We start from the raw sequence: 72,089 nt of genomic DNA on the forward strand, positions 1-72,089 counted from the left end.
GCGGTCAACTGATCCGTTGATAAGGTATCCAGAATTCATGTAACAGCTTTGGAACGCCAATCTGAGTTAGGCGTTTAATCAGGCGCACAATGAAATGCATTCCCAAAACAGAAATGCTCACCAAATCACATATTATAAATATCAGAAGCACGCATTCCCATTGCATATTTTTATACAAAAGAAAACTCAAATTTGTTACATCTTATTTGGGACAATGGTGACACGTAATCAGTAAAATAATTAAACTTATTTTCTCGCAGGCGCTTTGGATGAATATTTTCAGAAGGACTTGATTTTGACTGTGGAAGAGGGTTCGAATCTAAGGTAAGCTCCTCTTTAAAAAAATTTAAACACAACTTAAGTGGACTAAGCTTTGTAAACACTTTTGATAATACTTATGCGATGATGACCGTGATCTTGGAAGAAGTCTAAAAATGATTATTTCTTTGAATCGATATGATTTGGCCATATAAAGAAATAAGAATATATGTAGCATACTTTTGAAAGATTGTCGTCGTGCAGCGTGGGTCAGAGGCCAGCTGGTGTGCTTGGCCAGGCGCTGTTCTGATGAAGACCACAATCCTGGTGCTGGACGAGGCCACAGCAGCGTTACATGGAAACGGATACACTGATCCAAACCACATCGAACGGCCTTTAACAACTGCACGTCATCACTATCGCTCACAGACTCAACACCATCATGGATTCGATAGGTAGGTAACACACCCGTAAGATGCTAGCCGACTCTGATGAGTTAGTTTTAAACCAACATCCAGCACAGTGAGTTCCAGAACGTGTCAAAAGGCGAATAACTCACATAGAGAAACATATCCCGGATCAGATGCGTGACATCTTCCTTAAAAAATAAAGATTTGTGTTGAGTGTCCAACTCAAATCAGAATTGTGCCTGGCATGACAGACCGTGTCGGGACTGACCGAGGTAAATTTTTCTGCTTTTCGCAATTAATCAGCTGTGCCCCTTTTCTTCATGTCCAAGTACATCTTTACTTAGCATCTACACCGCCCAAGTTTATTCAGGTAGAACATCAAATACCATAGATCCAAAAATATCATCCAGCGAAAATTGTTAAATTAAATTAATCGCGAAAGCGGGTTGCTTAACTAATTACATCCAGTAGACTTCCTATGATGTGTCAGCGCCACTTAAACAGAGTTAGTTCTCCTTTCAGTTTCAAAAAGTGATGATGATGGGAATGATGGTGATGACAGTGATGATGATGATGATGGCGATGGTGATGGTGATGGTGATGGTGGGGATGGGGATGGGGATGGGGATGAGGATGATAATGATGCTTAGATGAATCTTATAAACATCCATTTTTCTTCGCAGAATTCTTGTTATGGATGCTGGTGAAGTGAGGGAGTTCGCTACCCCGAAAGAGCTGTTGTCTGACAAACATTCTATTTTCTACTCCATGGCGAAGGATGCCGGTATCATATAAAATCGAGAGATTCGCAACACCTTCAGTTCAGCTGAACCAAGCTTTTGCATAAAGATGCAAAGACATCGTGAAGTATTTCCTATCGTCTGGTTATCAGTTGTTCTTAAACATTAATTTTAATTAGGACCATACTTCTGACCAAAAAAAAAAAAAAAAAATTAAAAATAGCGATGCCACTTGGTTTAAGCTAATAGCTTCTCTGGCATTCCACACAGAGATATATTTGCAAGAAGAGGGCAAGAGAATATGAAGAAATATAAAAGAAATGATTTGAATGAAACGAAAAGTATAAGCAAAATATTTTTAAAAAGGACAAGAAACGAGAAAAGGGGTGGGGTGGGAATGACCATAAATAGTGTCTCGTTTGTTAGTACAGAATATCTACAATTATTGTAATTAATATTAAAAATCGAAAGATGTGCGTAAGTCAACCGACAATCACTGATTTTTGTTTAGTCTTTCTCTGATATAAATTTTAAAAATCAGTGAGCAAAACAAAAAACATGTAAATTTCAATGTTATTGCATATTACTCTTATCTTTCCTTTCGTGTATGCAGATGACATTTTTTCTTTATTTGTGGCTCCATGACCTAAATGAACGCCCTTCAATGTGACAGCTGTTTATTCTAATTAAAATATTAAACTAAATGTCAAGGTAGGAAAGCGAGTTTCTACTGGAGACAAGAAAGAAGCAAACGCTTCGATGAGAGAGGACAGCAAACAGACATTTTGTGCAGTTTGTGTGATAATGTCATAATATTTGTGATATATATATATATACAATGTTTAAATTGAATGCTTTTGGGACCTGGTGAGAAATATTTCTTGTTTCAGTAAATATTTATGGAGTGTACGAGACTGAAATAGTTCTTTAGTAGGAGGGTTGATGATAGCTATCTGTCAATAACGAAATCATGACTCTTTTTCAGGATTTATTAATAAATAGTGTATCTTAAATATGACACACGGATGATTCTTACTCTGAAAGCTAAGTGGATTTAATTCATTACAAGATAATAATTCACGAAATATTAGCAAAAAAAAAATCATAATAAAAAAAAATGTATTCCGTCAGCGAAATGCAAGCCTCTAAACATTATTGTTTTGGCCATGGCAAGAGGTCATAACCTCATTCTCCTGTGTCTCTTTGAAACGCTTCATTAGCTTCTGCTCAATGGTTGCGGTGTGAACGCCAACAGTTTGAACTCAGGTAAATCTATGTTCTTCCCAATAAACAACAATAAATAAATCAGCAACGCGTTTCTGTTATAAGAATGTAATCAGCGGGATATGTTTTGTTAACTTGTCAGATTAATGTTTTGTTTTACTGGAATGTAACCATTTAAAATTTTATCCATGATTTCTTGTTTTTTTTTTTGTCAGTTACTACCGTTTTTAATGTTCGTTGCTGTAGATTGTGCATCTACTCGGTGATGACTTTGCCCTACAGTGCGAGTAGAAGTTGTGAGCTACAATGATTGCAAAAGGTTTTTCAGTGGCGATTCTTTTTTTAAGAACAAAATTATCTGTTGGTTTATTTTGTGGCTGCTGGTAGATTGTAAGTTATCAACCATGAGCCACTTGGTGCACGTGTCGCTAATAAAGACCTGAAGCCTGTAGTCTGCCTCGTTTCTTGAAGCAAAAAGGATGATGTGACTGTGTAATGTGCGATGTTAGTAATTGCTAACAGCCCTGATGATGATAGGATGGCAAATTGAGAACGAAAACATCAAAACACATTTAAAGTATACCGCTTTGATGCTGATTCTTCTTTTGACAAAAAGCTTAACTGTCCTGTCATACAACCATACAGACCACAAAGCTGATTTCCGTACCAATCTATTATTTTTATTGCTTTACATCATTATATCTTGTTTTTGGAATGTAGTTGGTGAGCACTGCTAGCTTCCTTTCTATGTGAACACTTCATTTATCTCATACTGAAAATACATTCATCATTTACTCTTTGAACATCATCTGACTAAAATTGTTTTGACGGAACATTTTCCCAACTTGTCAGCCTAGCCAATAATGTAGCCAGTAACCGAGCTACAAACATTATAAAATGTCAGAGATCTTATAGGAATGTGAGAAAAACAAGACAAGACATGAAATACATAAAATAAAAAGAAATAATAATAATAATAATAATAATAATAATAATAATAATAATAATAACCAAAACAAAAAACAAAACAAGATTAAAAATAAAGCATTCATAGAAATGGTGAGATGAAATCAGATCAGACAAGTCCCGCATCTTTGGCCATCCCGTAGAAGAGGGATGTCTTATCCGCCAGGAGGTCGCCTGGCTTGGAAAATTCTTGGACCACTCCAGCATCCATTACCATGATTCTGGACAGATAATGAGTTAAAATATGGTGTAAAGCGTATAAGATAAGGAAGGATATAATTAACAATCTTAGAAAATCCTTTATGAAAGAAAGTTACTTCATATTGTGTAGCATAAACAAGACTACAAGCTCACTTTGTGTTTATTGCTTATAACCAAGTAACTCTTTTCAATCAGAGAAAAATTATTGTATCCCAGACCTGTCATAATCCATGATGGTGTTGAGTCTGTGCGCAATTGTGATGACTGTGCAGGTGCTGAAAGCAGAACGGATGGTGTTCTGGATGAGGACGTCCGTCTCCATGTCAACAGCAGCTGTCGCCTCGTCCAGCACCAGGATCTTAGTCGGTCTCAGCAGAGTTCTGGCCAGGCAGACCAACTGGCGCTGTCCAACACTGAAAGTTCATTTTAATTACTGTAGTACAAACACTGCAAATATAGTATCCGAGGCAAATTATCCTCCCAGCAAAATGCCTCGGTCATATTATGGTAGAATGTATTGCCAAAGTGTTATAATCTTTCAGTATTGTCAGTTTGTTTTCATTGACAGAAACATCACCAAGTCTCACTCGAATGAGTCCTACCTGAGGTTTGCTCCTTCTTCTCCGACTTCGTACTGAAGGTCTCCATTCATCTGAGTGACTGCGTTCTTGAGGTGAGCTCTCTCTAGTGCAGTCCACAACTGGTCATCGTCGTACTCATCAAAGGGGTCAAGGTTCATTCGTAGAGTTCCAGAGAACAACACGGGATCCTTTCGAAAAGAGGGGAACAACCACATGGAAAAATGAAATCCATCGTTCTTCCAAAACTTTACATTTTTCAATTATAATAAACCATGATTCACTAGCACCCACATAAAGATTCTGACGCTCATAGAAACACACACTGGATCGTAAAGATACAAACTCATATATATATTATGAAGTGAATTGAAGAATAGCAAAAGCTCTGACAAATAACAATCAAGACCAGGTGAAGACTTCTGACACAGAAGCATGCCCACCTGAGGAAGGATGGTGAGTTTTTGACGAAGATCGTGCAGTCCCATGTCTGCAATGTTGACATTATCAATCCAGATAGCTCCTCCTGCTGCTTCTATCAGGCGGAACAACGCCAGGGTCAGCGATGACTTCCCTGCCCCTGTCCTTCCGACAATCCCCACCTATCAGGGGATTTATGTTAATCAAAAAGAAAAGAAAAATGCAACAAAAGAAAAAAAAAAAGAACTATGTAACCTTACTTGTCCTGAGATATTTGTCATAATTTATTCTTTCTGTGATTTAACAATTACAACCTGTTTTCTTCAAGACCAAAGCTGCTCTTGCCTTCCCTCAATCATTTGCTAGTAATATCTCAAACTCTACTGTCATGAGGCAAAACTTCGTAAGCTTTTCTTTTCTCTCTAAATAAAAAGTACCTCCCTGTCCATCCCAATCTTCATCTGGGCTTGATATTTTTTTTGCAATCACTCTTTTGACTGTCACGCAATAAGCGAGGCAACTCTGACCTTCTCTCCGTGTTTTATGGAGCAGTTAACTCCCTTCAGTACCAGCTCAAGGCCTGGGCGGTATCGAGTCCGATAATTTTCAAAAATGACCTCGGCCTTTTCTGGCCATGAGGGGGGAGGTCGTTTATCTGGTAACACCCACTCAGCCTAAAAGACACAAGAAAAGAAAAATAATAAATATATATAGAGAGATAGGGAGACACGTACTTTAAGGCTAAGTTATTCACGAGGATAAGTCTACAAATAATCCTACCTGGGGGGAAAAATATCAAATTTTAAATAGGTAGTTGTTTCTTTGTTTCCATGTTATTTCAACCATCACAAACAGACATATCTTTTAAGCACTTTGATCCAAACATTAATCTTTTGTAAATGAACGAGGATTATCTTCAAAATATGGGATGTAGCCCCTCTGTTTCTTGTCAACGCTCACAAAAATTACAATAACAGATAAAAAGTGTGGGTCTCTTTTTCGCACTTTCTCTCTAACTGCATGACTAGCAGAGAAATTATGAGAAAATAACGAATGGTTTCGAACCTCCTTCTCGAGCTCTGAGTACTCCTTCAGTCGCTCTACAGACACGATGTTGGTCTCAAACTCACAAATCTGCCTCGTCATCCACGTGAGTGTTCCTGACACCTTTAAATAAACATTTAATGTTGAAAGTAAAGGTCATGTTGAATATTGTATTAATTGAGTGCTGCATTTTTGGAGAGAAATTTGAATGCAAAATATTAGTCGGATCTGGAGAGAGAAATAAATCACAAAGGAATGGGTCAGAATTAAAGGCCAGGATATAGTACACCTTAAAATATATTATAGCAGCCACTGAAAAAATTATTAGAACCACAAAGACGAATTTGATTCTGTGACCAATGATGTTTATAAAATTTAAAAATCCAACTTTGCCAAAAATTAATAGAACATACAACTAAATAATACCTGTAATCTATACTTCACATTCTATATTATTGCAAGCTGCATAAGAAATATCAGTAACATAATATATATTTAATAGCACCAAATATCTTCAGTCGCAACTGTGGCGAACTGCCTTTTAAAAAAAACAATAAAAGCACTTCCACACACATCACACAGACATAACAAATCACCTACTTGCGGAAAAAAATATCAATTTTTCAGTTGCTACATAAGGACTTGTCAACATAACAGGGACAAATACCTGAAGAGCGTAGGAGACAGACAAGCCGGCATCACCTGCGTCCTTGTCGATAGCGATGATGGAGAACACAGCCGATGCAAACACAACAATACCAGCGAGAATGTCCAGGTTCCACTGGAGCCACCTACAAAAATTGAAGAAAGACCGAAAGACAACGAATAAGCCAAGACGGACGTAAGCAAAAGATCTTGAAGATGATCGAGGGAATGATCAAGGGAACAAAATAGAATTGAATTAAAAAACATAAAACAAAAAAACAAACAAAAAAACTAAAAAGAAACAATTAAAAAGGATTCAAGGGAAAAAAGTTTAGAGCTGAATAAGCACAGAAATAACAAACAAAAAAAACTGAACGAGCGAGTTATACATATGGAAGGGTTTGGCCTTTCATAATAATGAAATGATGATGAGGAGGATGATGAGGATGAGGAGGGGAAGGATGATGATCCGTTTCAAGTCGTTGATCCTTCATCTGACGCCTCCGACGGGTGCACTAACTGTGGGAAACCATGGCGAAGAAAAAAAAAAAAAAGAGAAGCTTTACCTGACGGCAGCCTGGAAGGCGAAGAAGAACACCTGGTTGTGGTCCACCCTGCGTTTGCACTCCTCCATAAACTTGCTGGAGACGGAGTAGGCCCGGATGGAGGCGGCGCCGTTGAGTGTTTCGCTGAACAACGTGTAGATGGGCGACCGCGTCACCGCCTCCAACCGCTTTAACTGTCTCGCCGACGGAACGTAGAATCCCTGCAAGAAATCACGTTACGTTTGCTTGCCAATCAATCAATCAATCAATCAATCAATCAATCAATCAATCAATCAATCAAAGCGCCTCATTAAAATTCAGACACTAATCAATTAGGCTTAAGCCTACCAGTGTATTTTTCAGTGGTTAGAAATAAGAATTTCAACCAAATTTCCTACTCACTTCATATTTTGTTAGGGTTTTCATTCTGTCAGCAGGTTTGAAAAAGTTTACACATTCAGGTTATAGAATATGATGTACTATTTCTGTCGCGGTATTTTCGAGTTTCTTGGTGTGAGGAGGTGAGTCAGACTATTTTTTTTTAACCGACGACAGCAGGTGGTTCGTACTACAGCAGTATCTGTTAGCATACCTGGACGAAATAATACAGCACGAGGACAGGAAGGAGGATGACTCCGGACATCGGGGTCTGAATCATCACCACGACCAGTGTCAGCAGCACGATAGCGAAAGTCACCTGAAAGGGGAGATGATGAACATGACCGTCTGACGATGAGGTGACTTGTAAGGACTTAATATAATATTTATGCATGGACAGTTTTTTAACCCCGGGTACGCACTCATCTGTTCGCGAGAAAGACGCTTCCAAACATCCATATTCTGCCCTGTATATAAAAGCAGATTTAATCTGCAATGTCATGCACGAGTATAATAAACTTATGTTGCTTCTCGTGAGAAGAAGACGATATAAGCGGATTTCGTGAATATTTTTCAATGAAGCCATTTGCTTCAACAATAATTTGTAACTCGGGTAGGTCTTTAAAATCCCGTTAGAAAGGGCAGTAACTCACCACGAAGTCGCGGACGATCATCGGGAGGTTGTTGTCCACCGTCTCGACATCACGTGACGCCCGGTTGAGGATGCGACCGATGGGTGTGGTGTCGAAGAAGGCCATGGGCGCGGAGGACCCGATCAGCAAAGTTCGCGTGCAGCGTGCGCGCAGCTTCCGCCATTCGAGTCCAGTAGAAGTAGTTGAAGACGAGCAGGAAGAGTGCTGCCAGCAGAAAGCCACAGTTGTCTGACTTGATTCTGACCACGATGCTTTACATAGTGTGTACAGAAAGAATCATTGTGGACTTTTTGAACTAAAATCCACATTCTTACCTTGAAAAATTCCAAGCACTCCATATATAGTCAGGTAGAAGTCGTTGCCCTTTTGCAAGCCCTCCAGGTCTGAGGTCATGGACGCGTTCAGAAGGTTCGGATCCCTGTCCAGTTGTTCAGCCAGAAGTTAGCCGCTACACTGAAGGCTTGGAAGATGCAGAAGCTGAAGAATGCAGTGAACATAGCCAGCATCCCGGCTGCCCTTCCATACACGCCGAACACTTCCCTTTTGACCTGTTACCAGCAAATCTTTATGTTTTACCTGAATTCTATAAATAGCTATAACATCTTGTATCCTCCCTCCCTCTTTCATCCTGATGGTTTGGGGTTTTATTATGAAGGAGTCTCGTGTCACCATTGCTCTAATTGTTAATTGCAAAATTGACTATCATTTTTTTTTTACAATAACCTAAAATGATGATGAGAAATTACTACATGGGAAAAATGAATAGGTGCTACCTGTATTTAATGCAAATAAAATAATAATTCATGTGCACTTTTTTTGAAACTATTTCCCTATGATTAATAGAGATATTAATTTAAAATTGTGCATTATTTTTTTTTAGGAACAGAGTTGAAATTCTAGACGTGACGCTTGCGAAAAAATTGCAGAAAAATGGCAGTTCTTGAACATAAACACAATAAGAAAGAGATTAGGGGAAAAGGAGAAGTATGCGAAATAGAAAAAGAATATGAAGGTGGGCTAGAACAAGGATAGCGAAAAAAAACTATAACAACAGGAATAATGAATTAACAAAAAATATAAATAATTAAAAACTTAAGGATTTATTAGAAGAAGCAAAAAATAAATGAAAGAATAAATTAAAAAACATTAAAACCTCCATCCTCCCCCTCCCCAAAGGATTTGAGGATTCCCCCCACCATGCGTTGTCCTCAATAAAAGAAGAGCTCATGTGCAAAGGAAGCAGCACTCACCTTCCCTGTCTCCAAGGCCTCCACTGTGGTCAGCTTGCCGATGACCGAACCTGCGATCTCCGCATCTTTGTTCGGGACGATGGAGATCGCTGTCGACTCGTCGAGTTCCCGGCGACTCATCTTTCTGGAATGTTGCCGATCATCTACATCTGATCTGTTCATGTAAACATTTCAAGAGAGGCATGATGAAAGACTATTAAATAAATTAATAAACCGACAATGCTTTCCTTAAAACTCACCGTCATTTTTTCAACCTTGAAAATAAAATAAAAAGAAATAAGGAGACAGGGTAAAAGAAAGATAGGAAAGACTAGAATACAGGAACACAGAAAGAAAAGAATGAATAAAGAGTGTTGAACTGAAATGAAAGGTACTTCTAATTAGGATAAATGGCGTTTCAAAGGACAACTTGAAAGTATGACAAGTCAGCTGTAGCTCTGATGACAATGCTAATGACGAACACGATGAAAAAATGATCAACAACAATGATAATAATAACAGCAAGAAGAACAAGCTTGAGGTGATTAACCTGAGAGTACTTACCTGAGCGTACTGCGTCGTCGTCGTCGTCTGACATCATACAGTTCCTCCCCAGAGGAGGCTCCGTCGGAGGTGACATTCTCAACCTTTTCGCGGATACGCTCAAGAATCTCTCGAACTGAAAAGTGTCACAGCAAACTGTACACAATCAACAGTTTTCTCATACAAATTAAAAAATTAATGAGTGGTAGTCCAAAGACTGCTTCCATGTACATATCAGAAAATATTATTAGAGATATAAAAGTGCACGCACTAACCTTGAGGATCATTGTCCCCATCATCAGTGCTTTCCTCCGCGACCTCCGTGAGAAAGGTTTTTAGGAACTGGGCGAACGGTCCGTTGTGTGAGAGCAGCGCTTCATAGCTGCCTCGTTCTGAAATCTTCCCGTCCTGCATCACGATGATCTCGTCCACCATGGGCAGCCAGTGCACGCCGTGCGTCACCAGGATGCGAGTCTGTAACGTCACATGTGACATTCACTCACTTGTTCTGTCTCATCAGACTTCACACGGGGATGTGGAAAACTTATTTTTTTCTTAGATTCTTTAAGTTTGGAAAATTAATTGTAACGAAGACATTTTTAAATGGGCTTTCCTAGGGTCATTTGCGAATTTTAATTATAAATGCATATTTTTAAAACAAACCTGTAAATATTGTTTATCAACAAAAAGCACGAAAAAAAATTGAATTTGTCCAATATAATATTCTGTTGACAATAATAGACGAGTGCTTTGTATAATAGAGGTTTTTAAACACTTTACAAATATTTTAAGGTTCTACCCAAACATCCTTGTTGAACAAGTTTTTGAAAAAAGTTTTTAATGGACTGCTTTGTGACTTTTCTCAACTTTAACTAAAGAAATAAGGAAGAGTGTTTGACCAAGTTTGACAAAGATTTTGTATAACCCCAATGTAGAAACTTTGCCAAGACTTGTTTTAAATGTGCATCCATGTGTTCTGGTCACTAACTGTCTTTGCTACAGACAATCCCTGTAACACCTGTCTTAGGATTAACGCTAATGTTTCACACCTTTCCTTGCAGTAGACCCGTGGGTCCAATGACTTTCTTGAAAATAGCTTTGCCCACGTGGGAGTCCACGGCACTGAGTGGGTCATCAAAGAGGTAGACATCTCGCTCACTGTACACGGCACGTGCCAGACTCACGCGCTGCTTTTGTCCGCCACTCAGGTTTATCCCCTTCAGGTTCGAATCCCCGTGAAAGAAAAATGTATCACAGTCATAGCAGTTAAAGGCAACAGAGCAGGAAAATTAATAATAATCTTAGTCTAAAATAAAAAACAAGCAATCCTAATATAACAAGAATAATAAAACTTCCAATGAAATAATAACAGAAAATTAAAAAAAATTATTTTTAGTTTTCATCCTGTGACATATACCTCTTGCTAGCTTAGATAAGAGATAATATCACACACTAAAGTGAACTTTATCTAAAGAGAAATTTATGGTAGGTGTTGCAGACCTTCTCTCCTATTTCTGTCATGTCTCCGGCAGACAGGATGGTCAGGTCACGCTCGAGCTCGCACGCTTCTAGCACGTGATTATATTTCGAACGGTCGTAAGGTTTTCCGAACAGAACGTTGTCACGTAGTGTTGCATTTTGGATCCACGCTTGCTGGGGACGTAGGCCATTAGTTCCCTGAATGTTATGGCATTAAAAAAAGCAAATAAGTAATTGATTAGTTAATTGGTCAAGAATCTAACATGATTGACAAGTCAATAAAATTAACAAACAACATAATTGTCAGGTTAATTAAAAAGAGCTAATGACTTACAGGAACAAAACAAAACAGTGAGTAGAAATCTGTCAGAAAAGTTATGGATCAATTAACTGTTCCGAGGTTTGTAATTTTGGTAACTTAAAGAACAATAATGAAAATTTGTCAAAGATCACAAAGAATTATTATTTTAAAACAAAGAAGGCAGTGAAATCTCTACTACTGAGGCTAACACCCATCCCTAAAAAAAAAACAAAAAAAAAAAAAAAAAAAAAACAAAAAAAAACAAACAAAAAACAAACAAACAAACAAAAAACAAACAAAACAAAACAAAAACCTACAAATCAAATAACTGACTCCCCAGTCCGCCACCTCCATCCCCCAATACACATCTTCATCAGATGCTGTGTTTATTCTTACTCTCGTTGTCACTGTGCCTTTCAGGACCTCCATCTCCCCCAGTATCGCGCTGATCAGCGAAGATTTTCCGCAGCCCACAGGACCGACAACAGCCACCAGCATCCCGTCTTCAACCTCCAGGTTGATGCTGCGACAACATTTCATTCAGTTACAGTCTGCTCGCAGTCAGTATTGACAACAACAGTTCGCCGCATCCACGAGGCTCACGGCAACAGTTCACAGTCGTGATCACGGTGTTCATAGCAAAATATTTAGTTTCACATGTGGTGTTCACAGCAAAAAAATGACAATAATAGTCTCAAGATTAACAGCAATTCAGTTACAGCCACGGTTCAGTCGTAGTCACCACCTTAATGGCAACAATTCAGGGTTAAAGGTCAAAGATTCACAATGGGATTTCAGACAACTGAACAACTTACTTCGTGAGGGACGGACTGGAGTTTCTATCCCAGTAAATGTTCCATTCTGGACTGAGATTGGCTTTTCTGAAAACAAATTTTCTTTTAAATTACTGACTGCTGTGACTTCAAGATATGTGGTGCTGCAGAAAAAAAAAATGAGAAAGAAGAGGTCTGATTGGAGGATAAAAAAATAATTTCAATAATGATGAAAAGTAAAAAAACCAAAAAAAACAAAACAACTAAATCAGACTTTCTCTACAAGGCTTGATGCTACTTGTGAGGATTATAGCGATGAAGATGGAATATCTAACCTGCAGAATCATCACGGTTGACAGCATTTGGATCCAAGTCATCCGAGACGAGAAAGCGATTGATCCGTTTGATTGACACTTGAGCCTGTTGACAAACAAACACACAAAAACAATGTACCCCGACTGTTTGTTTCTCCACCTTACTCATCTCTACGTTCCTTCGTGCTAACTGTGCATGTGAGGAAGAAAATGATGTGACATAGTCTTGTGTCATGTTAGGAAGGAAAGGATGTGACATAACTTTGTGTCATGTGAGGAAGGCAATGATGTGGCACAAGCCAGTTCAACCTGGAGGACATACATGTACCTGAATAGTGTACATGATCATGGAGGAAATCAAGGTGAGCGGGGGTCTCAGCAGGTTGAACAGTGACAGGGACACAAAGGCCTTGCCGGGGTCCAGATAGCTGTTCCGGTCCCACAGCACGTAGGTTGCAAAGGTCACTAAGGTCACCTGCAGACAGAGCGAAAGATACCCAAACTTTCTTTTTTTCTTAATTTTATTTCGATCTTGAATCAGTTTTTTTTTCTCTTGACATCAAACTTTTATTCTTCTTTCTTCTATTCCTCCTTCATTCTTTAAATCTTTATTCTTAATTTCTTCTTCCTTCTTTAATTAATTTATTCATTCTTTTTTCAGTTATAACCCAGCTTGCCACGCTCGACAGTCAGTCTGTCATACAGGTGGATATAATTATATAGTCATTGAGGTTTGACCGCCTCACCAGGTAGGGTGCCATGTCCCAGCTGAGGCTCATGATGGTGTTGAGGAAGGCCAGCTTCAGCAAGATGCCCACCTCCTTCGCCCGCACGCTTCGTATTTTCTCTCGGAAGGAAGGTTCCCACGCGTACAGCTTCAACACCTGGCGAATCAGCGACACAAATTAACTTTTTCAGGATTTGAATTTTTTTTCAGGTGAAATGATACCGCGTGACCTTATAGTCGTAGGGCAGGAAGGGGAACCCTTATTTTTAACACGGTTGGGCTCCGCCTTGCGCATGTCGTGTCCTAGACCCGGTGGACCACTCACTTCTTCTACCGCCTATAGTCTATGAGGCTACTTTTTCTTCAAACCTTAATAAGTATTAGAGGAATATTATGGTTTTCTTTTCATAAAATTTCCACACCTAACAAATTCAAACTTTAGAATGTGAGTACAAAATATCTTTAGTGTGATGCAACAGCTTAATTATCACCTTGATGCCGTTTAGTATCTCGTTAAACATCCGGATGCGAGTGTCCTTAAACTTTAGGCAGTTGTTCTGCAATGTCCGCTGCTTGGAAGCCACGTAAGAGTTGAGAGGGATGAGGCACGCCAGGAGAATCACACCGACAATTATGGAGGGTCCTTAACATAAATGGACCACCAGAAATCGTTATGTCAGATATAGATATTATACGTTTAGATATACTTTGTATCGACTGAAAGAAATCGTTCCTCAGGAAAGCAAATTCTGTTATTAATTATAGAATGACATTAGTCGATAGTTTTGGATTGTTTGCTGATTGATAATTAAGAAGTAGTAAACAAAAACAAGAGTGGAAGATTGAAGAGGAGCAGTCATGGTCTAGTTACCGATCGTCAGGTACAGAAGCACTATGGAAACAATGATCTGTATAGGCGTTGTCATGGCGAAGAAGAAGATGTTGAAGAGATCCTGGATCCTCTGCGCGTCGACTGACATGAGGTTGACGATCTCGCCCACCGTGGCGGCGTTGCGAGCTGCGTTGTTCATCGTCAGCGCCTGTCATGTGATGTCATGTCATGTCACAAATGTAGAATCAGAACACTGACATAAGAGTCATGGCACGTGACAAAATAATAAATAATACTCGCCTATGCTGAATTTTTAAGAGTATTAAGAAAACTCATAGAACTGAGCAGTTACGGAAGAATGTTTCACTGAAGTTGATAATAAAAACAATAGTTTTTTAAAATTAATTAAATAAGAAAAAAATTTAATATTAAAAAAATTAAATAATTATTTTAACTTCTAAGTATAAATCATTGGTTGATTATTATTTATTATCATTCCATTATAAGTAATAAGATAATTAGTGCTTTTTAATTTTTTCTTCATCTTTATCATGCCTCAAGATCATAAATCAAGGGAAGGCTTTTATCGGGATTGGAACTATGTTGGGACCTTGTTGTAGACCGCGCTGACGAAGGTGGACTTGATCTGGATGCCGATGCGGGAAGACCGGAACATGGAGTGTGCAAAAACGAGCGACTTGACGGGGATGCAGAGGAAGATGACGAGGGAGACGAGATAGGCCTGCCACTCTTTACCTGGCAACCTTTCGCTCAAGAGGCTCATCAGAACTCTGTAGGAGGGGCAGACCAAGTGAAACAAATCAAACAACCGTGACAAAGCAACACATGGCTGAATGTGACATTTACACACATACTGTCTCTCTTATATGTATATATGTTAAATATTTTAAGTTTAATATATGTGTATGTTTGTGTGTTTATGCAAGTGTAAGGATGTGTAGTTGTTTGAGTGTGAGCGCGTGCGTGTGTTTGGGGACTGTAAAAGGCGCTAGTGTCCAGACAACTAGTCTTTATAAGCTGTTGTTATAATTCGGGGTATTTCTACAAATCTTTGATTTAACGACCACTAAGCCCGTGAGACCCCAGCGGGTGGACAACATACCCAAGTAGAAGCGGGGTTGACAGGAAGATCAAGTCCGCGATGACCTTCTGAACAAAGGAGACCATGAATGGCCACCCGTACAGTCTGACTATTACCCTCAGGAGACTCGGGTATTTTCTGTCTTTGCCCTGAGTGGAATAAATAAATAAAGAAGGAAATCATGAAGCAAAATATAAATTAATAAAACAGTCATATCACTAAAGCACAGAGAACACTCAATTGTTCTACATTTGAATGTTTTGCATTACACCTGTTCACCAATCTATGAGGGTGGGAAACGCATTTTAAGACAAGAAAATTATCTTTGCGTTGAGCAATATATCTTACTACACAAGATAGTTTAATTAATAACACAAAATTTCAGTCGAATATTGTTTTTTTGGCACTGTACATTTTTCCTCAAATAATTTATGGCATGATAGATATTAATTGCTCAATTCAGAGACACGAAATTAATTTTTTTTAATGTGAGCTTTCTGGAATGTTCTAGCTATTCTTATTTCTGTGTTTTCACGAGCACTGTTCATTGAAGTAGTTTGCATGTCAAAAATCAAGCTAATGAAGAGAGACTGTAAAGGCGTTTGACGCCGCTGACCTCAGGTGGGGTCAGGTTCGTGGAGTACCCGCCACCCGGGGTCTGCTTCGCCAGCAAAGACGTTTTCTCGGTCGCTTGGGATGTCGCCCCATTCATGTCGGCCACCCCGTTGTGTACAGGCTCCACGGATGTCAAGTCCAGTTTATCTGCTCCAGGCTGAAACTTTCTTTTTTGTTGCTACAATATTCATAGCAGACAGAGACAAACAATCAGTTTACTGGACTGCAGGAAGTTAAACTGTTTTCTATTGAAAGACCCGTCTACTGCCAAAACACATCATTCCAAATCAGAGTGAAGAAATCTCATTGTGATGATGTATATAGGCCTGAACTTTCAGAACGAAGGGGGATATTTAAACTGGTTTGGCGAAATGCTTACTTGTACTGAGGTCAACCAAGGCATTTCAAAGAAAAATTATGTATTCTTTGTTGAACTTCGACAAGTGGAAAAGAAAGCAGCTCAGTAAACCCAGTGATAAGCAATACAAGAGTGCTGAGTATACTTTAACCATAATTTTGGGAAACAGTTTCTGAGCTTAACATACAATTAAAAGTTTACTCCCATAAAATAAAAATAAAAAAATTATGGTTGTACTATTGACAAAAAATAAAATTAAATAATCATTGATTAATGGTTTAGCTGACTGTCGATCGTCGGGTTGTTTCCCCTTTGCTCGGCTCATGTTCTCACCTGTTGATGAGGGCGCATCTCCTCTGCTCCTCTTTCCACATTTTTTCGAACTTTGGCACCTGGGTGGTTGTTTGATCTTGAGGTGGCAACTCCCACAGCTCATTTTCCTCTAGGTCCTTTTTATATCCCTTAATTACAAGACTGAAAAGAAAATATTAGTTATGTTTTAAATACTTTTTGGTTGAATACAAGTAAAATGTACATACAGAACGATATCTATATAATTTCAAGCTGTTTACATAAACAGGTATGGATATATGTGTGAATATCTTTGTGTGTGTGCTTACGTACGCACCTTGTCATCCACCAGTAGAAGAGGTATGATGGGAAGGAACACGTGGTTTCTGGACATGGCATCTATAGAGTTGAAACAATAGTTTTTTTTTAAACAAATGTGCTATTTTTCATAAATTCATCTTATCAAAGAAAATTTCAGTGTCTAAGAATACTTTTACTAACACATCTAACTGCTTTGATTTAAGTCTTCTTGAAATTGTTGTAGCGAGGCATTATAAAAAATGTATGTTAATGTTCTAACAAGGCAAACTAATTGACAGTCTGTGCTAAATGGATTCTTTGGATACATACTTGTAGCCTTCATTCACGCACAAACTCTCTCTTAGTCACTAACTCACACATATACACATACAACACACACACATACACACTTGCACACACACGCATCCACTTTCGTTTTACCCCTCTCTCTCTCACACACACTTCATTACCATGCATGTATGCGCATATACTTACGTATGTACATACATACACGCAGGAGTGCACATACACACTCACCCACGCAGGCACACACACACGATCGCACGCTATGACCTCTGACACTACTTACTGGACCGACTCTTTTGTACTCGGATCCACCCTGGGTGTCGTTGAACCCTGTCAGCACCAGGCCCAGAATCCTGAGAACTAAACTTAAGGTCAAGACGACGAAGCTCAACAAGTCGTCTTCGTACGTCTGTCATAAAATATGGAATGAGAGGACTCAGGGTAGACAACTTCAGACCAAACATACTGATGTTGATTATTATCACAATCATCCTCGTTTTTCCTTTCCTCAGTGTTTAACGTAAATTAATAATAATAATAATAATTAAAAAAAAACAACAGCAATAATACTTATGAATGTACTAGAGTGATGTAGTACACTGTTAGCGGCGCTCGTTGATCGTAGGTACGAGTCACGTACTTTGTTACCGGATAATTAACCGATGGGTTTTAGAGGTTGAAACTTACTGGCTAGTTTTATATCGCCTATATCTATCGAGAGCTGAAACAAAACTAAACGCGAACCATTCAGTTTTGTCTTTAAGATCCTTCAAAGAAGCATGAAAAAGAAAGAAGAAAGAAGTACTTTCTGGACGATCATCGTGTAGAATGGGACGACAGCGCAAAGGGAGGACAGAAGCCAGAAGAAGAAGGCCACTGCACGCGGCTGGGCTCCCTTGATTCTCTCGTACTGACTCAACACGCCCATGACCACCTGGCAGAGACGAAGGAGGAGATAAAGGTAAAAGCGCTGTAGCCTTGTGGCTGTCAAAAAAAAAAGCCACCCCCCGCCAAAAAAAAATAAATAAATAAAATAAACAAACCCATCAAAAAAGGTTGACACACATGTCTAAGAGTCAACACTTTTATACCTTAACTCCGAAACAAACACAAAACAATTTAAACTTAAAAAAATGCCATCTGAATGGCATACCCTACATAAACAGCTGTTTAGAAACATGCTGGTAAGCTGGTAAGCTTTCCACCTGCTACATATATATAATATTTATTTCTTACATATGTGGCAATGTCGATGCCATCACCAAGAAAAGCAGCTAAGGATCTGCTGGAAGCCTTCCCATCAGTCCTCAGGATGAGCGTCACAAAGGACAGGAGGACCAGAGCGATGCAGCAGAACTGTCAGCAGAGACATGAAGAGGCATTAGGTTGAGTGGTTGAGTGACTGATACAGGTTGTAGTCGTGTGGCAGGTGATGCAACACCTCTCTGAACAATTTAATGTCATAAATTTGGTAACAGATGATTTTGAATATATCATTTCGTCACCATTATACTTAACATCCTGTATGCCCATTCGTCCAGTCCGTCCGCTACTTACCAACCCTGTCATGCGGCTGGGCACATTGATGACATGTTGATGTACTTACCAGCCTTGTCATGCTGACACATGTCATTGGGTTGGACACATTGGTGGCGTGTTCATGCACGGATGATATGTACACAGGAAGCAGCAGCCACAAGAATCCGCACGGCACCCATATTAGTGCCGTGTGCATAAAGCAGTCCGTGAACTGAGGCCACGTGTTGTCGATGATGAGAGTATCGTTCTGTGGACATGACGTAATAAGCTATTTATAGAATCCAAAGCCAGCTCTGCGTTCTTTGTAGTTTCCACCCTAAGCTATCAACATTTAGTTTGATGAGGTTGAATTGAAACAAAAGGTTTTCGAACGCTAACACTTGCTTTGTCTTGTCTTCAACCTCCCCTCTCATTTTTTTTTTTAAATGAAGGTGGTACTCCTTGACGAATCTTCGAGTCAGCTGAGGGAAGCATGCCGGACAGCACGACTACTGTGACCTCTGCCGACCTCAAACTCACGGCTCCTACCTCGGCTGTCCGTATTCACAATTTTAGATGAACTAAAATTCGTCGAGAGGAAAAAAAGAAAAAAAAAAACTCACCCAAAACTCTCCTCCGCAGAATTGCTCAAATCCTTCCATGTTACTTCTGTCAGTGCTGTTATATACACGATATACACGTGTTGCTCCAAACAGTCATGACCCTGCGCTCCGAGTAACACTTACAAGAGTGACTGCGGTTGAGAGTGACAAAAAATTCACCAAAAACATGAGATCACAGTGAAGGTTAGCATAGAAAACACCTTTGTACAGTTAATTTTTATTTACATCATCTACATCACCATCAACCATTATATTTCCAAAGATTACTAGAGATGTGTGTTGATCTTGCATAACGCTTTCTCAATAAGTGAAGGATGTTCTTTGACCTGAGATGAAGGACTTTTAGTTGTTTCAATTTTTTATTGCACACAACTTTTCTTTCTACTAGCGTTTTTTAATCTATAAATAAATAAATAAAATGTTATTTCTTTTGTAACAGTAAATAGTTCATTCCTTATCTAAAGTCCCATATCACTTAAACTTTCGTGGTGGAATGCAGCAGGCAGAGAAGAACAAGAATAAAACTGATGAGAGTGAGGAGGAGAACAAGAAACAACAAAAACACAAAACAGAAGACACTGTTCAAAGAACGACACTGCCACTGACCTACTTCGTGTGGGTTACTGGTGTTAAAAATCATTAAAATTATTCATGCATTTCATAAAGTAATTCTGTGAGAAGAACTACAAAGGAATACTGTCTGCCAGCAAAGCCAAGGAAAGGATCCACCTATCTGATGAAAATTGTGAAAATAGCAGGGTTTAATCCTACAAAATGTTATCAACCAACGTAAAAAAATAATACTAAAAAAATTAAAAAAATAAAAATGCCAAACTCAGGCTACAGACTAGATAGGCTATACTCACAATTTTTACTTACATCCTCAACAAGAGGTCTTATATGAAATCCGTCTGCAAAACTGGGTCTTCTTTGATCACCTTCTCAGACACACAAATCACTTCCTGTCAGGTAAGAAGTTCGGTTGGAGCAAAAGGCGTTCTCTGTTGAAGTGAATCGACTTATTGAGTGTAATCTACCGGACCCTGCAGGCTGATAACAGTTAGTATCTATCTCTCAGCCCAGTCTCCTGACAACTGATGCTCTGTCTGGTGTGTAGCGGCCTCCGCCTTTGCATATATTACATTCGCTCCGTCTGTGAGGATGCTTTCTCTCGTCCGGCGTGAACGTGATAAAAGGAACAGAGTTTGCCGAGTTCTGCTGGCAGGACTAGTACAGAAAAAACATTTTCAGGCTTGCCAAAACTTCTTTATTCATTTATTTTCCTCCTCCATCTCTCCCCTCCAGTCCTTTCTCTCATTTCCCATCAACCTCACATCCGAAATCCAGGTTGAAGCACTCGCATCCACGCACGTGCTGAGCCCAGAGAACTAAACATCTTTTCTCAGGTGCAAAAGGCAGAGATCCAGTCGATTAGAGATGAAATGGTGACCGAATGCAGCTAGTGTGTAAATGTTAAATATACGGAAAATGTCAGTTATCAAAGAGTACAATCTATATCATTTTAACTTAAACAAATCATCATTGTTGTTATTATCTTTATCATGTGTGCGTGTGTGTTTGTGTGCACTCTCCTCACTCACACCCCCATCCGCCTAAATCATGTGTGAAACAGAAATAAAGAAAGACATTATAGTAGACTGATTGCCGTATTTGTTAGTATGTCATTATGTATGTGGCTTGTGTATATGTAGGTGACTTAAATCTTGAAATATTTCTAAGTATAATTGCATGTGTTGTTAGAAAGTCTCTCTGTGTGAGTTACAACTACAGGGTTAGGGACTAACATAGCCTGTGTTTCTATGGTTAAGCTGCTTCTTTCTTCATAGGTATGATGAGAGGCTGAGGAAAGATTTTGTGTATATTGCCAGGGACTTGGTTTTTCCTGTGTCTATGTTGCTTTTATATGGTAGTATTTTATGTTTTATATATATTTTATAATAAACAAAAAAGAACATTGTCAAAAAAAAACAAAAACAAAAAAATACAAAAAAACAACAAAAAAATAAAAAAATAAAAACGGGGGAAAAAAAAATTAAAAAAAAAAAAAAAATAAAGACAGACTACAGAGGCCAAAATGTGTAACATTTTGAATGACATGCGTGCATAGTTTGGGAAAATAACACTTGCCGGTCAAAGCCCTTTGTAACTGGCGAGTCGTTTGCAGAATCATAAACACTGGTAGTGAATGTTTGACATGTACACCTACTTTACCTACAGTAACGGCCCAGTCGGGGCTAATTGCTGTGACAGATAGCACGTGGTCACACATATGTCACATTCAAGCCTGACATCTTCAGGGGCAGCTTCGCTGAGTCATGCTCACTAACAGGATTGATGACAGTGAGACTAACACACACACACAGACTTCTTCAAATAAGGAAGACTATAAACACAAACAATATTCAGCTCTCTAAAGAAAGTACATCACACAATAGTCATCATCAATAATAACAGCCATACACTTGATACAAAATTTAATTATATTTGACTCAGAAAATGCCAAGCAATAAAGCAATCTTTTAGTATAGCCATAATATTCAGTGCAGAAAATACTTTCAGACTATCCAATATAAATCTTTCTTTTTTTCAAAATTCGCTGATACAGTGAACAAACCTGGATTTACTTAAGCTCAAACGACATCTCAAGTACGACGAAGAAAAATCGTTTAACGTTCATGTAAACATAGAGAACAATAGTTTTAACAGTTCACGCCGAGATCATTGCCCAGACCACACATTGAAGCATCGTCTGTGTGCTGCCTGAGAGAAGAGTTTGTCCACTCGAAATAGGTTGGTAAACGACCTTGTTTTTGTCACAACATTTCATTTTCTGGATGCTTTTACTGAAGCAGACAACAAAAACAACTTACCAAATGCTAGACATACCTCATAGCGAGAACCTTCCTAACATAGTAGAATAGTAATGGAAAAATCTGTCCCCTTCCCCTCCTAACCTATGGTCTGTCAAGAAAATTTCCGAACATCAAAGCAGCAGTAGGCACAAGTATTTTCGAAAAATCAGCGATATTTGTTGGCCGAATAACGGGCGCCGAACTTCCACCGTCCGGGATGAAAGAATGGATTTAAAAAGATGGAGTGAGGTGATTTGTACTTGTCTGACCAGATGGACTCAGCGAAGAATGACCACAAAATTTTTGAGGGGAAAATATTACAACATACCAATAAACATATTAAGAAAAATTACGAAACATTGAAATGATTTATAAGTAGTGATTGAAAGATCGAAACACAGAGAGTGATTCTCTTCTTTTTTTTATTTAAATAAAGCCAAGGAACATTTGAACAACAGCTGGAGAATGAAAATATATGATTAAGGTTACTTTAAAACAAAAGTCTGTAAATTGCAATTTATATTTAGAATATAAACTGTCTTTGGAAAAGTTTATCATGTTAGTATCCGGGCATCGGAGATTCAGGAGGCGGCTGGTGTTGGCAGACACGTGACTTTCTCTGACAGAAGTAAGTTTTGTATGCACTTTCCTTGCCTGTGTCTGAACATAATCCTTGAAGATACAAAAGATTCTGATGTAGTGGGAGAGGTTGTGTCCCTGGAATGGATAGACAGTCAAGAGTTCTCTCGCCTGATCATACCGGCGGACGGCAGTGTTGAGTGAACCTTCAGTGATTGAAGTGTGGTCCACTGGTACAAGGAGGCAGACAGGTGGGTGTATTAAACAATTTTCAGCTTGATGACTATATGCCGGGTTCTGGGGAAAAGGCAGCCATTATATTAATTTTTTTAAGACAACTCAGTTTAATTTGACTTGACACAGTGTCACTATGAAACATTGACACAGGTGACAGTCCAGCTGTCAATAAATCATATCTCAGATTATTATAATAGGCTTTGACCTTTGACCTTATAATACTGTTGCTCGCGGACGCCTGTGAGGTTTCACAAGTAAACAAGTTCTTCTCTGGGTTCATGACATAGCTATTCATCATGCATGACACGTAACTCAAATAATCTACAAGTCTAAATGACAGTCACATTACAATATTATCAAAACAACTGGAACAAAATATACACAAATGTTAAGGTAATTAAAAACACTCACAGCATTTACACACATTGCTGAAAAGTACAACACACAAATCCCGAACCTTATAATATTACATAACCATCCTTTTAAGTAAAACAAACAAAATGTAACATGGACTTTCATAATTAAAACATAAATCAGCCGTATATAGGAGCAATAATTAGTAAAAGATAATACTGAAAGCATACTATATAATATGTCAGTCGTGTCAGTATGTCGATGGGCTGTGAATTAAAATAATTAGCAATGTTTGATAATGAAAAACATATGCTCACTGACAATAAAAATTTACAATTGAATATAAATAATAAGAATATCTAAAAGAGAATAATAACAATAATTACAAAGGAAAAAGAAACAAACGACGATCAATTTGTGAAAAGAAATGATAAGTAGAATAAATAAAACTGTTCATACCATTACGGATTTTAAGTGGGAATAGAGTTTGGGGTATGCAAAAAGTGGAGGAGAGTGGAATAATATGAAAAACGGAAGAAGAGAGGACTATATTTTGTGTATGTGTTCCAGGGACAATAAGAAGTCACAGTAATCAAGTAATCCACATAATGACATTATGGAACGCATCCCGACTTCAGCGTAATCGGAAAATGTTAAAATTCACCGAATTACACAACACGAGACGGTTCTGTGCGACTCTGACATTGACCTGTAACGAATAAGTCGAACTTGCATGAGTAAAGAACTCAAAGTGACAACACCAACCAACAAACCAACCAACCGAACGAACGAACGAACGAACGAACGAACGAACGAACGAACGAACGAACGAACGAACGAACGAACGAACGAACGAACGAACGAACGAACAAACAAACAAACAACGAACGAACAAGCAAAAACAAACAAACAACAAACAAACAAACAAAACAAAACAACATTTACTTAACAATGATATAAGTGATCTTCAAGTATCTAAGACAACATCACAGCTTAAAACAAAACACTTACTTAGCACCAATGACATTAGTATTGTTTTTCAATGTTTACCTTAATATTGTTTTCTTTTTAACACTTATAGCCTGTTTACTCTTTGTACTTTCCTCGTCATTTTTCATCTGTGTTAATGACAGAATCAGTCTTTTATTTTGTCAGATTTCAGTTAAAATTTAAAAAATAAAAATAAAAGGGCGGGGGTTAAGAACTGAGAATAAGAAAATATCTGGATTCATCTTGAAGTACTGTCAGACTATAGCCACACCTCCTTGACTTCATGCCTTACCTCATCCTCACCCTCAACCTCACCCTGGCCTCTTCTTTTTTAAATGATAAACATCGTCTGAAAAATCTGCTTTTAATCTGACAGTCCACTACTATACCCTTGTTTTATGAACGAACTCTCTCTCTCTCTCAGTCTGTATACTTTTTCCAGAAGACTGATAAAATCCTGGTGGCTACGTCTTTCTCAACACGATGCCAATAGTTTCTTACTGTGGGCTGTCACAAGTTTTGAACACCGACTTGGTCCTCCTTTATGCCCTTTACTTACAACAATTTCGCACAGTCACCTGTCCGTAACTACACATTATACCATGAACCATCCTCATTATCCTTTGTCACAACAATCAGCAACATATTCCTCGGCTCATTATTTTAAAAACAAACAACAACCTTGGCATAAACCATCGCCGTGCTTGTGTTCTCGTATCCCTTCACACTACCACCGAGCTCCGTTAATACAATCAGTACTGGTGAAGTCTATCCCCATATATTTCTTTTATTCCTTTACTTAAAATAAACAGAAGTCTCATAAAAATTACATTTAAAAAATTGGGTGAGTGAGTTTAGAGAGGTAGTATAAATAAGAGGAGAGAAAAAAGAGAGATTAGGTAGAGAGGGTGAAGGCACCCTTCACACTATATACGCGATTATTTTCTACTGATACCTATATCATACCTGATACCCACATCATACCTGAGTATCACCTTTAACAGTCGGGGTTCCCAGCGAGCTGAAGCGTCCTGAATAGCATCATATTCTGTCACAGTCATAAAAACATCAACTATACCTTTCCGTTGTAGGCGTGAAAACAAGAAAACAAATATTTTGAAAAAGGTAAACATTTGTTATATGCAGCCATTACTAGTACCATGCTATCACCATGCATTAGTTTCAAATATGCATCATTCAATGAAAGAATCATACTAGTCAATATTATAACAGCAGTCACGTGGAGGGGTGTGGTGTGGGGGAGGGGTAGGAGCAGAAAAAATAGGAATTGGTGTAAGAAAAATGTGATTTCTGTTTTATTTTCGTTTCGCCTCTAGAGGGAACTTGACAGAATACTCCTGTTGCTGTAGTTATGAAGCGAGAGTTAGTCGTTTCCCCAGGACAAAGTGGGGAACGCAAGGAGAATCGTCTTGTTTCCGAAGTTATATAGAGATGTCCAGACCCCGGCAACTACTTCATGTTTCGTAACCCCAGGGCACCTTTGTTACCGCTTTGTAACTATGGCTTCAGTGGTAAAACATGCACAGAGGGTGGATACCGTTTTATAAATTTGGAAACAAGACGCTTGTCCTTGAGTTTCCCATGTTACCTGAGGGAAAAGACTCTCGCTTCATAAATACCACTCCGAGAGGTTAATTCTGTGTTCCCAGGTACCGCCACTAACTGGAAAACATTTCCCATCTTTATATTTTCATCTCATCACTTTCTCAACAAAGAGATGCTGTTTGTGTCAGTCTCAGGGTGCATAATGAACTGACTGGTGGTTTGGGGTCAGTGAGAAGGTCATGGTAGGCTTTCAGACAGAGTACATGACTAGACGGCGTGACCCCAGTCTGAGAATAAACACTTTGTCATTCATCTCCCTTAATATATATCATGACCTAGCCAGTGACAGAATTTCGTGGACCTAACCGGTTTGGGGGAAGTAGACCCATCTGCTGACCTGGCTTAAAATATTTGGTGCTAAAGTTTTACCATGTTATGATTTGTATTTTGACTATGCTTTTTATATTTTTCTTTATGACCCTGTGGTCATTTTTTCGTGAGAAAGAAGCGTAGTATCAACATGCAGGGCAAGTCACGGTTAAATAACAGAAAATACTGGAGATATTGTGCTAAACGTGCCACAATGACTTGGTAACCTTCCCCAAACACATATTGACATTCTTCACTGCGATGGAACAGGTTGTCGGCCCTGATAAGAGTATTCATTTGTTGTTATTGTTTGCAAATATTCGAAATCCTTGATGAAACACCTTTAGTAGCTGACAAGGCTTACAAAACACATACACTTTGTACAATGGTGGGTGTAGTAAATTCGCAGACGTTTGGTGCATGGGTGGATCCACTGCGACACCGCGTTCGACAATGACGTCAGTGACCCAAGGGTCACGTTTGTTTTGCGGGAAAATTACATTCATTAACATTTGACCTGCTGCTCGTAAATGTCAAAAGACACTGCTGAAATGTTCTAAATGAGTATCCAAGCCTTGGTAAAAAAACAAACAGCAACAACAATCCCAACCCCCAACAAATCATCAATGTGGGGGAATCCTTATCAGCTTACGTACATTGCAAAAAAAAAAAAAAAAAAAAAAGGTAATAGGTATTGGATGAAAGAATACAAAGGGAAATTTGAGCGGTGGTGTCATTGCGTTTAATTTTCGGAATACAATTATAAAGCGGTGTGTAGCTTTTTCGCAAGTACTACCTACAAACTCCAGTCAGTCATTCATTCGTCTCTTCACTAGGTACCTGTCATTGGGGGTAGGGGTAGGGGAGCGAAGCACATAAACACAGCACCGGAGACGGACCTAAAGTGCGAAGGTAAGCACCATATGTACTGCACTCTGTGAGCTATTATACAGCATTTCGATGACTTAGACGAAACCTTCTTCGATGTTGTATTTTCGCGTCGCATGCCACAGGTCCGAGAAAACGTATACAGCCAAAAAAAAAAAAAAAAAAAAAAAAAAAAAAACAGGGCGAAGGTCAGTATAGAGATAACTAAGGGACCAGAAGCTGACCTGGAACAACATAGCTAAAATTGCTCTTGACAGGCAAGAATGGAGGTCTCTAGTGCATGCCTTATCTACCATCTTGATAAGAAGATGGTCTCAATAGGAAGAGAGACAGAAAGAGAGAGAGAGAATCAGAACCGCAATTAAGATCTTTTAAAACCCACTCTCTTCAAAAGCCTACAAATTTTTTTTTTTAATGCAACAATTTATTCAACAAAAGAGTAAAATAAGCATAGCTACCAGAGAAAACATAAAAAGATGTTAAGCCGAATTTGAGAGTTACCGGCCCTACTTTATATGTCTTTCTCGTCTGCCTCTCGATCTGGTCATCTACTAGTTACTGCTGGCAAATCAGTCATGTGACATCTTTAACATCCCTAAGTGTGCACTATCATAACACTCCAAGATATCATTTATCGCTTCGAAAAGGCAGCGAGCGAAATAGGAAGAGAATATTATAAAAGAATCTTCCTAACACAGTAATGGTGAAATAAGTCTCCACTCTTAACTTACGGTCGTTGGTATTAATTAATATTTGTGAACATCAAAGTAGACAGCAGATTCAAGTATTTTCCAAAGATCAGCAATATAATAACCAGCATGCCTCTCTTCATTTTCACCCTTCATTGCTTTCTGCGCGGCTGTCAGCGCACCGATGTCTAGTGCGGCCAAGATGGCGAACATTCCTAACGAATAATCTGACAATCATGTGTCAGACACTCACATTTGACTTTAGTCAATCTATCGTAACAAACAAGCGAATAAAGCTAACAACAGTGATTTAAAAAAATCTCAACTGGTCGTAACAAACATTAAAAATAGATATAATAATAAATGCAGACTGTCATATACGGCATAAAATCCATGAGCAAGACCACAGAACACATCATCGAACTTTTTCTCCGCAAAGAAAAATCTGAACACATCTTGTGTGACTATTGTACAAAAATCTGAACACATTATATGTGACTATCGTACAAAACTGAACACTATGTATTGACTATTGTACAAAAGAGATCCCATCAATGAATAGCGGAATACATGACCAAACGCGTTAATAAATGCCGAGAGTAATGGTTCCAATCCCGGGTTTCCCAAGGGGGAAAAAAACCGCTAAGGGATAATAATTATTTCCGGGAGACAATCAAGTATGTAGGTTTAAAAATAACCCAGAAAAATAATATATATATAAACTGAGGACGTTAACAGTTGCTGAAGTTTTTGTTACCATACAGTAATCTTTGTCTTTCTTGTATCTAGTAGCAGAACAGATGAATTCCAGAAGCATCACTTCTTGCACTGATATGAAAACCGGCTTACAGTAGTGTTTTTAAGTACCAAAAAAGCAAAAATAAAAGCAAAACTGGGGCTCCAAGACATGGTGTGTCGATGGATATAATAATAAACCATAATGACTTTGACAAATGACTTATTTGTAATTTACCTTAGGGACTTATCCTAATGATTCCTCCCCAACAGAACAATATTTCTGAGGACGCCTTGTCAATACTGAACACGGAATTAGATATTTTTGAGCAAAAAGCGGATTTCTCTTGTGGGTTTACAAGCATGATAGTCGTGTTTTATGAACGAAAAGAGGGGAAGGTGGGAAGGGATAGAAGTTTGGAAAGGGAGAGGAAAAGTAATACATTGATTTGGTTTGTGACAGCCTGACAAAAGAGAGACTTGGATACTAATAACGTGATATACATAAAGACGGGGGTACAAAAAGTATAATATGAAGAAATATAAAGAAATATATAGTGGCAGTATATTTATACTGATCCAAATATGTCTGCTAACAGTCTGGTGTCGATAAAGGAATGGAGATGGATACTGGCAGAGGAAGATATCAACGATAGATAGAAAACAGACTGATATGACCAACAGAGATCACGTCCCAGCTGCAGATTAGTCGAAATTATTGAAGTGGACATTTCAATGAATTTACAATAGTTTTTTTTCTTACACAACAAGTAAGGCAGCGTCAATGTTCCTCCCACTGACAACAAACTATTCAGTCCAAACAAACTGTTACACATAAACATATTCAGTTCAAACAATGCGTTACAAAAACTAAACGAAACTGCGATTGGTAGAATTTTGCCGTGGACAAAGAGCATTTTTGTCTGAACGAACGGGGGAAAAAACCTAATTCTATCATGAAATTAATATTAATAATAAATAATAATAATAATAATAATAATAATAATAATAATAATAAAATAATAATAATAATAATAATAATAATAATAGAGGCGCCCATTGTCCATAACCTGGCTCATTGCCCTTAACAAAGACAAAAAAAGAAGAAAAATCGCGCGGCTCTGTCTTTGGAGTTAACGGATGACTGTCTTTGTTCCACTGGATGAAATCTTCTTTATAGACCAAGATGTCGACCAAGTACAGTAAAATCTACAGGTTGGAAAGATGTGTCTTTTATGACGAACACGGAAATATTTGTGAACTTGATTAGTATTGAAAGTGTTTATCTTAAACGACACTTGAAATTTTAAAGTAGTCTTTATATATTTGCAATAACTTCTAGTTACAAATAATAAGATAAAACTAGAAGAAACTTTGTTCTCTAATTGTATCAAAGCATAAGTATAGCTGCAAAATGTGTGTGATAAAAGTAAAACTGCCCGTAGGTAATATCAAAGATCGAGTTTTTGAATAGAAACTGAATGACTAAGCTTAGGTATACAAGTTCAAATTTTATAAAGAAACAAATAAACAAACGCACCGTTTCCCCTTCACAGAATCCTTCTCGCTTCCACAAAAAACAAACAAATAAAAAACAACAAGATCACTGAAAAACCGACGAGCCGACGAGCACAATTACTGTACGGTTTGTCAGAATTCGATGAAAACTGTGGAGTAGTGTTTCCCGCCATTTGCCACATGGAACATGCACCTGGGCAAGCAGATACGCGTGGTTTATAAGGCATGCTGAATACGAATAATGTATGCATGTATATCAATACCATGCTACAAAAGCAAAGGCACTCAATCCCATCTTCACACAATAATAGATGAACAACGAAGATGAGGATGATGGGTAGGGTGGGGTTTGCGAGGGCTTGGGGTGAGATGGTATCTCAAAGCTGTGTCGAATACTGAAAGCAGGTCTAAGCAGCAATTACAAAAGTAGAAAAAACTTTAAATATATAATGCGAAGTCAAATAGTTAAAGATGTAGTGGGTGCGATATTTTTTTTTAAATGCTGGGTTTAGCTCAGTACAAAATGTTACCCGAAATCTGAGTGAATAACATCGCTTTGTTCTCGAGATGAGGGACCACAAATAGCACTTTGCACAGAAAAATGGAAAATGTGACATGTCACAATTTGTCTAATTAACATATGGTCTCAGCTCTCGCCTTGTACTTTTTTTTCGACAGCGGGAATATGTCCATGTACACCTTTGAGTGTGTTTTGGACTTTGTTTACGCATGATGTTGGTTGGCGCGCATCTTGTGAATGAATTTTGAGAAATATTTTTTTCTTAACTCTGTACAGTGCGCCCTATTAGGCCTTTAAAACAATTTCCGTCATAGACTTTCACAATAACTATGTAACGTATAATTAAAAATATACTTTTCCAAATCTCATTTGCTTTGAAACCTCTTTTCAGCCACGAGTACAAAAGAGCCCATGTGTACTCAACAGCATTAAATGTTTTCTGAGGATGCATTGTTTCTGGTTAAGGATGACACTGGTGATGTGAAATGTAGCGATGTGAAACGGTAAAGGAGTCTTTGAACACATTTTACAACAACAAAAACAACAAAAAAACTGATACTGATGCCGCTTGCAGCATCAAGTAGAAGAAGGAACGACTGGAGAGCTGAATTCAAAGCTCTGTAAAATGAGAAACTTTCTCTGTCAATGCTTTGGCAACACACGCACCAGACGCTTCCATCGAGAGACAGTCTGCCTCCTAACTCCCAGAAACCCTTGCTCGATTCGAACGAGGTCACGCGGGGTCACTCCAGCGGAAGAGGATGTGGCGTCTTCAACGTGGTGCACGGGTAAAACGTGTGAACTTGACCCTGACCTAACACCGGCAACTGTGTTTGTACAGGTGACGGCGTCTGCGCCTGCGCCAGCACCTGTCCTTGGAGGTCGCCGCGCGGAACGTTGTAAGTGGTCTCCCCTGCTACTTCCGGCGGAAGAGAGGGTGTAAGGTCATGGCGGGATGTGTTCAGGAGGGACAAGTCGCCATCTTCGCTGGAGTCTTGAGCGATGGCGTCGTATGGGGTCATGTAGTGAGACCTCACGGTTCCTGGGATGCGACCATTGGAAGCTGTAAATGAAACTCGGTTGGTTGTAAACTGAAAATAAACTGTAAATGAACGGGAGCAGACGACTTGTACGACTTAAATTTTCCTTCTTTTCCTTCTAACCCTGCGTCTATCTACCCTAACCCGATGATCCTTACAAGTTAATAAATATAAATTAGTCAAGAGGCATGAAAAAAATTCTACTTTTGAAAAACAAATCAAGAACCATTTCAAACTTATAACTACATTCCTTCTTTAAAACAATCTGATTGAATGACACAAGTAATGGTTTAAAAAAATCAAGTATATATATATAAATAATTCTATTTACTTTTCAGAAATAAAGATTTGGAAAAAATTGTCTGCATACACCTTATAGAAATATTTTAGAAATTAAGAAACACATTCCATGATCAAAATCAGAAGCATAGACAGAGAGAAGCCGTGGGCGGGGAAGAAATGTCAAAGGTTTCGCAGGCTTATATATGTTGCAGTAAGGATCATAGTAAATATTGAGAGCAAGTTTTCGCAATCACTGTTGCCTGTGTCATTCCGGTTTAAGTGCATGCACGGCAGATAAAGTGCGGTTAGTGTAGCCATGCCTCTTCGATATCAGCTGGATCATGAAAATAATGATATGATCATTGCAAAGTCTGAAGTCGATCAGTTTGTGCAAATGCAGAAATGTCAGAGACAATGAAGAGAACTATGTGGCCGCCTCCGACTGTCATTAAAAGTGGACCATGCAAAACCAAGAAATGGAAAGTAAATTTTGACAGTTTTTTTTTTTAAGTGGAAAAGGTGAAAATAGAACAAGGATAGTCTTTCTTTTAAGGATGATATCGCCACAGGAAGTAAGTCTCATCAAAAGATAACCAATACCAAGTTTTTTAAGTTGACCCTGACTTTTCGATTTACATCAAGAAAAAAAATGGATTGCATGTTTGCTCGTCACAGTCTTCCAAGAAACTTCTTTATGAAACAAGTAGTAAGCTTAAGCTTTTTCAAAAGTTTTTTTGAATTTAAAAAAAAAAATTGTTGCAAAGGCACAAACTTGGGATTTTATATCATTAGCATTCGGATGTAAATATATATACTTTTAAAATCTCACAATGCTCTCATAGTATTTCCATGCAACATAGCAATATAGCAGCCATGCACTTCGAGAGGGTAGATAATATAAAGATTTGGGGTATTTCAGATTTTTTTGTTTTCAGTCTGTGGCGTAAATTGTTAAAACAATGCCGCCAGGGACCAACGTGTGATCGTGTTTGTTTGTTTTTTCCCCAATCCGCTTACACAAATGCAAGCTTCAGACAAATGCAGGGGAGGGGTGGAGTGTAGTAGGGTGGTATGATACCCTATGGGGAGTTTCCTACATCATCAGGGTGGCCTGATGAACTCGTGTGCTGCTCATTTCGGATGCTGCCTCTGTGTTTAAGTACGGTGTTTACAACAACAAGAATCTGTGAGAAGTAACCCGGCGTTTATTCGCGTTTAACCGACGTACATTCGGCGTTTACACTCCAGCGACCTTTCTTCTCATACATCCGTGGGCACCGCGTTTGTGTGCGCGCGCGAGCGACCGGATGACGTAATGGGGTGGGATGGAGGGTTGTCACGTGACGTGTTGTGAATTGTAGTTACCATAGTTTCGGCTTCTGCTCCGGGTTAGTTTGGGGAGGGGAGGTGGGGGCGGTCTAGGTAGGCTGTAGTGACTCCTAGGCATGCAATGGAGGGAAGGGTGACTACCCTTGCTGGTCATCTTCTCCTCCCAGGAGTTATCCAGCGGCGTGTTGCCTGCCAGGCTGTAGTGCCCCATGTTGGGAGGAGGGTAGTGGTGCAGCTCATGGGCTGCACACCGACCTGCAAACAAAAAAGTCATTTTTATTTAAAAACTGTCCTAGCACACTGATAGTAGCATTCAACAGGTTCCATAACTGCGCAGTCCTTGCTGATTAGTAATAGTAGTTGCGTCCCTTAATATCACATCGCTTTGATTAATTTTATTGTTTATTGTCATTCAGGAGTAAATGAGGCCTGGATAAGCGGGCAGATAATTAGGAACATTAACTAGTTAGATATTATACAGGATTTAGGTTATATGTTGTCTGGATAAATGGTTTTCGAACATCTCAATATCGATGAGATAGTGAAAGAATAAAGTATCTTGGATCTTGGTACTTGTTAAAATAATGAGAAAGGCAAGACTAAGGAGATAAACAAGTAAATGAAAAAAGAGCATAATGTATCTAAAGCAGACAAAAAAGAACATTGTAAGTTCTCTAATAAAATTAAAAACTACAATGGAGGGGAAATTAGTTAAGGTGGAGATGAGAGTAGTACATAACTCATGGTTACGTCTGTGCTTTTTCAAAACCCGCTTCACAAGGGTCACCAAGGAATTGAATTTTTTTCCCGAGTTTCGACAAATAAAAGACAATGAAGTACATAGAGATAATCGGGATGGGGTTGGGGGTGGTACTATTATTATTTGTTATGGTAAACACTTGTATTCTTGGTATTTTCTGAAGTCTTAGCGGTAAGTATGATCCGACCTCTGAACTTTTGCAGGAGAAGAGCCATGGTGATAACCACGAGGACCGTGATGAGGACGATAAGAACGATGAGGACAGTCATTGGAACTCCGGTCTCCAGAACTGCAAGAGAGGAAAAGGCGAGTTACTCTTTAGGCTGCGTTTCGAAACATTTCATGACACATGACACACAGTTCTTGTAATGCTAAGCACACGCACGAACGCACCATAAAAGAGGTTATAGAATGGGTGAGGTCTTGGTATTAAATTCTTACTCTATGAAATACCTCATGACTAAAGCAAACGCCAGTTCTGTTTATTTTTGAAATACTAGAAAGTTATCCAAGGAGAGTTCCTTACTGCCATAATGTTAATAAACATTTCAATTATGTAATTTTTCGTAACTGAAACATGATTTTACCAATGCAACAACAAGCTGAGCATGTGTTCCAAAACTAATCTTTCATCTTGTCACTCACACAGTTAATTATTTTGTGTGCATGTGTGTGCGTGAGTGTGTGCGTGAGTGTGTGTGTGTGTGCGTGTGTGTGTAGAGGGTGGAGAGATACATGGATCTCCACATGCGCATTACTCGGTGCAGTTCAGACAATACCGGAGACATTTTCAACATGAAGAAAATACAACAACCCACGCTCCACAAAATAACCGAAACTTTTTTTTTGCCCCTGCTAATGCGCCGCACGTCTTGTTACCGCAACGGTTCTAATAAGGAGAAGACCGTTAAGACATCACGCACTCGTCTCCTTTGTTCTTTCTGCCTCGTCTCTTTTCTTTGTGCACCTTCAAAGGCCCCTTGTTTTCCAGTAAACCTCCGGGCCCCAGAGAGTGAATTACTTTATCCGCGCTCGAAGCTGTCAAGAGGGAGCCTTCCACCATTCCGCGGCTTCCGTCTGAACGTCTTTGAGCGCTGGAACCAGAGGACTGCCGCCACGTGTAATGAGCTTAATCTCGTAGATTCTCCTCCAAGACGCCGAGACTTTGCGAGCAAGAGAGAGATAATTGAGCGCCTACTCACAGAATCTGCAGCGACATTAAAAACTTCTGCGAAGAAAACGACCGACTAGGGAATGTTCCTAAAGTATTCAAACTCTTAATTTCTCTTTTTTTTTTCTTCCCCCTCTTCTTATTATTTTTCTCCTCGTGTGTATGTGTGTGTGTGTGTGCATGGATCGGCTTACCTGTTGGCGGTTGAAGGACGTTTCCTGTTCGTATTTGTGTTTCGGTGTCATGTGCTGTAACAAAGAAACATCATTCGGTGTAATTAAAGCTAAAAACATTTACTTCAAAGGCTCGTTCAAGCCACGAGTGATCTGTACATGAAGTTAATTACAAAAAGGACCAAATGAAATTAGCTGACTTAAATTATACAAAGTAGTGCTCTAGCATTCTTAAGCCTTTTAACATGAGACATTAAAAGCAACATCTATTTCAGGCATAAACTTCTCTCTCAGTGTGTATGTGTGCGTGCACGAGCGTTGTTAACCTCATCGTCAAAGAGAGTATTACAATCTTACTAACAAAAATAATAATTATAATACACCTCGAGTTACAGACACCAATCTCTGTGCCATTCGCACAGCACACATCTGATAATGTTAAACATCATCAACAACTGGTGAGCAGAGGGCAAAGGTGATGCACGATGTCAAAGTCATGTCCACAGACCGTCGGTTGAGTCGTGAGTCACCAAAAGGGAAATACATTTCTCAAATAATCTGTTCACAACAGCCATGCTTTAAAGAGAGGAACACTCATTTCCTTTAACACACATACACTGAAGCAGCGAATAATTATTGTAATACAAATATTTACCTCTATTTCCCCTCCTTCACCGCTCCCCATCAGTCCGGAAGCTACAGAAACAAATAACTTGTTAATTGAACTTTTTTCTGTTTTGTTAGCTCTTTAACTTTTTTAAATATGATTCTATTCAAGCAGTTACAAGATAGACTACTAGTTACAAAAACATCCCCACATTAAACTGTACAGACTTCATGAAGAAAATACGTTGAATAATTTCGCTCGCCCTCTCTCTCTCTCTCACACACAATGAACTTTGTTCCCTCCAAAAATAAACCGCAAGCTACAATGTTTGAAAGTTAAATAAAACATAAAAATCTCTACCTCGCCCACACCCCCGCATTCTTTTGATATACACTCTAATTATAACTACACGCGAGACATACACAGACACACGCATGCATGTGTACATCCATTTACCTGGTGTTGTCGCCTTTGTTGATGTTGTAGGCGCTGTTGGGAGAAAAAAAAAGTACAATCTTGATAATGGAGATATCAGGGATCAGTATATTTTATAAAAAGTTATGGTATGAAATGTTATTAATTATTACATTAAGTGAATCTTGGTAGTGAGGAGAATTTTTTGTATAAATCCCTCTGATTAGTATGATGTCATCAACGAGACCACGAGTCTCAACCCGACCTTTAACCCTAGCAACAACCTCCTTTGCGTTCTCATGTCTAAACTGATGCTAGTAGTAAAGCCATTTTCCCCCTTGTACATACACTTTATTTATTTATTGAGAATTGTAGTTCTCAAATGTTTATATTTCGCGAAAAAGTTGGAAACTCAAAACTGAACTCGGAGTGGCCTTATTAAAAGTCAGAGCATCTTCCGACCTATTGAGTCCATGCGCTGAGTGGCTGCAGCCGAGTTGGTCTTGAGGACGATGTCGACGATGTGGGCCTGGTCCCTCATGACGGAGATGTTGCAGCCGAAGTAGGCGGTGTGGGAGTCGTCGTGGTCCAGATGCAGCAGCTGCAGCCAAGCGTGGGAGCCGTCGCCGCTGGCCAGTCTACCCGATACGAACCGGTTCCAGCCGACGCTGCCGTTGCCGAACTTGGGGTGGCCGTCGTTGGCCGCCACCCACGCCAGGATGTGAGAGGTCGTGAAGTTGTAGATCTTGACGGCGATCACGTTGGTGTCACGTGGTAGGTCCTGCGTCGTGCACGTCAGCAGGAAGTGACGCGTGTTGCCGTTCACAAATTCAGCCGTGAACCCTGAAAAAATATTTTAAAAATCCAGCCAAATGTTAAATAACCTGGCTTAGTTAATTAATTGAATCTTGCAGATTAATAAATAAATAATCAGGTAATCATCAGAAATAAATACTCAACGGGAAATAAAATACGTCACTCCTTGACCCGCCCCCTTTAAACGTGACAGTTCCCGTGATCCCCTCCTTCAACTGTGACAGTACGTGTGCATACAATACTTCCTTACTTACATGTGACAGTCCCTGTAAGGGATACCTTAACAGGTGTGAATCCCTGTAACACCCTACCTAACCTATCACAGACAATTGAGGTCTTACCTCCAGTGATCCTCGTAAAGAACAACGCGACACCTGGTTTTTTTTCCAAAACGGATTTCTTGTTGGTTTTAAATAACAATTAAAAAAATTATTGCCGTATTTCTATGTCAAACATGTCACTGTAATGCTACCGTCGACATTTGGCAAAAATAAGAGAGCCACAGTATTGATTTCAATGAGAAAGAAAAAGAGAGAAGAAGAGAAGAAAAAAAAGCGAAAGAAAGAAAGAAAAAAGTAAGAAAGGCAGCCGGGAATAAAGGCAGATTATGTGATAAGTAAAACAGTGCAGCTAAACAGCTGCTGTATTTTTCGAGGACATTTATTTCCACTGCATGAAAAATAAACATTTTGGTACATCGGCTAAAAATAAAATTAATAAAATATAATAATATATATAAAATATAAACTCAGCTGCCTTTGATTACAATCAACTGTGTTTCTTGCAAGCGTTGATAGCGCCAGACCGGACATTGTGAATCTTTCTTTTTCAAAAAATAAATGATGTGTAAGCATCTTCCTGGTGGAAAATCCCTCGGAGGTGGTTATAATCACACGTGCGATGAACCTAAACTTACTCGCGCGTGATGTAAAGATGGCGTTTGTTCTTATGGTATCCGTTCACAGGCGTCTCTCTGTGTGTGTGTGTGTTGTGTGTGTGTGAGTGTGTGGAAGGTAGCATAGAAGCTGTCTAACCGACCGTCAACTTCTGGAATAATCTTCTTTTTTTTTTTTTTTGCCTTAAAATGTTTTATTCATCACGCTCAAAATGTCATTTTGTTTATACAAACATAAAAGTTTCGCATCGTCTTACATCATCAAAACATTTTTTTTATTTGAACTCGGTTACCCTTGATTTCAATCGACTGTGTTTGTTACAAGCGTTGATAACGCCAGACCGGCCACTGCGAATCTTTTTTTTTTAAAAAAAAGATGATGAATAAGCATCTTGCTGAAGGAAGGTGGCTCTAACCACACGTGCCATGTACCCAAACGTACCCCCGCGTTTCCTCAGTCAGCATGCTAGAAAGATGGCATTCTGATTTTGTGCTTATGGCAGCAGCACACAGACGCCTGCAAAACACACAGAGTCCTCTGTTTAGCCGCTTATGACCTCTCACAGGGAGAGAGAGAGATGAGAGGAGGGTAGAGAGTGAGACAGACGGGGTAGGAGAGAAATGAGTGCCCCATTTTTTTCATCACGTAGGTGTAGGGGGGGAGTCAGTCAGAGGAAACAGTCTACAAGCTGTTCAGTCCCTCCTGAAGTTCTGTACACTTCAGCAAAATTGTGCTTTCTCCAAAAAAAGTTTTCACTCACTTTTGTCTTTTATTTGTGTGTCTGTCTATCCTTCCCAACTGTCTATACCTCTTTCCCTTTCTCTGACTTTCACACACTATTTAATATATTAGAATACTGAATAACCACACGAAATAGTCAGCTTGAAGTTCTCATTACAGTGCAGGCAGCCGGAAGTAATTCATTACCGCTGTTCTGGAGCCAAATGCAGATATAATTGGTCACGTGACAGGCGGCCGGCGCGTGACACTCTTTGCCCCGGAGGCACGCGGCGAGAGGTGAGCCGTTGTGACACAGATCGTCACGATTATCTACGACGAAAGGCGGGGGCATTCACCCAGGAGATGACTGCTGGCTAAACCTCTGGACATATTAATATTCTTTACCTTTTCCTGACCTCCGGTTGTCGTCTATTTCAGGCAATCTTTATCTGACTCTGTCAACGAGAACAGACGAAAAAGTGACATTTATGGCTGTAACGGTTTATCCTCGGCTGTCAACAGCACACAAAAGGACGAGTGTAAAAGGAAAAAAAAAAAAACCCAACCCAAACACTTATTTTAAAATATATACTGCTGAAATATTAAACAATCGTTCTCATACAACAATATTCATTTCTACAGCGTGAGTCAGCCAGACCTTCTTTTGAATATTTTTAAAGCGCCATCGTCAGAGTTTCTTCTTCTTCTTCTTCTTATTCTTCTTCTTATTCTTATTATTATTATTACTAGCGACTTCTTGTGCATCAAGGCCTAGACTGCTAAACATGGCAGGCATTGGGGCCAAGCAATTGGCAAAACAGACTTGAGAAAGATCGAATCCCTGTGTCAAGGATGTTCTGGCAGAGGAATCACCAGGCGACTATCGCGAGCAACAGATATACCAGCTCGGGTGTCCGATGGTCCCGGGTGTCCAAAACAAACACTTGAAACTAATGACTCTGGATAACGATCTGACAGACACGTGTACAAGGTGTTCGGCGCACCTGTGAGAGCTAAAAAAGGGCACGACACCCTACCTGCCAGGCTGCGAAACTCGAACTACAGGCTCCAGTCCCCCCTACTTCTCAATCCCACCGGAAGTAAGCGACATGGACGACACAACAATACCATGGCTATATCTAGATGTAGGACATTGATAATGCTGATAAAGGCAAGGTCGAGCGATGAGAAGACTTGTTGCCAGGGGGGCGCCACTGATTCCCATCGCAGAGAGGAAGGGTAGAGGCTGAACTGTGTTGGGGTGGGTAGGTGGGGGACGGAGAATGAGACCGCTGCAGGCGCCGGTGTACTTCACGACCTTCGCTGTTGTTTGGAGATCGCGCCTGTGATGATTGGACTTGTAGTTGGGACCAACGATGCTACTTTGTGTCCTGTGGCAACATCCAATCAGACTCTAGAAAGCGGAATCTTGGGTAATGTTTATGGCGCGTGCCTTAAAAAAAAAAAAATAAACAGTCTGACTCTGGGTGCATGTACGAGCTACACGATTTCAGCTTTATTGACAAAGACAAGGAACGAATGAAATCAAAGAAACTTCTAAGTGGGCCAAAACACAGCTGCCATCTCTTGCCAAAGAAGCAATGCTTGATACTGAGCAGAACTAAAGCAAAACTATAAAAGCCAAGCGTGACAAATTGCTTAATGCTTGAAAGAGTTCGACACGGTCTGCCTGTGTCTGGCTCTTCCAGCTTTGCAGTGACAACACACCTCGTCGACAATTTTCTTCCCGATTAACGGGATCTTAACTCGAGCCCGTGGTGAGGGTCGGGAGAATAAATCCGTTTTCCGGCATTAAAACGTCTTTGAGACGTAATTGCGACGTTATAGTCTAACTTCAACCAACCCACTGTCGTAATTGTCTAACAGATTTATTGTAAAGACACACACCACCCGCCGAGAACTGACGTAAGTGCCGGAAATTCCATTTGAATCAAGAGGCTCTCATCAAGTCTGAACGAGGCTTGAAAAGTCTTGTTTTTATCTTTCTAGATATTACCAGGTATTCTCATCCAATTTTTTTGTTATTGTTGTTGTTGTTGTGTTCTAAAGCAGGTACGTGAGAGGTAGAGAATGTAGTATGGAAGGTGTCATAGGATGATGAAACAGTTTGATACCATTTCCAAGCATTTGCAAAAGTTGGTAAACATGTTCGACAATAACAACATAGTTGGTACTAGTATGAACTTGGTTAGAACGACACGAGGACAATTTTATGCTCCGTGTAATACACCTTGCATAGAAAAGAAGAAGAAAAAAAAAAAAAAAAGAAAAAAAAATCGAGTGCGAAAGAACTGGGCTAGGATGGCAACGATCTCAGCATCGCAGGAATGCCGCCCGACCAGAGAGACTAAAAAAACTGACCGATTGAGACCGACAAGCAATAATATCCGTGCACCTGAGTGCTCACCCTTTGAAAATCACGCCCCCAACACCCTCAGCTCTCCCACCCCGAGCTTGCAGTTCTGAGCACAGGTGTCTCGTCGCCACGGGTACCTTCCACCGCTACCCTTTTGTTGGGGCGCGGTCGGGCATGCCTCCTTACACCCGGCTCGAGGGCTGTCAACGGGTTTGAGTGCGACCAGATGTAACGGGAGAGCGAGAATGCAACCAGACCAACAATTAACTGAAGAGGGTACCCGACAAGCGCGCGCCCGTGTGTGTGTGTGTTCATGCGAGCGTGTTTGTGAGCGTTTTCTTGTGTGTGTGTGTGTGTGTGCGCGAGCTTGTTCAGTGTGGACGCAAAAATATTTCTGAACGTGAAAGCATGTAAACTTCTTGAAATGTACTAATGACCATTAAAGTTTTACTAACGACAATTAGCAGGAACAGTGGATTGGACTGTTACTAACAGTTGAGAGGGCAGCACCTTGGCAAAACAATGAACAAAGAGAATCATAGTCACATGGCCGCACGCTGACCATCTGTTCGCACGCGCCTGATGATGGCGAAGATAACGGACTACAATCAAGAGATTGTGATTGCAAAAGGTTACAACACTTTGGGTTAGAGAGGTCGCAGTCATCGGGCATTGAACTTCAGACATTTTTTTTCTTGCCTCAGTCTCACAAAGAAAGTTAAGTTGGTGGGTTTTTTTTTCTTTCTCTCTCTCTCTGTGGTTAAAGCTTTATTTACTTTAGAACAGAAGAGATTCCACTATAAGCTTGCGTGGTCACCCCAAGGGATCCATCTTTCACTTCAGCGAGGAATTTAAGTTAACACGTACGGCAGTTGTTAATAATAATAATAGTAATAATAATAATGGCCTTTGCATAGCGCGTTTCTCCAGCAACAGCAGGACTGAAAGCTGCTTACAACAATAAGAGTTCACTTGTACCGCGAGCTTCGCTATCAAAAAGAAAAAAAAGCTCAGTTCTCTAAACAGGAAGAGCAAATAACTGTCCAATAAAGAAACAAAATATGAAGATGAAGCGGACATGTAACACAACAACACCCAAATGTGGCGACAGCCAATGTATCTTAGTAAGAATTCAGGAAGAGGATTAAAGCCAGATGGAGATCAGCGTGAAGAGGACGATGAAGAAAAAAAAAGTCATCTTCAACTAAACGTCAATGAAGGATGTCAGACTACGGATCTACATATTGTTTGTTGTTCAATCGTTTCATCAGTGCATTCAGGTGAAGAAAGTGATTCATTAAATCGTGTAAACAAGTGTTTACAAAGCACTATCTGGATGCACGACAGTTAAGAAACCAATGGTACAAGTCACAGATTGCGAAGGAGGTGGCATATGGAGACGATAGTCAACAAAATCTTCTATCTCACCTGTCGACTCCATTAGGAAAAAAGGCAAAACAACAACAACAAACAACAAAACAAAACAAACAAACAAAAAACAACAAACAAACAAACAAACAAACAAACAAAAGCCTACAGACCGTCCACCCCAAGGGATCCATCTTTCACTTCAGCGAGGAATTTAAGTTAACACGTACGCAGTTGTTGTTGTTAATAATAATAATAATAATAATAATATCAACAACAACAACAACAACAATAATAACAATAACAACAACAACAATAATGGCATTTGGCCTTTCTCCAGCAACAACAGACTGAAAGCTTCTTACAACAATAAGAGTTCACTTGTATCGCGAGCCTCGCTGTCAAAAAGGAAAAAAAAGCTCAGTTCTCTAAACAGGAAGAGCAAATAACTGTCCAGTAAAGAAACAAAATACGAAGATGAAGCGGACATGTAACACAACAACACCCAATGTGGCGACAGCCAATGTATTTTAGTAAGAAGGAAGAGGATTAAAGCCAGATGGAGATCAGCGTGAAGAAGACGATGAAGAAAAAAAGTCATCTTCAACTAAACCTCAATGAAGGATGTCCGACTACGGATCTGTAGTCAAACTACAACTGTTTGTTGTTCAATCGTTTCACCCTTTATTAAAAAAGGAATGGTTGTTTTATTTATTTTATTATTATTATTATTATCATCATCATCATCCCACTCTGCTTTTGATTGAGCTGCTAAGAAATCTCTCTGTTTTTCTCTCTCTCTCTCTGTCTGTCTCTCTCTCACACACACACACAGAGAATTAGACTAAGAATATGTTTTAGAGGGAACACGCTTTGATTGGAGCACGTGAAACGGACGGAAGTGGTTAATAAAGCATCTGATGAAGTTGCAAAACATTATCCAGAGCTGGGGAAGGCTTTCATACCACAGTCACCCCCGTAGCGATCAGTTTCACCCGAACTTCCCTTTCAGAAAACAGGTGTTGAAAAGATGGGATGGAGGTAGGGATCCAGAATACCCGGAGATACTTCTCGCACTTCCCTTTAGTTTCTCTGCACGTTTACCAGCTCCACTGTTTGTTGACAGATGTTCGCCTCCATCTGCTCAAAAGTAAGGAGTGTTTATCATTCCGTCGAACGGGTCCGACAACAGATGGACCTACAAGAACAGGTAAACATCTGGAGTTGAAAATACACTGGACAAAATGTATACTCGTCCTTTTTACCCAGGTAGAAGGCTGCTGTCCATTGAGTACTGAGTAAACTAATTAAGAGACTTATTAAATGATTAAAGATTTTTCTGTTTTGAGTACCAAACCAATTACATTGGCTGACAAACAATTACTTACAAAACCGAGACCTCGCCCTCATCACCAAACACCTGAATATTTTCTTGTTCTTTCTTTCTCAACGCTCTGCTACCTGAGAATGCAGTAAACAGGAAACGTTTAGAAGAGTAAACGAGTTGTCATCCACTTCCTGTTCCTTTTGACCCTGGTCATTAGCTTTTCTCCTCCACTCTTTTATTCTTTCAATAACTAAGGCTTTCTTAGACCTGCGCGGCGCCGTAGGTCAGCAAATAGCTCTCTGGTGCTGGAGGGAAGAAAGGAGCCTGAATCAACAGTGTCACAGGGCGGTTAGAGCTGACATGTTTTCTTTACTTTATCTGTATGTGTCACGGACAGTGATACCTGTCAGGTCACCAATGGCTCATCCTGTTTTTTTTTTTGTAATGAAAACAAAGGAATTTAGTAAGTAGCAACATGTCAGTCATGGTTGCCCAGAGCATGACTTCAGGAGTCAAACAAAGTTTTAAAAAATTTAAATCTTCGTGTCCGAGTCATGGAAGTAAGACACTCTCAGAGACGGATTTTTCTGAAATGACCTTAGTATCTCATGGACAATTATAGTTTGGCAGGTGTCAAGCCACTGTGAACGGTCAATATGTTTCTTTCACTTCCACCCCTTCATCTATTATCAGCAGACAAAAGCAGTCCTCACCTACCCACCCCGTCGTGTGGTTACTTTCAAGCTCAACGGCTACTTGACCGGGTAGAGGGAACCTCACACCCACACCTCTACTCCTCACTCCTCACCCACTACCCCATCGCTACTCCCACCTCACCCCATGCGGGGAGAGCGACCGGAAATACGCAGCCAAACAATCGACTTTCGCAGGCGCGGCCATAACTCAAACCGGAAGTAATTGTGTCGACATGCGCAAGCCAATGGCAACTTAGCGCGAAATTAACACGCGGCGGTCGCGAGTAGGTACACACACACTTACCTGTCGGTTCCCAGGAGCATCATCCCCCGCAGCTTCACCTGGCTAGCCTCCCAGTTCCGTGAAACTCGTCCCCGCCATGGCGCCGTCTTGAACTTGTGCCGAAAATCCTCCCCATCCCCGCCCCGAAAAAAAAGGAGAAAAACCCTCCGCGTTTCCTTTCGCAAGAAAAAGCAACACAGTTTTAAGAGAAGGGTTATCTTATTTTTGTTTCTGTTAAAAATTTAAAGTTTCTTGACGAAGATGTTTTAGCGAAATGTTTCAGCAGGTGGTTGGGAAAATTTTAAAAAAAATGGCGTCACGTGATCATCACATCGCGTTAATCATTACAGACAAGGGGATCTCTATACAAGACATTACACAGCACGGGATTATTACGCAATAATCGAGCATTACACACCATGGAATATTACAGGACCACGTGAAAATACTACACGCTACGGGATCGTTAAGCAATAATCGATCATTACACAACATAATATTGTTACACGACCACGTGAACATTACACATTACGGTATAATTACACAAGAGGGGATCACGGGATCACGTAATCATTCTCCACCCGCGGTTCATTTTTTTCAATACTACAAGGCTGGGTGCTTTGCTGTGACATAAATTAGTTGCTGGCTCGTAAAACACCGATTTTCCACCCGTAACCCTTTCCAGTAAAAATAGAATTTGAAAAAACCAACTCCAGACCTTCTCTCTATCCTTCTCTCACTTCCCAATAACGGAAATGCAAGGTATGCAATATGCGGTAGACCGTTATGCGCCCTGTACTTTACAAAAGAAAGATTTGTGATGCTTCAAAACGTGTTTTCCACTGGCAACCACTCCCTCTGGGAGTAAAGGGGAGAGGATAAAGGATGGCGGATGAAAGAGGGAGGTGGTTGGAGGGAGGAGATCGTTGTAGTGAATTAGATGTGGTTGGGCAAGGTGTTCATTAACTCAGCCCCTGACATCCGGGACAGAGTGGGAACAGGCAAGGTAACATTTTTCCACCCTCCCTTTCTTTCACGGAAACCACGAGGATTCCAATCGCGCATTCCATACTTGTTGTGTCATCAAGAGTACACGACCTAGGTGAAGGACAGGGGTTAAAGGTCAGAGCAAACATCACACCATCTTTGTTGTGAACGGCGTCGTCAGCTGAAATATTGCAGTGAGAGAGAGTTAGTGCTTTTCTTCAATGTTTCTCATCCATAATCGGTTTACGAGTCCCGATCAACTCTTTGGTTGCCAGAAAATGACTCGTCAGCGCACCTAACCCATCTTGCATCATCAGACGACAGTCGATGAAGGGTTTCAAGAAATGCAATGAATACAATGACAACATTTAAACTGTTTACATCATCAGCTTGCATTGCATTTCCAAAGCGAGTTAGTTAATGACAGGTTTCTGATTTGAGGTAGATAAAAATCTCTGAACATTTACAACAAATATTTATGAAGAGCTTTGCCCTACCATCGAAGGGAGGATCAAGTCGCTGTCCACCCACATAACGAACTAAAGTTTTTCTTGCCTTAAAAAGAACAAGCTCATTAAAACAACTAAATATTTCTAAAAATATGTAGTAATGTTTGTAGATACAAATCTACTCCTATTTTTCCGCCAGAGATCGAATCCCGCCATGGATTGTAATACCACGTGGTGTGTCTCCTGATGGAGGTTGGAACCAGTTCCATCTGCAGGCCAGAAGCTGAGCATGCAACAGATGGTTTCTCTCAGACTCAGCGTTGCTAGGGGGTCACATTGCGGGGTCTTCTAGTCAGAACCATTCCATGTCCCCGTCCCTTTCATATTATCCTCCTCCGTGCACGTGCATGTGTGTGGGTGTGCTCACAGTAATGTGTTCGCGGTGCTTTTATGTTTGTGTGTGTGTGTAGGTGCGCACAATCATGTGTCGGTGAGCACAGTCAAATTGAGTGTGTGTGTGTTTGAGTTTTGCCTTCATTTTACTATGCTATAACGATCTCACCTGTACACAGGATGCTCGTTAATTTATACAACACCTGTTTGAAATATTATCGGAGCTCTTGTATTAGGCCTTCAGTGGCATCAGTTATTAAAATTTTTCCAACAAACAACAATAATCATCACAATAATAAAGCCTTCTCACTATTCAAATCACATTTTTATATATTTTCTTATAACAATTGTCAGTGAATTTTGCAAGCGACGTAGACCTTCATTTTATCTTTGGGTTGGGGATGACCTTTGACCCCGCCGGTCGTCTATATTTGAAACTTATGGCAAACTCTTGCAAAAGGATAAACATTAACAAAAACCAGTTTCCCCAAAACTGTGAAAACAATGAGGAAGACTATCCGCCAGTGCAAATGATCAGCCCACTCCCCCAACCACCAACCTCCTCCATGCACCCTCGTGCACTGCAGCGTGCAGTCACGTGCACTGACCTGAGCACCGATTGATCCTCGGGGAAATCCGCTCAGGCCACCCGGATGAGCCTTGCCACTTGCGGGCGTCGTGAAACTTCGTGTGTGTGTATCTGTATGTAAACACGAGTAAACGCACGTACACATACAGACACAAATGGAGCTCGCGTACAGCGACCTTTGACTTTTGTACTTTTTTGTGTGAATATATTTTGTGTGAGAGAGAGAGATGGGATGGGGGGGGCCCCCCATCCCATCTCTCTCTCTCTCACACAAAATAAACGAGTGTTTGTGTGTGTGTGTGGGTGAGCTTCCGATCATCGCTGGAAACCAAACCCATGAGGATATCCGCAACGAAGCTGTAGATAAGGCCATGATGCGGAGAAAACTTGAGAGACGGTAGCGGAAGTCGGAAACTCGGTGACGTCACAGCCACTATTTTTTTAAACCTCCGATTTATCCTGGCTTTACAAATATTTGTTTATTTATAATAGTTTTTTGTTTTGCACGACATCAACGGAAAACCATGGCAACTATTTCATCTGAATACGTTAACCGTGAAGTATGACACCGAGGTCATTAGTTTCCATCAACAGTCGAGTAATAAACAAAGTTTCCTCACAATATTCACAAGGGTCGTTTCTCGCAACGCAGGCAAAAATATTTTTTCTCGCTTCAGTAAGATCAAAGATGTCGTTTATAGAAGAAGAAAAGTTACATCAAAGACAATGATCAACAATCTTCAGCTACGTCTACTTCTACACCTGTGTTGACGAGGTAACTGAAACCGCATCATACGACACAGAACGGTCATTAAATAAATTGAATAAATCACAAAATTCTCCCCACAAGATGTGTATATTATACAACTTATTATAGTAAATAAACCTGCAACTGAGAAAACAGAGAAAAGGATATGTATAAACATCAACATGACGCAATGGTGTCTAAAACCATTTCATGTATTACACAAAACAAAAGCATTACATACACGTACATTACACATTCGTAAACAAAAAAGACTCACTTGAGTGGACGCAGACGACCAAGGCCAGGCAAACCGCTGCACAGCAAGGCTGCTGCAGAAGGGGACCTGCTGCACATCTTGGGGCTGCGACTGGCTGCAGCAGATGTCCTCCGGGTGCAGCAGCCGACGCCCCTCGGTGTCCAGCCCTGGACCATCAGCTCCTCGCCTCGTCTCCTTTCGTTTGACGACGACGACGCGTGGTGGTGACCAGCTTTTATACGGCGACAATCCGACGGGTGGAGCTGCAGATGGGTGAGAGCTGGGGGTGGGGAGGGTTGAAATGATGAGGGTTTGCTGCCTGACCAACTCCTGTACTGGCCACAATGGTCTGGTGGATGGATGGTCGTGGGGTGGGTGGATGGCGGGGTAGGAACGGCGCTGCGTCGCACGGCAGACCTCGCGAGCGTTACCTGAGGAGAAGGAGGGCGGCGCAGGACAGGTGTTGGAGAGCCAGGTAAACACGGAGTCCGATCAGGCCGTCGACACGAGTACAAACGAGGGACCCTCCGCCGGGGATGGCTGGGACTCCTGAAATGCAAGAAGTGATAATAAATCCAGGTAAAGAAGAGTGGCCACAAGGAAGCAAATGACTTGGAGGGTATATTACAAAAGGACGCACCTGGGTTCGCACCTGGCGTGTGTAGATATTTATATGTTTATGTTTGCTGTCCAAGCATGTACAGAAAAATTCCTTTTTGTGTGTTTTTATGTTTGCAAGAACGCATACACTTTTAAGTACTGTAATATGTGCGGGTGTTTGGCCTTTTTATTCCATGTATGTGTGTAGTGTGTGTGTAGGAAAAAGGGAGGAGGGGAAGAAGTAAAAGAGAGGGAGGAGGGGAACGGGGGATATGGCCATGTGTATTTGTGCACGCGTGGTGAGCACAAGTGTCTGTGCCTGTGTGTGTGTATGCGTGTTTATCAACACATGCTCGTGTGGACCTGGGAATGCGTGCGTCTGTGTATTCCTTCCCCTCCACCGCCGTGGGCGCCAGAGCAAGGCGCCGAGACCATTCACACGGTCTGACAGCACAGTGCACCTGGTGAAGCCTGACAGACGGCAGAGCAGCCAGGTGGCTCATCGTACTAGCCGCAGCAGGGGAGGCAACTGTACTCGCCCATCAGCTAACGGAGGAGTTATCGCATTATCGCGCTCGTCTTGACAATGCGCCGTTATTAAGCCAGCAACGGCTTTCACTCGTACAGACGTTTTATAGGACGATCCCAAAGACGAAAGTAAATTGCCTTTCTCTCCATCTGGCGACAGAGAGGCAGAATATTGCTTTATCGGATGTTTTCACAACGGAAAATCCCTCCTTCGGGAGGGGAATGGGGGAGGAACACCCTCCACTTGAGGACAAGCTTTCGTTATATTACAACGAGAGGGGATTGTAGTGCGCTGTTCTCGTCAAAGTTCAGCTGTATCTGGGTTTTGAGCAGTCTTTGTCTCTCGTTTTTCTCGTTAAAACTTGCTGTTTATCAGCTTTGATAAAGAGTAAATTTAATTTAATTATTTTTAATTGTTAATTCCTCTTAGAGTCGAAATCCTATTCAATAACTTTCAGCTCAAATCCGTTTTTCTTTTGTTGATTTTTTTCTCTCTCTCAGCAATAAAGGAAAATTTCTATCTGTTACGACCAGACATAGACAATAAAGATGTATTGTATATACCAACCCACCAATACCCACAAAAACATAAGCAAACGATTACACGAACGCACTCCGGCACGTGCACAAACATTAAGTAATGCATGGAAGAATAAATGTGTCATTCGAGGAGTAGTTACAACAGTTTTTTTTTCTCATAGCTAATTTAAAATTGTTTTCTGACCACGATCACTGAGATACATTATTCTACAACAGTCAGAAATGAAACAAACCTTATATACCAAGATTATAACCTCCCAACATTTTTATATGTTTGCTCGACAAAGTAAGTAAAATCGCAGTCAGCTCAGTGTTATACACACAAACACACATTATATGAGCTATATGTCTGTAAATATGTAAAGCAGGATATATTCAGGACTAATTTTGCCAACCAAACAATATCTTCTGTGGGAATTAAAGGACAGCAACAGTCAAGGGGAGAATTAGTTGAAAGCAATTTTTTCATGTTTCTGTAATTTCTGCTTCAAATTCTAGTCTCAACTCAAAATAGAAGCCACACAATAAACACTCACGAAACTAAAACATATTTTCTAAAACATTCTTTTAAAAATGCAGGAAAATTGTTTTGTCATTTTGCTGAGCATGCAGCCAGCGCTCATAAACAAATGCCCTTTCCCCACCCCAATTTTCTCCCCAACCTTTTTTTCCCTCCTACCTTCTGTCTGTTTCCTGTTCCAAACTGTACACAAACATCAAAAATCTGTGACCATACCTTCTTCTCCGAGCTTGGACAAGCAGCCGAGGACCTCGGGAGGACCACGAAGAGGTGGCGCTGCAGGAGCCTGGCAGGCAGCGGCCACTTGGTGATGGACGGACTGACACAGTTAACTATCCCACGGGATTCAAGTTGAGCAAAAGAAAACACTGCCTCCGCTGGCAACTTTCTGGGCGAGCCATATACTCCGCAGCGCAATTACTCACAGCTGCTACCCGCCTGCCTGCCTCCACTCCTCAGCCTCCGGATCCCCCCAGTACCCTCCGAGTCAGGCGTCTTTGCGCAGCGTGGCGATGCGGAAAGAAAACTATTTGAAGGTTCTGACAGCCATGACTTACATACCCATCTGCTACACCACCGTGCCGAGCGTCAAACAATTCCCTCCTACCCCAGCCCCCGCCGAGGGGGGGACTAATGTTCCCGTTACGACCGATTTCTGCAGGACTGACTTTTTTTTTTCAGTCTCTTGCAAACTTTCTCTCTCTCTCTGGTGGATAGTTCCGTTTCCCGAAAAAAGTTCCAAAAGTTTTAATCCTTGAATGCACGGGTTAGTTTGTTGAGCACGTGCGGGTTAGCACACCCTGTTATTCGTTCGTTGTTTATTGTCCTTCCTGGCTGAGATTTCTTTCACTGAATCACGCGATTTCTGTCTGATCGTTAATGTTTAAATTCCCAGAAATGCACAGAAGTGTCGTCCACCCGCTGCACAGTTACAACCGACACATACCGTCACCCGTTGCAGGAATTCGGACACGGGAGTCACGGCGCATGTGCGCACCCGGTTGTGAACTCCAGTGAGGTCACGGGTGCAAGCTTGACGCTGAGCCTGTCGCACGATTTGTTTTCGTTCGTTCTTCCTTCCTTTTTTTCTCCCTCCTTCTCTCTATCTTGCCTCTCGCGATAGGAGTTAAACGGCGAGACCACTGCGGACCGCTTTGCCGAAGAGTTTATCTCCGCTGCCGCGCGGCGTGGCAGGAGCGGAGTGAGACGCGACCGTTTCTCAGCTGGTGACGTCGACACCGAGATGGTCGGGTTGTTTTTCCCCTGCTCCCTCTTTTCGGGTCTTCCACCACCTACACAACCACCACCACCGTGTGTGTGTGCTTGACAAAACGTCCGTACGCCTAAGCGACCACTACCACTCGCCCCAACCTCTCCTTAGAGGGGGTGTGAGGGAGATGAGGGGGACGCCTCCCACCGCAACTCCACCCCCTTACTGTTGATGAAAGTGAGAAGGCTGGAGTTTCTAACTGGAGGGGTTGTAGTTGAGTAACTACAGTTCCCTAAAACGCACACACACTTTCTCTCTGCACGCGCGCACATGAGATTGCATAATTAGGTGTAAACAGTTTGTAAACGTGTACACGACTTTTCATTCAGCTGAAGACACAACTAAGGTACCCCTTTCTGTCTTCCGAATAAGCTTGTGTGTTGTTTCGTGTTGTCACTAGTTTCTCTTTTGATGAGGGCTCAATGACAACTACTTTTTTTATGTTAATATCTAGCAGGTCGAGATGGTTGAGTAAAGTACAATATAGTCAATGATTTCTGATGATTGCAGAGGGAAGGGGAATTTGTTGTTATACACCGAACCATCAACTAAGGTCATATCACGGCAAAGCAGCCAGCCCTGTAAACAGATCCACATGCAAGGAAAGAGCAGTGTGCCCGAGACGAGATCTGAACCCAGTACACCCAACCCTCACTGTATTGGTGACAGGCGCTAACCGTTGGATGATTGCAGAAGCTGCTATGCAGTGTGGAGGTCACTGAACGCGAAGAACTTTGTCTATTAACTTCTTTTCCAAAATTTGTTGCATGCTTCTAGCTATACAATAAATATTTCTTTAACTAATTCTACAGAAGACTTTAGAGCGTAAGAAAATAATTGGTGTATAAAGTGAAAAAGAAATAATTTCAAGAAAGGAAAAAAATTATGAAAAGAAGGCAGGCATATCGAGTCAATGTCCTCCTCATGTATTCCCAAGGGTGTTATTGCCATCTTGTAGAGAAAAAAAACATTGGATCTACAGAGATATTGCATTTTACAAATAAACACACATAGATAAGATGGCATATACCATAAAATCGTGAGGATTGAACCAAGGTGCGTGCTCACACATTTAGGTCCCTGCTCTTACATGTCACACATTTCAAGCAGTGTGACAACAGTCTTGGTGTGTACGAAAACATACAGACTCTACCTCCCTCTCCAAACCCACCCAGAACAACAACAAACAGAAGAAAAAAGTACAAGTGAAGCTGTTTACATTTATCGTCCTGTCAGCCGCAGGTCCCGACATTCACACATGTAACTCAAAACAGAGGTGAGGGTAATAAATTAAATACTCCGTTCTTTTTTTTTTTTTTAAGGGGTGGGTGAGCCGGGCAGGCTATCTGGTATTGTGCTACAGTTGATTGATGTAATACGAGAAGAAAGGGTGGGTACTCAACTGAACAGCCTTGTGTAGGAGGTGTGCGTCTGGGGTGGAGGAGAAAGACAGAAAAAAGAAGGTGCTCACCCTCACGACAAACTCACACGATATCAATAAGCTTTCTTGGCTGACACAACTATCAGGGTAGCAACAAGAGAGAGTAGGGTCTTTTTATGGGGACAGACCACCGGACGTTGTGAGTCACCTGTAAAATGACCTAATTCGGGAATTTGGGATAATAAAAATGCTTCTGCCATTAAAAAAAAAAAGTGCACAAACATACACGACAGTCTGAGAGACCTCATGTCCGAAAATTCGATCATACGGTATCTCCATTTTAGACATCAAACACGTGTGTGTATACGGCTATGCGTGTGTGAGTGCTTTCGTGTGTGTGTGTGTGTGTTTGTGTGTTTGCGTGTGTGTGGATGCATATGCGTTTGCGTGTGTGTGTGTGCTTGTCTGTGTTCATATGATACGATCACGTGCGATGTGGATAAGGTCCACACCGAGCAAAATGCCGATAACGAGACTGCCACCTTTACCATTTACCCACATTTTTCCCCCATTTTTCTCTGTCTTAATGCGTTTATTTCTGTCGTAACCACCTTAGAGGAGGGATTTGGTCGAGGGGGGCACGAATGTCAGGTGACAGGTATGACTAAGGCAAAGACTATATGATCTGGCGTCTGTGACTGAGAAGGTCGGTGAGTGGAGGTCAGGTAGAAAACACTTCGTGCAAGGGGACCTGTAAGGTGACGGCGATTTCACGGGTGTCTGCATTTCCGGTTTAAAGGGAAACTGAGCCGGGTAGTTGGAGGGTGGGGACGAGCCCACAGAGATCAAAGAACCGTAAGATGGCCTCACACATACTTATACGATCATCTCTCTTTCTCTTGGTGAGATTTGTACAATCGAAAGTTAATTGTATGTTTATTTTCAACACTACAGTTTATGAAATGTTAATGATGATGGGTGATGTTGTTCCCCTTGAAATGGTCTCTGGTCTACTTAATAAAAATTGGAATTCGAATCTGGACTATTTCTTTCTCTGTCTCTCACTCACACACACATGCAGACACCAACGCATACAAGTTACATCGACGCTAGGGCTTCCACAGACATGTACACAGGGTCAGTTGAAATTAATAATAATAATAGCAAAATTTGTAAAGCACATACTCACACTCCTAAGGACCATGCTCTTAGCGCTTAAGAACAAGAACGAAACATGGACAACCTACGAGGGACAGGAAAACAAACAAATAACATGTAAGCTATAAAAGAATAAACAACCGTACTAAGCGAATAATAAAATCAAATAAAGTAAACACAAATAGGAACGAAGTAACAAGAGCAAGAGCTGAGAGTAACATGATATTGCAAAAGGAAGAGTGTGACAAAGGACTAGATTATGGGAAAGATTGTTAAGAGGAGTGTTTACGGAAGAGGTGTGTCTTCAGTGCATGTTTAAAGGATTAAGCAGTGGGTAGGTGGCGGATATGGAAAGAAAGAGAGAGCATTGTGTGCCAGCAAACTAAGGCCACTTCACGTCCAAACAGCGGACCTTGTCACAACCCACACACACGCACGCAGTACTCCACACACACACATCAACCATCCTCCCATCCTCCCACACACACACGCACCTCCTCTCCACGCTTCAGCTGTCCTTCACTCCCCCACCACTCATGACAGACACGGTGGAATGCTTTGTTAGCGTTCCGCTCAAACGACCTCGTAGACCGGTTCCACGGTTGAGTGACTTTCGCCCCTTTGTGTCGCCGCCATTATATCATATCAACGCCAGTCCCTTGCTTGGCGCCAGACCCGCGCTGACGGGTAGACTGATGATTAGCAGACTCCGGTCAGACCGGGTATTGCCATCAAAGCAAACAAAATGCCTCTGATGGGTTTCATGTGGTAGATCAAGAACAGCCCTCGCAATGAGGTCGCCGAGCGCATGCTTAGGTCATAAACAGTTGCCGCCGTTCCTTTGGCGGGTTTACAACAAGCACAATAAATATCCAAATAACATTAATAAATAATTTGTATTATCGTGCACTGTTCTGGCGCCTTATGTCGAGAGTGTAAGCGGAGACAACGATGTAGATGATAGTGAATGTAATCACTTGCTTTTTGTGAAGACCTGACACCGCCACAGGTCACCGTGAGACCTCACATCCAGTGCAGTGAGACCTTACAATCAGTGAGACCGTAAGTTCGATGAAACTTGTAATTACGATCGATTAGTGAGACCTTCTACAGTCCCATGAACACGTACGATAACTACCATGAACTTACGCTTACTATAGTCCATCCAATCAGTGAGCTCGACCCCTAAGTTCAGCGAGAGAGTAAACATTGCGACCTGGGGTCGTATGCACGGAGGCCAAGTAGACCTGTTATCGGTCTGATAAGTCTATCATCACGACAGCGCGCGGTGGAAAATTCGGATGCAGGGGCACTGATAGCCGACTATCGTGCCTATCGTGGTGGTGGTGGTATTCGAACTATAGTTTTAAGCCAAACTGGTGACCACCAAAGCATTGCATGCAGAACCATAAGGTAGGTCACACAGGCACTTTTGCAGGGTCATATTAGCCAAATAATAGTCAAAATAGTGTACACTATAACAGTAGAGATTCATCTTTTTTTTTCTTGACAGTGCTAAACAACACCAAAATTTGTCAGTGACAATGCACTTCCTTTCAGACATTCATTTTGTTCCAGAAAGTGGAATTAATGACTTGCAAGCTGTGCCGTGAGACCCAGTCTGCGGTGGGTTGGGGACAACGGAACTAAATTCTTTCATCGAATTTTTTTCTTTTATCAAAATAAAATGCAGTCTATGCCATGTTTTATTAAGGTTTTTAAAGAGCTAGTCATGAGTCAAAAAGACATTTAGAAAGATTTCACACGTGCGTGGACTGGCACGTGCGAGTACACGTGGGCTCAGTCTGGCTTCGTTACACGGAGAATTAATTTTCTCGTAGCCTCCGCCGGCGGATGTTCCGTCCCCACCTCCTCACACAAAGCCAATCTCCTCTTCCCGCCCTCGTCCTCCCCGCCTACCTGGGGCCGCAAAGGAGAAATAATTACCACGCCAGGTAAGTAAGCTCTGGGCCGCCAGACTCCGCCAAGCCAACGGGTGCCCCTCCTAATTACCGGACTCTTTGGGCTCAGGGGCCGAGGGGCCAGTCTCGTGCGTTAGTAGGTCTAAATTATCTCGATGAAAAGACGAACCGGATGATAAAAGATGACGCCAGCAAAGACAGATGTTGAAGAAGTGGCTTGCGACAGATGATGTATCACCTGCAGAGAACGAGATCAAGAAAAAATGTGTGCGTACGTGCGTTTGTCTGTGTGTGGGGGTGTGATGGATCGCCAGGTGACCGAGTGCTGGGGTAACCAGGTGTAGAGAACACATGCTGGCGAGTCGGCCGACTGTCTGCCATGTGGTGTGCACGAGTGGCGGGTTAGACCACCTGAAGCCCCCCACGGTGTCCCCCCAGAGAGGTCGTTGATGTTTCCTTCATAAATCTTCGCTGCCTTCACCCCCTTCCTTATTTTCCCACGGCTGTTAGATTTTATTTATTTTTTTATTATTTTGATAAGGTGTCTTTCTGTGTGGATGGCTTCTGCAGCGTATGACATAGGAGCAGTTTAAAAACAGTTTTAGAAATAAGCTGTGCAACTAGCTCCTAGGTTTGTAATTATGGACATCGGGTTAGTTACCAATGGGTAAAGTCTTTGGAGAAAAGAAGGTCCGTGCATTGACAGTCGGTACTGTAAAGTCTAGTCCCCGGAATCGGAAGGATTCCTTCGTATGATGATGGTGTTCGTTCGTCGGATGTGAGTGACATAATTAATTCCGGCGGGTAGCAACAGTTTAGTCGGGTGATAAAGCAGTCGTCGAAGGCACTTGTCTTCTCAGATGGAAATAATGAGTCAACCAGCTGGTGTCGCCAGAAAATCTCGACCTTCCTTGTGTGTGAGTGAGAGAGAGACTAGTAATTTTATTTTGCAACCTTGATAATTTCCTAATTGGTTTTATACACCTGCGTGTATACTTGTGTAAAGGGTTGAAGCCCGCCTTTAGGAAAATGAGAAGTGAATACAATTTATTATAAAGTCTGATAAATCGCTTAACACGCCAAGCTATCGTGAACACACACAGGTAAGAATGGTTACACATATAGGTGTGAGAGAGTGAGAGAGAGAAATATAAGCACAGTACATACAGAAGGAATGGATGCCTTCCTGAAAGTGTTTTTTGTGAGCAGTTTACTGAACATAAGTCAGTGTGAGCATTCTGTAAACAAAATCCAATAACACATCGCGCAGGCCAGCATCACAGCGGCCCCGGTGGCACAATCGGTTAGCGCGCCGTACTTATAGACAGTACCTCCTCGCGCCTGACGCGAGCGGAGCTATGCGGAGGTTGTGAGTTCGATCCTCACCCGGGGCAGCTACTTTTGTTTTGTAGTTTTTTTTCTTCGTTGAAATAGAGTTGTTTGTTTAGCACAAAGGATGTAAATAGGTATATAATCATCGTGAGACTTTGTTCGAAAAGATGAACAAGGCTACACAAGCTGATGTTTTGTCTATAATCATCAATCATCGTAAGCAAAGATCACGAGGAACGTTTTTATCATAATGTATACGGCCCATCAAAATAAACATTCAAAAGACTGGATAGGAGTTGGCATCGTGACAAACATGCAAAAGTAGATATTAGTGTTATTTGACGGTGAAAAACATACAAACGACACTCTATTTCTGTCTTTAAACAAACAAACAAACAAACAAACAAACAAACAAACACAAACACACGCATGCGATTGCACAGAAAAGCAAATGACATAAAATTTTCAAGAACAGCTTTGTATTTAATTAAATAAGCTAGCTGATCTGGCTTGCAGGAAGAATACACAAATAAAATGGAATGGCAGGGCATGGGCATGTTGAATTGCAGCAAAAACCGAAACGATAATTGTTTTGTTTTTTTGTTGTTTTATTTTGAGAACAAGGAATGTATTTTAAGCGCCAGAGGGCGTTGATAGAAACACAAACCAAGGGCGGGATCCCCGGTACGTCACAACCACCGAAGGGAAGACTGAGAAAACGGATGAGTTGGTGGACAGTGGAAGTGATGATGTATCGCGGCTGCCAGCGCGCATCTGTAAGCGGCGGCTGCGAGAGCCGCCATGCGGCTGCCGCGCGGCACAGTGGCGGGCGCCGACCTCCCAGCAGCCGTGCGACGGAAGCGGCCTCCGCGGGGTCATATTCATAAATCAAAGGTCGCAGTCTTTGCCTGGCGTTCCGCTGGTCATCGGAGGGGGGCGCTGCTGTCAACGGATCGCGTGCTGCGTTGTTGTTGTCGCGTCCGTCGCTGTCCTCGCGTCGCTGGGAGCCTCCCCTTCCTCCCACCTCCTGTTGACATTATCGGACTGTGATTTGCTCTGTTGACATGACCTGTTGGGGGTCGAGTCACAGCACCTGAATGACAGAAGAACGATAAGGCTACCGGCAGCTAATGCTAATCTGAAGAATTAGCAGAGGCAAAATTAGTATTTGCAAATTATTAATAATGTTGTCTTGCACTTTAAAGCATTGTGTAGTTAAGTTTTTGCAGATCGATGAATAGTGCAGAAAGACGTCTATAAAGAATGAAGTAAGGAAGGAAACAGTGTATAATAGATGTTTATTGTAGGTTAATAAATACTAACAGAAACAAAGGTCTAAATTTCAATCCCGCGCGTTCGCCGCCACGAAAATTAAAAAAAAAAAAATGCTTTAAAGAGCTAAGAGACAGTTGCAGGGCAGATTTCGGATTTTAAACTAATTTAGGCCAGAAATGTATTTAATTTAAACAATTAATAGATAGAACTGCAGAGAATAAACATATTGCAACATCTCTTGACAGTCCAATTCGACCACTAGCAAGAGCTGACCATTATGATGAGCTGACTCGACCACTGCCCAGACAGTAGAAATTAAAATACCATGGCAATGTCCACTAGTGCACCAGGCCTTAAAATATAGTTTCAAAACAGACAATTAAATACATGCTAACCGATTGATATTCTTATATTTACATTTTTTTAAAGATTGTGGACGAGCTGTGGTTTCGTCAATAATTAATGAGATCTCTGAAATAATTTTGGAGCCACATCCAAACAACTGAAAAAATATTGTTTTCATGTTATTTCACCACAGAGTCTCTCGTTTGCTGGTTAACACATCGAGGACTTTCATCTCAGAAGCTGATTTAAAATCCGTGGTCATTACTTCAAAGAACAGTTTTAATATTTAGACAAGCATTGTGCGACTAAGAAAGTCTTTGAGATGAAGCCAGTATTTTTTAACCCTTTTATTAACTGTCTCACATGAATTAATCTGACTGAGAATTAACCCTGGATGTTTCAGGTCTGGTCTCGCGACCATCTTTCATATCATGAGCTTATGAAAACCCACACTTGACATTAATCTCTAAATCTGAACAACACTCCTCCGTGAGACCGGGTGATAAGGCTACACCACTGGTTGATAATCAGGGTGGTAAGTGGTAATTTGCTGATGCTCTCCTGTCAGTTATCATCAGGGGGCGTGAGATATTTTTGCTCTTAAGTGTTCAGTTTTCGAAGGCTTATTTGTGTATGTTTTCAAAAAAAATAAAACACGAAGTGTAATCGTTAAGAAATCTTATCTTCAGTGCCAGTGTCACATTCTGAGGTCGTCTTCAGATTTCGAAAGTTCAAAAGTTGTCCCTTTAATGTCTGTGAGAAGGTTTGGGTTCATCTAATCCAGAGTGATCTTGATAGCTTTCTCTCAACAAAAACTTCTTTGAACATTCTTGTAAATATCTCGTTTACATATGCCTTTTAACATATACTTTATCTCAAAGATTTCTTTCTCAAAGTTCATCGATAGAATATTAATTATGACTCATAAACAAATCTTTTATAGTTGTATACAAAATGAGATTTTCGTATGCAAGTCTTGTCGTACAAATGTTTTTGTCGTAAGGAAAAGAATATTGAAAACACATGTCCGATCATAAAAGCAAAGCTTACACGAACGGTTGCTAGTTTCCGAATTGTAAAGTGTTTTTGAACTGGAAGAATAATTCAACCATTACATTTTGTTTTCGTGTTCCTAGATTTGACTGATAAGCGAATGATTCAAACCTCCATCGGGGAGAACGTCCACGACAAATTAGTCAAACGTGAACAAACAAAACAAAAAGCAAAAGAAGTGCCTGAAGGAGGGAATATAGCGCCCTCTATAGGTAACATAAGAGACAGAGATTGTCAGCAGATGCGGAATTTTGTTATTCATCACCGAACGCAAGATGAAAGTCAACATGTATTTATTATTTTTTCTTTGTTTTTTTTTTTTTCCTAACTGATGAAGATCTCGGGCAGACAAGTCAATGAACTTCAGCGAGTGAGCAAAAAGAAAAAAACAACAACTAATGAACAGCAAATCAACAACTAAAGAACAATAAACGGAGAGAGAGAGAGAAACAGATAGACAGACAGACGGACGGACGGACGGACGGACGGTCAGACAGAAAGCAGACGAATAAAATTCACCAGCAAGTTTGCAAGTCTAGGTGTCAAGAGCGCCGAGGATATTTTCAAAATGATATATATATATTATTTCAGAAGTCGCGTGCATCTCATGATTTTGCTACATTGCGCTTAAATAACGATAAAACAAAAACAACAAAAAACCCCACAAAAAACAAAACAAAACAACAACAACCAAAAAACAAACAAAAAAGAAACAAAACAAAGTCATTCACACAAAAAATAAAAGTGATAGACATGCGCACAAGCAAAAATAACCAAACAACTGAAAGGATGAATGGAGAAAGAAAAACAAAGCAAAACAATTATAAACATTTATAAACCTTATAAACCAATCAGCAGCAGGCTCACTGAGAACTGAAAGCCGGCAGATCTGAAGAATAAATGTCGGTTATCCTTCTCCAGTGAGCAGCTTCCTACAGCTTTTACAACAAGTAGTGTGAGATTGGTAAGAGAGAGAGAGAGCGACAAACCAACGGCAAAGAACGGAGGGAGGGAGAGAGAGCCTCGACCATCTGTTAGAAACTCGGTCGCCGCTCGTAGTCGTAGTCGTTATCTTTGTCGTGCGATTAACGGCGCTTTTACCCGTAGGTGTCGCTGCACCTGATAACCTCCGTGCCCTTATGGGGCTCCAGGAGAGGAATTTATTTTATTTAGCGCCCCACGACTGGAGCTTATTTATTTATTAGGTCGCAGTAAAAATATTAACAAACCTGATGAGAATAATAATTGTCAAAGCAACTAAGGAGAATAAGAATTTAAATAAATAATTACGATTAAATATTTGTATGCCTCTAGTTCGTTTCATATAAAGTTCCTACTCTCAATATTCTGAGCCTTTCTTTATCTTGTATAATTCTGTATTCCTTGGCACAGTTTGCTGTCAGCGACCCTGACGAGTATGAACAAATGTGTACATCAGGACAATGGAAGGAAATTAATTTTTACGGGAACCCAACAACTATATCACGGCAAGGCAGCCACATTTGTAAACAGATGTCACTCAGAGAAAAAACAGTGTGTCCGAGACGAGATCTGAACCTATTTCAAGACAATGCTATACACTGGTTGTATAAAAATGTACATTGTAAGTGTTGTAGTGGCTTAAAACTTTTGAAAAGAAAAATCGTTATAAAGAAGTTTTAAGTCTCTTCTTTCTTTTTACTGTATGTTAGCTTTTCTCGAATTCCCATCATGGGTAGTGGGTGAGTTTGAGCCTCACCGATTGAGCAGGTACAACCACTTCACCTCCACGCTTCTGTTCTGTCCCCCATGCAGAATGTGTTTCGCGAATGTTTGGAAAACCAGGTATACAGGTTATCCTCCTCCTCCTCCTCCTCCTACTCCTACTACTACTACTACTACTACTACAGTAGTCATGTATTTCACTCATGTGTGCATGCGGGCAAACATTCAAGATGTGATACAGACCATAAAATGAAAATGTATCCATTGTCCTAACCCGGGCAACAATGTATGTGTTTGTTGTACATCCATTTGTATTGTTGGAAAAAACTCGACGAAGACATATGTTTTGTCTCATCTGATCCCCAGATTTACTAGCTCTTTTCTAACAATAAGTGCTTAACCATATGCATATCACAAATAAGGAGTGATCGAGAGAAGAAAAACTAGGAATTGCAAAAAGATACAAGAGACAAGCTAGCGAAGAATGTTTTAGAGGTATCGTGTTTCGTTACATTTAAATCCTAAATTACAACCGCCATTTGCAAGTAAACTTAACATGAATGTATGACTAATCACAGTCATTAATTTCTTTGTCAGGATTAATGCTAGCCTTTGTTCTGAAATAGAATGAGATTCTGTGTTGCACATGGCAGTACGTTTGAATCCCACCTACTCCCCCACACCACACCACCCTCTCCATCTCTACCTCCTCCTGGTCAGATGCAGCAGTCACCACAAGATGGCTTCTCCAGTATTTACTGCTCTTCTGTCTATTAGACCTAAGGAATACGACATTTCCTCAGCAAAGAACTTAAATTACACCTATTTCTTTATTCACAAGTTTGATAAGCAAGATAAAAATAGTGTAACTGTTCTACGCGCATTTTGCAACTTTAAAATTAATATAGTCAGCTACAACTATAATAAAAGAAGGCATCAAAAGAGGAATATTAGTGGTAACAAAGTGTAAGGAGGACAAAATAAAAATAGGAATTTTAGTGGTAATACAATATTCCAAAAACATAAGAGGAATATTAGTAGGAATTTGCTGTTCAAGGATGGACATCATCGCCAGTGTTTATACACTGTCTGTAGGTAGTCTATGTACGTGGAATTATTACATAACGAAAAGAGTACCAGGGTAGTTGGTCTTGGTGTAAGGATCTGTTAGGTTTGCCAGTGACGCGGGATGAGAGTGAGAGCGGTTGAGGAGGGTGGAGGAGTGACGGGAGGGAGAAGACAGGATGTCTAACGGCCGTGTAGCGGTCTTTTCACAACACTTACATTTTGCGTAACACCAGCCGTGGCTGTACACCACTCGTAAAGTCTGAAGGACGAAGAGGGAACACAAAAGCGGGACATTTGCCTGGCGCCAGCGCCATCTGTGAGAGCGTCTGGTCGTCCCAGCAGCGCCTTCAGCGCTCGGCCCCTGTTCCCAAGAAGTGGTAAGAGAAAGGGGTGTTGTGGGAGTAGGGGTCGGTGCAGCTCTAAATGGTAAACATCCTTTTCATTTTTTTTTGGTGTTTTTGTTAAGAAAAATCCCTTCGACTCTAGGGTCTGCCATACTGCAACCATCTCGACTCTGCCGTTGCCGCCAAGACTTTAGATTGTGTAAAGGCTTTGGTTGCTCTTTCGAGCTTTGTGACGCGCATTCTCTCCCCTTTCCACCCCTCCTCCACATACACATACCCTACCCACCCGCTTGCACGTGCGCTGGCGACACCTATGAGGGTGTCTGGGTAAGAGGGTAGCCGGAATGGGAGAAGGGGGGTTAGTTCTCTTACCCTCCCCACCTTTCCGGTGACAGACGCGGCGCGACCAGCGGGTGTTATCAGCGATGCCCGCACGCCGGAGGTTTGTGATGCTGGGGGGAGATAATACAGTGGGAGCAGGGAGGTAAGCATGGCAGCTACTGAGGAGGGGGTCTGAGGATGGCGGCTGCACACACGCACACCCAGTCTCTCTCTCACACACACGCACGCAGTCTCTCGCTCTCTCACATCCATAGTTTCTCTCACTCTCTCATACACAGTCTCTCTCACACATCTTCTCTCTCTCACACACACACAGTTTCTCTATCTCACATACAGTCTGTCTCTCTCACACACACATGCACACAGACTCACACACACACACTCCCACATGCACACAGACTCTCTCTCTCACACACACACACGCAGTCTCTCTCTCTCATAGAGTGGGAAAGGGGGAGGGCGTGCCGTTGGGTGTTTATTTTCCCTCCAAACTTGGCGGTAATTGAAAACAACAGAGGGTGCATGAGTGACTTTTGTCACTTTCCCGTCTTTGCTTGTTACCATAGATACAAGAAGACGGGTTGCCAGGCTACTTCTGAATGTATTGCAGTGTCTATTGTGTATGTAGTATATATGATGCGTGCGTGAGTGTGTGTGTACGCGCGTGTAGTGAACAAAAGATGCGTGGGGAAAATTGCAGCAAAAAGCAACATCTACATTTATCTCATCTTTGATATTACAGCAGAATACTCGCGCATAGCTAGTGTGAATAAACCTCAGCACTCAAAACCGTATCCGCGTTTTGTGACCTGCGTGACTTTTTTGAAGAAAAAAAAAAAAAAAGAGGAAGAAGGAAGACTTCAAGGCGGCGCCATAGCAACATGAATAGAATTCTTCGCATGTTGCGTGACCAAATCGTTTGCTCGCAAGTATCCTGCCTTCTTTTGAAGACTAAGGCAAGGTATTTACCGACATCGTCTTGAGGGCACTAACCACAGACTTCTATGATCTGTGGCATGAACATTGTGATCCCGTGGGACCTGCCTCTATCTCACCCCTCCCCCTTTCTCTTATTCCCAACCGACCTGATAATGTTCACCATTCTAAACAAACTGCAATACAACCAGACACAATCCGTGCTGTAACTGGTAAACTTTATAATTATATCTCATTTATTCTAAGTAATTAAAAACTGTGAAGGAAATGCTTTTGAAACAGGATTTATAATTAACGGTTTCATTCTCCCCAGTCTTTTTTTCATTTCTTCCTCCGTTGTAATTTCTTTGTTCTAAATAACTGTTGAATTTTGAAGGGAAATGTTTGTGAATATTCATTATATTCATCGGTTTAATTCTGGAACATTTTAAGTTTGTTACAGGTATTACAATTAGGCGATGAGCCCCGAACCTAGTGGTTCGCCGTGTGGTTCCGCATGTGGTGTGTGGTACCCAGTCCTCTACTTCCATCATTTGATCTCTAATCGCAAACAATTTCAGAATGTGTTTTTACGTTGTCTCAGCTTCGATCAATCCGGTCTGCTCTGTGGGTACGGGAAGTTTTTCAGACAGTAACCGCCGACCTGTGACCCCGTGACCGGCATACTGAACAGCAGGGTTCAGACACCCATCAAGGGGATCACTTCTCTCATCGTTTCCTGTGTTGCTTTATACCTTCCATCAGGAAAAAGCACGCGAAGTATAATTTCGTGACGATGTTGATAGCCTGAGAGACTCACAAATACTTTAAAGGAAATTAAGCAAGAGACAAAGAAAAGAGCTAACAGAGCAAAGATTACGAATGTGGCGTGACTTGAACATTTTCCCACAGTATTCGGGACAGATTTATCAGATACTGATTGTGAGGAAGAAGATTTGTTTATCTGTGGCATCGACGGTGATGAATTTGATAAAGACATGTACAACGAGTTTATGACATCTTTAATGCATCTTAAAAATAATAAAAGCTTCTTTATACCTTGAGGCCTTTAAATAATCTGCCAAAGTTATTGCCCCCTGTTTAGTAGATCAACATATTCTCCACACCCATACGATTGGCTTGAAGACAATTATATATTACATCAGACGCTAGCAGGACTTAGGAGAGACAACTCACCCTAAAACACATTTTTACTGTTAGCTATGGCTTATTCCTACCTTCCACGCCATAAAAAATTTTTATGTTGTATTCATAGACTTCCTTAAAGCTTTCGATCTTTCATCTAGACCATAATTATATCATGATCTTAGAAAAAATTGGAGGAAACAGTAGAGAGGGGAGACTACTCGTGATACCGAGTGTTGACGTAAGTCGTTTATAATATTTAAAGTGTCTTCAACGGACGTAGATCCGATGTTGGACGATTAAATACTTTGCTCGCTGAAAGGCTGAATATTACAAACGATAACCCAAGGGGCCTACACCTTTCATAAGCTTTGACAAGAGTATGGAGCTACATAAATTTTATACAGACCAAGTATTAATGTCATCCATGTGGTGGCGCTGTGTGTGTGCGTGCGATGTCTAGGTTCTCGAGCTCATAACCTCTCATTTCTATAATGAAGAACTTCTCTTTTGCCTCCCTTTCCACGTCTATTTATATCCTGAGCCATTTTATTAAGGGTTCCTTCCAGACCCCTTCCTCTCCATGGACAACAGCTGGCATCGGTGCATCCGGGGAGTTTACGAACCATCAGGATGCACGCCATCTAGAGTGCAAGGGTGATGTACAAGGGAGCTAATCAGGGAAGAAAACTAAAACTTTCACGTGCCTCCTCCGTTTTTCTTCAGGGATACAAATGCCGACTGGCAGCAAGGGGCGCGGTACTGCAGGTTGCAAGGTGCATCTCGCTTGAGAAAGGTCCTTCAGCTAAAATAAAACTAAACATTTCCAGCGCACACATACCACACACAGACACGGACATGCACCCACACGCACGCAAGCACCCACCCATCTGTTTCTCAGCATCTGTAAGACATTACATCCTAAATTAAAACATAGGTATGTCTTTACACTTGAGCTCGGAAAACGTGAATCACGAAAACTTGTACCAGCTTCGTGGCCAAGTGACAGCCTCATGAAGACATCAAATAAAAAAACACACACGTGGAGAAGCTTATGGAGGTCACGTGCCCTCATCACCCATCCCCTCTGCCCCCTACCTCCCAAAAAAAAAAAAAAAAAAAAAAAAATCATCCTGCGTTGTTGTGTTTAACAACAAATGTTTAGAATGCGGTTCTTTGTTGTGGACCGCGCCTCGAACGAGCTAAAATTTCTGTCACAGATAGTAATCACGAGGTTGTGAGCCTGCTGATGTTCGTAGAAGGTCTTATCTGACTTCACGAGCTTTTCAAATAGCAGACTCGTTTTACACGTTTGTTTGTTTCCAGTCACCGTTACACCACTTCTCTTCTTCTTGTTGAATGAAGTCCCGCCAGCCTGGTCCCCCCATCTAGGCGTGACGGCTTCAAATACAGATGTGCAGTGGGTCACTGGCAGCTTCTGCCGGCCACAAGAACGTCTGGGAATGTCTAGGATTTGTTAAGAATGCAAAGATCATACAATTAAAAAAACAACAGAAAGAAAATAAAAATTTGTGAGAAAACCGTAAATAAATTCTAAAAAAAAAGTCTATCCTTACTATTGGAATAAAACCACTTTTAGAAATTTCACAGTTTCTCTAGGTAACAAATAAAATCGATCAAAAAAATGTGAGGTTTAAATTTTTTATTGATAGATATTTCTGGACTTGTCAATTTTTTTTTTTACTCATGTTTACTTGTTCGGTGCTGCAAGTATTTTGCCTTCGAGGTTTGAGATTAAAATTTTTATTGATATATATTTCTGGACTTGTCAAATAATTTTTTTTTACTCATGTGTAGATGATGGTTCGGCGCTGCAAGTATTTTGCCTTCGAGGGTTCACAACATCGTGGTTCCTTTTCCTAAACTTTCAGAGTTTTCGGTTTTTGCCGAAGGAAGAACAATTTTACATCAAAGTCAGCAGCAACAGTAGCTGTAACATCAGAAGCAGGACTTCGCTGCCTTAAGGGAAGGGAAACTGCTATCTGTTGTTCATTTTGATTCATAGGGTCTGTCAGTTAACTGCATCAGTGATCAAAACTCAATAGCCCAGAAACTCACCGTCCTTTTCCGTGTGTTTTTTTTTTCTCTGTAAAGTCAGTCCCGTGAATCTGTTGATCTAAGAAAGCCCTCGGCGAGGCCAAACATCTAAACAACGGATCCCTATTGGTGGATGGCTGTCCACACTGTCGGGTCCTCCCAACTCATGTCAAGTTATGCAGCGTCCATGCGTTTGAATGCGAATGAGCAATAGCATATGTACCAAATATTAATAGAATGAAAACGTTAAACACGCATCATGTTTCTGAAAATAATTTTATAGAAAAATAAAGTTGCAAGAAAATCACGCACAGAAAGAATTCAATACAGATTGGGCAGATCAGCCATTAGACATGCTCAGTGGGGATCATGGGACCCTCGTCAACCGTTTTTAACATTAGCTCGTGAGTGAAACCTCTTCCTTGAGCAGTTAAAATACCATCCCCTCTGAGGCATGCAGGTGTCCGACAGAAATGTCCTCTAGCAGTGTTCCCGAAAAAAGACCAAAAAAAGAAAGAAAGAGAGAGAGAGACACCTCCATGACATGTATTGCTGGTGCATCTGTCAGTAGGATGGGTTGCTACCTGTTCTTGCCTGAGGTGACCTAATGAACTTCACGATAACATCTCCACGTCTCGTGGGGGTGATTGGCGTTTGCTACAAAGCTATCGTGTCATCGCAATGAAACTCGATATGGCCACAATTGTTTTGTTGTTTTCAGAGGTTGTTTTGATCGTCTCTCACATTTGCTTTGGACAAGTTTTATTTTAAAAATGTACAACTTGAACATCGTTCACCTAAAGCTATTTCATGACGTTTGTCTGTCTACCACTGTTAAAAATTATTCTAAGTTTTTTGTCTTTCCTCCCGTTTTCTCTGCCTACAAAGCGTTTTCTTCTGTTTTTACTCTTTTATTTATTGTGTAAGGTGAACGCATGATAAAGTTATTGTTTTTCGATCTTGAATTTTGTTTTTTTTTTTTTAAATATATTTGTAAACTTGTCGTTTCTGCTGTTCCTCTAGAACTCTAGCTTCTTTGTTTCATTTATTTATTTATTCATTCATTTTGATCTTGCCTGATGAAGACAGAGGTTCAAAACAGGTCCTTTTAACGACCGGGGCAGGATCGCTGTCCAACCAGAGCCGGGAAGGGGAAAACACCTCGACCCCCTTTCCAAGGCACACAGGTACACAGGTACACACCTCTAGGGCACTGCACGTGGGTCCTATGCAATCTTGCCCCTGGGGAAAAGTTTGTAACTCGGGCTTTACGATGTATTGCACAATTATGTGGTGCTTAAACTACACTCGACCCCCATTAGACATCTCGCTTTAGCATACATCCAATACTCACATATGTTCTATTCTTAACTACAACTAATTTGTTTTACAAGGCGCGAACGAACAAGTCCGTTCTGAAGCAAACACGAATTTTCATTACATACATCACCCGTCATCGCCATTCTCTTTCATCCATCTAAAGGGGTTAGTACAATAAGGCTTTTATCTCGATCAGATGAGGTTACGGCGAGAATGATTCGGAGGCCGCGGCGGTACACGTGATGATCGACCTCTGAATACCTGGCAGGAATTTTTCTCATTCCCGCGCCTAATAAATACACTGGTCACTCAGAACATTTTTGTAACCTTTTGTACCTCCTAGTGGTAGTACAGTCCTTCCCTTCATGTTTAGAACAGCCGTTAACATGTCAAGTTTGGGGCTGACACGGACTGGTCCGGGACAGAAGCTATTTCGTATAGCTGGTTAGCATTTCATTTTATTTATTTTTTTATTTTGCTAACTTGCACGACAAGCAAAGTATCAGTGTCACCGCGCACCCGGCTACACCGATCCGTTGTGCATTCTTTTGTCACGAAATGAACCAGCAAAATTAACTCGCATGCCGATGTGTTACCATTGTTCTGTTGTTCTAGTACCGCCGTCAATCATCGCGCCTCGAGGTCACGTGAGTACTCTTGTCGGACAGGGAGGGCAAGGTTATTACAAAAATTATTTCACGACTGTTTTCCAAACTGCGAGAAATAATTCATTGAATGGGGGTTGACGAAGGAGATTGGGTGTTTTTAATCGTGGTAACAAATATACACTCACATAAACAAACGGGCGCACAGAGAGAGGAGGGGGATACATACACAAACTCAATAAAAAGAAATACTTAACTTTTTTTTTAAAAAGGGAAACATATATGAAAGATAGAGTCTGTATTCTTCATGAAGAAATTCTAAAGCTGGACTGGTTGTAAATACACACAGAATACCAAGTTTATCCTTTTATCACATTATATCTTTGAATCGGAGAATGAAATGATCTCTATCTTCTACACCCGGTCAAGAACGGGAAAAGGTTTCTGGGAAAAAATACAGGGCAAGATGTAATAATCATAATGTTTTTCTCCATGCGACGTTTCTACGTTGTCATCATCATTGTATGACCTTTCCCCCCTTCTCACAGCCATCACCACGTGGACAAAGAGCTGCCAATCAAAATCATGCACGTCCTCTACAACTCGCTGGACGGTTGCTGCCACTCGGGCAATGACTAACGAGGCAACTTCATCTTCCACTGCCACGCTTGACCTGTGATAGGACCTGACAGCCGAGTCTAAACACGTGGCACAGGCGAGACTTGCCGAGACTAGGGCCCTGTGTAGGTAGCACTGAGGCAACATTTGTTTGTGATCTTTTTGCCCCTTATATGTCTAATATGTCATTTGTTGGGACATCTGTTGATGTCGACCTGATAGGAGGGTGAAGTGATGAAATGTTGCACGCAACAGGATAAGGATGGAGATTGATTAATTTATACTACAGCCATTGCCCTACAGAAGACGAGATAGCAAAAGTAATAAAATGATATTGCAACAAAAACGACAACAACAACAACAACAGCAGCAGCAACAACAACAAAGATACTCTGTAATTTAGTGAATAGTTTCTGGTTGATCCTCTTGATGACTCTTTTTGCAAAGTGTCCTCAAGCAATGAAATATTGATGCAGGTGAGAGAGGATTTGACATGACCCTTGATTGCTGTACTGACCTCCTAAAGTTTGACACCAGAAGCGGAAATCCTCGTAAAGCTATTTCGGGTCAAAGGCTTACAATCTTTCTCACTCCCTGTCAATTAACTCCACCTTATGATGGAGCTCGTGCCCATACATGTGTGGCGACTAATTCATTCACTTATCTCCCGTGTCAGGAAATCTTTACCTTGTGGAGGAAGCTATCGGTCATGTCTGCTGATCTTGACAACCATGTTTATCGATGACGACTGGTTTGCTGTCCTTAGTCCGAGGCTGTCATGGGACCTTTATCGCTCAAACATCGCGCAGAGAGATGGTGGCAGAGAGGATAGAGGGAATGACAGAGAAATAGAGAAATAGAGAAGGCTACTCTGTGTGTGTGTAAAGGGGGAAGGCAGTGGTGTTGGGGTTTGGTGGGGGAGGGGAGGACAGGGAGTGTATATGAGTATGTGTGCGAATATGTATATACAAATATGAGTGAGTATCTGCGTATGCACCTGTGATTTAGTTCAGAACGAAAGAGACAAAGAAAGATAACAAGAGAGAAAGACGGACAGGCAGGGAGAAATCTTCCTTCAAAAGTTTATCCTGGCTTTGATCCTGATTTAGCATATTTATAAACCTTGATTTATCTAATTATATATACAGCAACATATGATATAATGTACAGGTCTAGAAAAAAATGATAACAGTGAGTGAGGCAGAAACATTTATTTTTCAATGTATATGCTACTACTAACTGATCGGTGTGTGCGTGTGTGTGTGGCGCTCGCGCGTGAGAGAGATTGTATAAGGAATGTGTGTGTGTGTGTGTGTGTGTGTGTGTGTGTGTGTTCTATATTTTATGCATAGCATTTCTATCTATAGCTATTACATTGTATGTAACGCGGAAGGCAAAATGTTGAATATCTCAGTAACCCTGACAGAGCTGTAAAAAGAAAGAACCTTCATCCTTTAAATCTTTTCTCATACATATGAAATCCTCATCGGCTCGTACGCCCTCCACACTAAGACACATATTGAGAGAAGAAATAAAAAATAAAAAAAATGGTGCAGTGCATGTTATTAATAACAACCATAATAATGAGAACAAAACCATATACAGACACAGGAACTTACTGACAAATTTAAGTACATGTACTTTTGACACTAAGCAAAAATGATTGACATACAG

General features: G+C 40.9%; 2 protein-coding genes and 1 non-coding gene across 3 annotated transcripts; 1 reads left to right on the forward strand and 2 right to left on the reverse strand.

Moving 5' to 3' along the window:
• Positions 1 to 3,290: 3,290 nt before the first annotated feature.
• On the reverse strand, positions 3,291 to 20,572 carry LOC112568422 (multidrug resistance-associated protein 1-like). The gene is given in 37 exon segments (XM_025245722.1): positions 3,291 to 3,819; positions 4,018 to 4,212; positions 4,402 to 4,568; positions 4,821 to 4,979; positions 5,325 to 5,471; positions 5,863 to 5,964; positions 6,509 to 6,632; positions 7,053 to 7,252; positions 7,624 to 7,728; positions 8,063 to 8,171; positions 8,173 to 8,266; positions 8,466 to 8,610; positions 9,313 to 9,466; positions 9,856 to 9,970; positions 10,110 to 10,308; positions 10,884 to 11,051; positions 11,335 to 11,511; positions 12,011 to 12,137; positions 12,430 to 12,443; positions 12,446 to 12,495; positions 12,723 to 12,807; positions 13,030 to 13,176; positions 13,448 to 13,585; positions 13,920 to 14,071; positions 14,300 to 14,468; positions 14,871 to 15,051; positions 15,384 to 15,511; positions 15,979 to 16,155; positions 16,464 to 16,479; positions 16,669 to 16,809; positions 16,964 to 17,025; positions 17,516 to 17,641; positions 18,038 to 18,166; positions 18,469 to 18,588; positions 18,839 to 19,018; positions 19,374 to 19,510; positions 20,253 to 20,572. Coding segments are annotated over 36 exon segments (4,653 nt in total). The 5' UTR covers positions 19,413 to 19,510; positions 20,253 to 20,572; the 3' UTR covers positions 3,291 to 3,707.
• Positions 20,573 to 27,631: 7,059 nt separating this feature from the next.
• Positions 27,632 to 49,474, reverse strand: LOC112568423. Its single transcript, XM_025245723.1, has 9 exons — positions 49,335 to 49,474; positions 48,393 to 48,538; positions 36,930 to 37,310; positions 36,510 to 36,542; positions 36,102 to 36,142; positions 35,468 to 35,521; positions 34,290 to 34,391; positions 33,379 to 33,597; positions 27,632 to 31,754 (listed from the first exon to the last, which is right to left on the reverse strand). Exons 1-7 carry the CDS (start codon positions 49,472 to 49,474, stop codon positions 34,368 to 34,370), a joined length of 819 nt encoding a protein of 272 aa, XP_025101508.1. The 3' UTR covers positions 27,632 to 31,754; positions 33,379 to 33,597; positions 34,290 to 34,367.
• An 8,101-nt stretch (positions 49,475 to 57,575) lies between these two features.
• Trnai-uau lies at positions 57,576 to 57,684 on the forward strand. Its single transcript has 2 exons — positions 57,576 to 57,613; positions 57,649 to 57,684. It is a non-coding gene; the product is annotated as a tRNA-Ile (tRNA).
• The last annotated feature ends 14,405 nt before the right edge of the window (positions 57,685 to 72,089 follow it).

Source organism: Pomacea canaliculata, linkage group LG7 (genome assembly GCF_003073045.1).
Source record: "Pomacea canaliculata isolate SZHN2017 linkage group LG7, ASM307304v1, whole genome shotgun sequence".
Lineage (NCBI taxonomy): Eukaryota > Metazoa > Mollusca > Gastropoda > Architaenioglossa > Ampullariidae > Pomacea > Pomacea canaliculata.

Bases quoted from the DNA above. Each gene is read 5' to 3' on its own strand.
- LOC112568423 (XM_025245723.1), bottom strand. From the start codon at position 49,474: ATGAGCCACCTGGCTGCTCTGCCGTCTGTCAGGCTTCACCAGGTGCAC. The intron at 48,539-49,334 runs GTCCACACGAGC...CTGATGGTCCAG, and splicing joins ACAGACGCACGCATTCCCAG to GGCTGGACACCGAGGGGCGT. The intron at 37,311-48,392 runs GTGAGTCTTTTT...ATATTTTTTCAG, and splicing joins GGTCGTCTGCGTCCACTCAA to GGTTCACGGCTGAATTTGTG.